Below are 72,089 nucleotides of genomic sequence, written 5' to 3'. Positions count from 1 at the left end.
CTTCATCCTTGGCTTTCCTCGCGGCATTCTTCGCCTCCTGAGCTTCGGCGTTGTTGGCGTAGATATAGTCGACAGCGCTCACCCGGCCCAAAGGCTGGGGGCCCATCCGACGGCCATAGGCAGTCTAGCGACAGTTCACGCCACTGCTTAAAAAGAATCAGCGTTCTCTGGAGCAGGAATGAACCTGTTCTACTCCCGTGCCCTCACGAGCACATGTCTTGCGACATGACCTCGGCGCCACATTGACTAAGTGAGCTTTTGCTCCGCCGCTGGCAACGTTCTGATCTTGCGCAGGGAATGTTCCTACTACGGAGACCCGGGTTCCATTCCCTTGCGAACTGAAATGTACCGAGCATATTAAAACGAAGTTTTAGAGTTCAAACTGATGGCGTCTGTAACGCGAAAACTCCCTGCAGTAAAGCCAACTTTCTTTCTCTGACGATAAAGATGAATGATCGTGGGTGAAGTGAAAGAAAGAAAACGTTTCAGTTGCCGTAATCGAACGTCGGTCCCTCTCGTTATGAATCTGCCGTCTATCCGATTTCGCTACTTCGACATGGTCGAAGCTCAGGCCCAACTCAGAAGACAACCCAAGAATCCTTCACGGGAAAGCTTCGCGTTGAACCATCGTCTTCGTTAGACAGAGGGTTGCATGGTTTTTTTTTTTTTTTTGAAACTAATCATTTAGTTTATCAAACCTAATCAAAATAGGCACAAATTCCGACATTTTTGTATGAGTTTGTTGCTTTTCACACGACTGCCCTCGTACCGGAAAACGATAACATCGGTATTTTACAGAATGGGGCACTTAATGTTTTCGCATAATTGAAAAGCAACACAAACGTGCGACGAAAACCTGAGCACTTCCTAAGAATTGTGATTGCGATAGCATAAGCGCCCTGTTGAATGCCTGACACGCTTTGCTTCCGCCCGGCGTACTCGAAAGGCTTCGCTCTCTGACCGCTTGACGCGATTGACTTCGAGATCCGTTCCCGCCTGCTCAGCCCCTGCTACTCGTTGCCCCTCTGCCCATTCTTTCCGCCTTGCATTCGGAGTGAGGACGACGGTGGTGCATTCCGCCCCCTGCCTGTTCGCTCGCTCGACCGCGTTCTTCCACTCCCTCCATCTGCGGTGCACTGGCGTGGGCGGCCCCCTCTCGCTACAGCCGAGTTTAATTTAAGCGCGGGCTACGGAACGTTTCAAAGACACACGTTTGCTCTCAATGGGCCGTTTATTGCGTTCGCATTAAAGCGCATACTACGTGACACGATGGTTGGGAAATTCATTGGTGTATAATGATGAAGCCGACTTTGAACGTACTCAGTATACCACCTTCCTACTTTGATATTGCGGTTTACATTGCGCCTGGTAAAATGTGTCCCACGCAAATAATTTGCCTATAATATTGACGCCGACTAAAATGACCTTGATTGATTGATTGATTGATTGATTGATTGATTGATTGATTGATTGATTGATTGATTGATTGATTGATTGATTGATTGATTGATTGAGACGATGAGGTGCGCCGTAGAGGAGGGTTCGGATTAATTTTGACCAGTTGGGGATCTTTAGCGTGCGCCGAAATCGCGAACACATGGGCGTTTTCTCTTCTCGCCTCCATCAGAAAAGCGACCGTCCCTGGCGTAAGTCGAACCCGCATCTTTGGGCTCAACAGCTCAACGCCCTAGACACTGAGCCACCGCGGCGGGTCTTAAAAACAACTTGGTGTATAGCGCTCCATGGGCATACATGAGGTCTTTATATTTCATATGGCCGTAAAGTGCTATAAGGCCATACACAAGGTTCCTTACATTGCCGGAACCTAGAGAACTTTCCAGAAAGGGCTTTTGGGTATAATAGTCAAACGTACTTGGAAGGGACTCGGTGTATATAGGACTCCGAAGGGATACATAAGACCTTGACACTACGATATAAGATGGCTTACATTGCCTCTGTTAAAATGTCTTCCCAGCAAATAATTTGCGCGCAGGAGTGCATCAGTCAATAAAAAGAAATGTCCTCCGCAGCGCCTTCATATTTTGATATTAGACGGTTATATGCTTCAGGTAAAATACCTTGCCAGCACAGGCTTTTTTATAGTGCGAACATTCTTGACGCTTGAATAACACAGACGAAGGAGCTGAACACAAAACCATTGAAGCGCACACTACCAACTGGTTTTAATAACGACGACAAAGCTCATATAAAAACATTAGGTAACGTGACAGTGGATTATCACGACGCCGGAAGATGGCTGAAGGTTCACTCATGAAATCATTATGAAGAGACGCATGGTAGTAAAGTTTGTGAAAGAGTTAAACGAGATATACAACGACTATGGGATAAGGATCCAAGCCCGGCGCGATTTTTTAATGCTGTTACATTGGTGTGACGTGAATAATCCGAATAAATGAAGCGCGCAGCACGGTTTTGCCGGGCTTCCAAATCAGTCATTAGGTATGCTTGATGAGGGTCCCATGTGGCTGAAGCGTACTCTATTTTAGGACGTATTAGTGTTGTGTACGCCAGTTTGCGTAAGTGTACAGGAGCATATTTGAGGTTATGTTTCAGAAAGCCAAGAGAACGGTTTGCAGATGCGAGAATACGGTTAATGTGATCATTCCACCTCAAGTTAGTGGTTAGGTGAACGCCAAGGTATTTGTAGGAAGCAACCTGTTCCACATGATTGTTGTTTAAGATGAAAGGTGTTGATGGGCGGGGTGCCTGATTAGTGAAAGACATTAATTTTGTTTTAGCGAGGTTACCTCTTATGTTTAACATTAACTTATTAACATTATTTTTTAGCAAACACGACGCTTCCACCTTGGCCACACGCTACGCCCTTTCAGTGAGAAACAAAATCTGGTCAGATCCTACCCGCCACTACAAGCTTCTCTACTCTCTTGACCCTCAGCTGTCGTCAAGACTTCCTCACAAGCTCCCCCGTCGTCTAGAAACATTATTTCATCGGCTCCAACTTATGCAGCGCACACCAACAGCTACCGTTTCCGCATCGGACTATCTCCCGACTCCAGGTGCAACAACTGTGCATCGGAAGATACAATTGAGCATCTTTTACTCTACTGTCCTGCCTACAAGGGCTCTAGATCAATCTTGCTACACAACGTTGCACGCATAGGTTATACGCAAGGACCAGTGACTTTGAAAACCATTTTAGGGCCCTGGCTTTCTTCTTCTCAGCAACGCCTAGCCCTAAAATTTCTGTTTTCATACCTCAGCGATACTGGCTTAATTTAAATCTCTTCACTCTGAGACTTTAGCACTTGCCTTTTTTTTTACCTAACTTCGTTGGCCCTATCGAAGCTTATATCCCTTTTCTGCCCTCCTCTCTCTTGGGCCTTTCTTCCTTTTCCCCCTCCCCTAATAGAGTAGCATGAAGGCGATTTTTCACGACGGGTGCACTGTTTCTAATAAAGAGCTTCTCTCTCTCTCTCTCTCTCTCTCTCTCTCTCTCTCTCTCTCTCTCTCTCTCTCTCTCTCTCTCTCTCGGCGCAAGTTAAAGATCCCCGGGTGGTCAAAATTAACCCGCAGCCCTCCACTACGGCGCGCCTCATCGCCTTCGTTGCGTCGGCACGTTAAACCCTACAATAAATCAATTCTGCCAAGCAACTATATCTTGCGCAGTGGGCAGCCAGTTGCCTAGGCGCGGATACCTGCTTGACTGCTCCACTTTCCGAGCTTTTAAGTGCGAATGCACTTCTTAAGCGACCCTGAATCACGCGTCCACCGTCCGTCCGCAGCCTAGCAACGGAGCTAGCTAGCGTGCCTAGCAACGGCGCCGGATTTCCGACGCGTGAGGGCGCTCGCGTAGCACCTCCTCTCCCCCCTCGCCTACTCTCCAGCTCGCAACACCCTCTCTCGGCGCGCCAGCCAGGCCACTACACTATATAAAAAAATAACAGCATCCGGCGCCCGGTTTCGATCCGAGGACGTTGCGGCCGCAGCGCGACGCTCTACCGACTAAGCCACGGAAGCCACTTTTTTTTTTTCTAAACACAATTTTTTTTATTTACAAGAATATACATATATACATAATGCACTGGCACGCTCGATACGGTGACCAATGCTGGTACGCGTACATACTGTCGCCACAGGGACTCCAATCACCTTTAGGCGTGCCTTCACTTGAGCCGCAGAGTAAGCAATGTAGTGGGACTGCGGTGGCAACAACGAACAAACACGCAGGAAAATATGACATCCTGAGACAGTGTAATATCAGAGTACATGAACTGGGAATCGTGTGAAGGTAACATGTTCACATATGAGTGTAAACTCTGGGCAAGGATGTACAAAGCCTGTTCAGAGGGGAAAAGCGTCTCTACACTGTACTAGTGAGGCAAGATCACAGCCGTTGCCAGTGCTGCATCTCCTTTTCTTTAAAGCGCTGCAGTGCTTGGCATCCTTTTTGCAGTGAGTCGCGGAGCTCCGTGTCAGAATCTGATGCCCCCAACACGCTCACTGTCCATTCAGCCTTTGCCGTGAAGTGCCTCCAGGTAGGTCTGGGGTTCCTGGCGCACTCCACTGCATCCACTCGAGCCCTCCACAGCGAGTGGAGCCCCAGGACAAGCACGCAGTCCCGAAGCGCCTTGTTCTCTGTGGGCGCACTCAGGTGCCGGAGGCCTGACCACGACAGGTCCCATCGCTCGGTGTACGTGGTCTTCAGCTCGTCCCAGAAGACGGCCGCGGCGTTACGATCTGTGAGGACGTGTTCTGCCGTCTCGCGTTTTCCACAGAGGAGACAACCCGCGCCGCCATGGAGAAAGAAACCCTTATCCTCCAGACGTGCCTTTGCGGGCAGCACCCCCATGTGGAGGCGGAAGAAAAAGTCCTTTGAGTCGGTGGGCACAGGGAGTCGTCTTACTCGCTTCAAGACATCGTTGGGTATTGGGGGTTGTCGGTATAGGGGGCGGCAGGACCTTCTCCACGAGGTCCCAGTACAGTTTTCTGGGTTTTGTTTTGAGCAGATAATCCCAAGAGAAATGCTGCTCGAGCAGGGCTAAGGCTAGCGCGATTTCTTTGTAGAACCTCGTTCCGCGCGTGTCAAAGTAGAGTGATGCTGTCGTGGCAAGCCACGGGGCCAAATGTCTGGTGCCCAGGCACTGCGTGGCTGCCACTAGGAACGGATCGCGTAGACCCAGAAAGTACAAGAATCGTTGGATAGTGAGTTTGAGCTCCGCGTTGACGAGCCCAAATCCACCCTTTTCTAGGCTCCAGAAGAGGTTTGAGCGGCGCATGGGCTCGAATGTGGACCGCCAGAGAAACACCGCCCAGGACCGGTGCAGCCTATTCAGGGTGTCTGCGTCGATGGAAGTTATGCGGGCCCCGTACAGCACTGCGGGGTATGGAATCGCATTGCACACATGAGCCCTCGTGAACAGAGCAATGTTTCTATTTCTCTATGGTTGCAGCTTTCTATCCGCAGCTGACAGCTTGGGTTTCCACCGATTTTTGACTGCGACGCTTTGGTTGAGGTTGACGCCCAAGTAATTGGACATCTCCTCTTCCCAGGCCATTCCAAATAGGTAACTTGGTTTTGAGGCCCAATCACCCAACCAGGCTCCCCTCGACTTAAGTAAGTTTATCTCTAGCTGCTCCCGAAAAGCGGCAAAACTGGTTTGCTAGTTTAATTACCTCGCCCACTTGTGATCCACGAGTGCAAATGAAGGCCACGTCGTCCGCATAGGCGAGAACACGGAGCTCCTCGTCTCCCATCTTCAGCCCATTGATGACCTCGGATGCAAGGGCCATACGGCAAAGTGGCTCAAGATAGAGGGTGAATAGGATGGGTGACATGGGGCAGCCCTGGCGCACCGACCCGTGGATGTCTATGGGCGTTCCCACAGACCTATTTGTTACTACGCAGGTAGATATGTCCTCGTAGCAAGTTTTGATCCAATCGATCATTGTGTCACCGATTCCGCAGTGTTGGAGGAGATCCAGTAGAAAATTGTGGTCCACCTGATCGAACGCTTTCCTCAGGTCCAGTTGAACGATGGCCAAAGGTAGCAGACCTGATTCAGCCGCCTCGATGGCTACCCTCATGCGATGTAGGTTGGAATTGATGGACCGCCCCTTGAAACCGCATGTCTGGTGAGGACCAACTACAGCGCTTAGTGCACTCTCCAGCCGTCTGGCGAGAACTCGGGCCAGGATCTTGTAGTCCGTTGAGAGAAGGCTGATCGGACGGTAATCGGCGACGTCGGGGATAGAATCGGTGGGTACTTTTTGGGGGATTAAGGCCAGGTGGCTTGTCCGCATGGAGGATGGCAGGCGCTTCTGTTTTCTTATTTCTTCGAAGACCATGGCTAGGATGGGGCTCAGTTCCTTTCTAAAGGCCATATAGAACTCTGAGATGATACCATCCGGTCCAGGAGATTTATTCCGCGGTAGGCTCTTGATGGTACGCTCTATTTCCGCTTCTGTTATGGTGGTGTTGATCAAATCTTTGGTTTCTTCAGGTATTTTGGGAATTTGATTTAGCACTTCAGCTGGGATTGCATCTAGGACTGACCGTCGAGAGAATAGTTCTGAATAATATTCAGCGAAAGCTCTTGCGACTTCCTCATTGCTTCTTGCCACACCTGCGGGATGTTTGACCTCCGTGATGTTTTTCTGTGCCGAGTTCTCCCTTTCGAAGGCTGCAAAAAGCTTCGATGGCCTTGCCTCGAACTCTACCTTTTGCTCCCTGCTCCGCACCAGGGCTCCCCAAAAACTCTTCTCAAGCTCTCCCCGGAGCTCTTCTTTAATTAACCGGATATCGTCTTTAAACTCCCCTGGTCTTTCTTCATCAGCCTCGATGAGCGCGCAGAGAGTCTCCGTGAGGCGGCCCTTTTTTTCTTTTTTTCGTGCGGCCTCCTCGCGCCCTATGGTGACTGCAAAACTATTTATGCGTGCTTTAAAAGTTTCCCACTTTTTTACACTAATGGTTCCCGACCGAAGGGCTTCAATTTCTTTTTGAGTCTTTTCGACAAATGTCTCGTTTTTAAGTACTGTGGAGTTCATTAGCCATCGGGTACTTGAGTTCTGCTTAGCCGTGTATGTGTTAAGGGCCACGGTGCACGTTACGAGGCCGTGGTCAGAGAACGAGATGGGAGTGACGGTGTAGTCGGACACTCGTGTAACCCCTTCCCCCGACACGTAGATCCGGTCCAGACGCGCGTGGGACGAGCCCTGCCAGCGCGTGTAGCGTTTGGTTGGCCAGCTGCGCCCCAAGGCTACGTCGGACAGGTCGCTGTCCCGTAGGACTGCGCTCAAAACACGGGACGATGCGTCGACGCCACCACCTCTCCCTGTTCTGTCGTCAGCCCTCAATACACAGTTGAAGTCACCCCCAAGGAAAACTGCCCCAGACACACACAAGTAAGGCCGCAGGGCGTTAAACAGGTCCGAGCGAGCTGCTGTTTCATTGGGGGCGTAGACACACGCGAATCGCACCAGCTCGCTCCCCACGAGGACATCAACGAGGCAAAAACGGCCGTTTTCTGCGAGCTCGCAGTCAACAATTTTGAGGGAAGGGTTTTTCCGTATTAAAATGGCTGTACCGCCTGCGCGGGCTGAAGTTAAGGTGTGGAAGCACCAAAATTTGTGGCCGAATAGGCGGACAAAATTTTGGCTGTCTTCGATTGATGATAACTTGGTTTCTTGCAAAAGGGCAACATCGATATTCTCGTTGTTTAAAAGGTCGAGCAGCCAGTTCTTACGTTTGGAAGAAATTAGTATAACTACGTTAATAGTAGCTATTTTAACCCCGTTGAGGGGGGCTGTCATCGTGGGGTGAGGGCTTACCGATTATCCGCTCAGCCGCAACCGCTGCCATTGAAGCCACGCTGATTTCAGAGATAGGAACGCTCCTTATATCTTTAACGCATTCAAACTACGTCGTCAGCGGCGTTGCGTTGGCGACTCAGCGGCGTTATAGCGGCTTGATAACTGCGTGGTGTACACGTGATACTACAAACCCGATGGAAGAGATGGAAGAGAAGGCGGCGAGGCGGTGGGCTGCGGGTGCCGAGCGCAAGCGCCGCAAGCGGGCCGACAACCGTGCATTCGCACTTTCACATTCTCCCCCTCGGGGAAATGCGGGGGACTTTTTCATATGAAAGCACGCAACGTCCCGTTGGGCCTATGTATACCGTATCGAAGGACAGAGGCCTGGTATATACTTGCTACCTCCAGAAACCACGGCAGACTTGGGCGTGTTCTTAACGCCCAAATTACGTATTTGCACGTTCTCTGTTTTGATTCGAACTTTCGCCTGAGCGAAAATGGTTCGGTGCGCCGAGACCACACGCTCGATATGAGCGCGCTTGAACACTTGAGCTATATAACTGCAGCGCAATTTTAAGAACGGCTCAGCGTGTGTTTTGGGATTTTGAACCTCCACACTTAGTTGGAGGTGAAGTATGGCACAACCGTAGCGGGAAGCGATAATGAACCTTTTTAACCGCGCAACAACCTTTCGGTCCACGTATAGTTTTGCATGCGTGCACGCTTGTGCGTACGAAAGTGCCATTCCATTGTGTACAGTCAGCCAAATCTTTAACTAGCATGCGCGAGCGGCGATTTTTCACTCTTATGACGCTCTTATGAAGGAACAGCTATTGGCGGTGAGATCTTTGAGTGGCGCCCCCTGGCTCTGACGTCGGCTTAGGGATTCGCGCCGCTGTCGTCTGCTACACTCCGCTTGTGAGGGGCAACAGTGCCTGGGCTAAAAATCGCCCGCTTCGTTGCTTTAGTGCGTTAAAAAGCGTATTTCTAGTGACTCAATTATTTTGCCAGCTTCTGACGCATCTGAATAATTTGAAGCTGTATCCCCCACAAGTTTGCAACACACGAAGAGATAGAGAACAACTTTCTTCAGAGTATCGGTCAGAAGGTCGTGTGTAACTCGTCCTTTCTTGCTTACTCGCGAGGATCAGCGATCAGAGCTTCTCGATAAGTATTCAAAATGTGTAGGCTTCCCTGCAGTATTTTTGAGATGCTCCTATGAAAACTCAACAGTCTAATACTACGTACCAAGCAGCGGCCTCTACACGCTCATCGCACAGCAGGAAATAAAGCGGCTTTCTTCTGTTTCTTTCGTTGTTGTCTTGTATCGGATTAATGTTTCTTGCTTTTTTTTTCTGCCCAACGCATTAATTTTTCTGCGCCGTCACCATCATCTTATTAGGAGGTTTCGGGATGTTTGGGAGCCTCACAAAGGTCGTGTGGATATTTCCTTCGTTTTGTATGGCAAACATTCCCTTCTTCACAAATTGGCTTTCATTACGGCTGCGTGCAAGAAGGTGCATATCCGCAGCGTGCTTTGTTTATTCACATGCGAATACAATGAGGAGGTTTGTGCTACGCCACCGCGATCGCGCCCTAAACAACGTGGTCCACACTACTCGAAGGCGGCTTTTGTGCTCCGAATCAATCAATCAATCAATCAATCAATCAATCTGTTTATTTGGCATCTACACACTTACAGATGCCGGGAGCACGGACAAAAAGCCAATAAAGTGGCTTGACGGGGTCCGTGCCCCTTAATGTACAGGTCAAGTAAAAGTGCACATTCAAATTGTAGTACAAGCTGCGCATGCAGCTTGTACTACATTTATAATTTCTATCGTACTACTTGTATAATTTCTATCGTAATTATATCGTTATCATAACGAACTGACTCTCAACTCGAACAATGATCACATGATTACGGTGTTGAAGGCATGATATACTCGTTAACTAACGTAATAAATAGTATACCTGCATATATTACAAGACTCGAAACCGAAGAAGAATTCCAAGTAGCTCTTTATTGCTTTTCAACCATTCCAGGCGCGAAGAACAAATCCTATTCTACTCGGGATGGAGTTCTATGATTTGAAGAAAATTACTTTTACTCTCTTGTCCTGGACTGAGGACCCCGCCCACTAACCAGATCGATTTAATTGTTAAACAAAGTTTTCCCCTCCTCCCCTTACTCCTCCTCCTCTTGAGTGCAGTTTTCCTATAACGCATATCCGAATATCGGGAAGATATGGCTGTGCAAAATGTTCCTAAATATCCCTCCAGGTCTTAACAAACATATATGTGTTACTATAAATTTAACGAAGACGTGACTCGTTTTGCTCAATAAACCTCCATACTGGTTAGATGCCTGGTATAGAATCAACACGCGCGTATATACACACTGGGTTATTTGGAACTCAACCTACAGTTTTTGCAGTCTGTAGTGCATGTCGGCAAACTTTCATGCCTTGACAACGTAAAGTGATGTGACAAAATGCGTTCGAGCGTTCGGCAAGGTTGCAAAAACTGTTTTACCTTACATATGATTACCGGGAATCGTGATGCCTTCTGCCAAAGCCGACAGCCCTGAAGGCCTAGAATTTGTTTTGGTCTTCCATTTTCGCTGTTGTCGGTTATTAGCAGCTGACTGTTCCTTTTGTTCGAATGCTTACATGAGACGCTGACGCCTAGCTCCGACTCTTCGCGCTCCGTACAGGACCGGCTTCGCAAGGAATGGGGTGGCGCCGGCAATGTTTCTCCCGTAGCGGTATCCAAAACTATACTTTAATTGACACCATGAGCTAGTGTACGCGATTTTAAGCCTATTATTATGATAAAAAGTTACCCACACGTCAATTCTGGTGCGGACAAGCATCAGACGTTGACCGAGCGCAAAGAAACAGCAGGGAGAGCGATCCTGAGTGAAGCAGACGACAAATGCGAGAATCCCTAAGCTGACGTCACGGAGGCGCACTTCGCAGCGCCGCCTGTGTTCGCGCTCACCGCCAATAGCAGCCGATGGGCCTGTTTGCAACTTGGCTTCCGAACAGTTCGCCACTCGACCTGTTTGCAACTTGGCTTCCGTCATACGCCTCTGACGCATGAAAATACGCCGCTCCCGAACGCTAGTTAGATTTGGCCGACTGTACCTGTTATCCTCTTTCAGGTTCGCAAATTCTGGGTAGCCGCTTCGTCGGGACTGCAAGGAACTACCTCGAGGCGGTGACGATAAGCCTTGCTGTCGGTTCCTCCACCGATTCAGAGTAAGCCACTACGCTCCAACTGTGCGTGCAGATCTTGTAACAACGTTCGGAGAAAAATTTCGCGCGACATAAGGGCGCGACAAGACGGGACAAATGTGCACGAAGCGTTCTTAAATTTGGTACCGGGGCGTTCACCTAGCATGTTTCCCCAAGGCAACTGGTACACATTGGGGTGAAAACGCAGCGAAGGCAAACGCAACGAACAGGCGCAAGTCATAGAGTTTCTTACAGTATACACTAGAGAGGAATCTGGCGCTAGCGTCTATGCGGCTCACATCAAGGTCGTGTGTGTCATGGACCGCCATTATACATCGCGCTCGCCTTAGTTTCATCATTGGCTTGGATTGAAACGTTTTAGTGACCGCAAATTTAAACAAAGTGCCACAAAAACGCGAAGAATAGCTGCAATTATGTAAGTGGAAAATAAAAACAGGCGGTTTTAAAACTAAGGAAAAAAGAAGTACAGCGTATTTTTGCCGGAACGGTTGTGCCTGCTATCTTGCAGGCCAAGGTTGTAGCAGAGTCCTTCAATGCCTTTCTGGTCATGAAACTTTGCCGTCACTCTATGGGAGAGCTTCGTACGCTGCCGCGCCGCAGCGCTGGTGTTGATCGGAGGCCAGCCGGGGGCGTGGTCAGAGCGCGTTTGGCAGGGAACGGACCACGGAGTAAGATAAAACAGACGCTGGCCGCCTCATCAGCAGTGCGCTTTCGCTTTACGTGTTGTGGACCGCTCAAATGGACTTATCATTTCGTGAGTGGCGAAAAAAATTGGTGCGAACGAGCATGCGGCTACTGCGTTCCTGCCTGCCGGTCTGGCTACAGAGCAGCGGCGGCCGCCCGATGCCCTACGATCTGCGGTGGCGCCCCTCGCGGTATAGCCTTTGTCCCCGTACGAAACTTGGCCGGGAGTTTCATGACCAGAGAAGCATTGAAAGACTCTGGTTGTAGTTACGAACAATGTTAATATCTGGGGATAACTCATTAGAGACTGTGATTTTATTAATTTTACCATTATTTCAAAAAATAAGTTGTTTGAATAGTTTCCAAAGTTTTTTGAGCGTGCCTTTGAAAACGTTGCCTTCGTAGTGAACCGGTGCACCGAAACCGCCAGCTGCGTTAACACGAAAAATGAAAACGTGGCGTTAAACAGTCGTGGACGATGACAAGATAGAACACATACAAGCGCCCGTATCTGCCGTATCTTGTCTTCGTCGAAGTACGTTTTGTTTCTTTTTTTCGTCAGCTACAACTTCCGCGGCGGCATATTACCCGCTCAGTCATACGTCCTTCGACTGCGGCATGAACAACATCAGGTGCTATCACGAACTGCCTGCCTTTTCACCGTACACGGCTACCACAGAACAGGGAGGATTACGGCTTCCTCGCAGCTCGTAGACGTGTTAATGCATAGTGAAGAAAGCAAATCCCAAAAACCGCTTAATAATCCAGTTGTTATGCCAAGCCCAAGCCTAAAAGGGGGTCTTCCCATACCCCCACGACGACATGGCTTACGAGGAGCAGTTTCCTCTCTAGTATACTTACTGAGAAACTCTATGGCGCAAGTCATGGCGGAGCACTGAAGTATGATCAGTGCTCCGTAAGCGCTCTGCTTACTAATACTGTTTCTCAGGAAATGAAAATACACACGCCTTCTTCCAATCATGGTTACTAATTTTGAAGGCTAATCTGTCATGTCTTCCAGTTTTCCATTTTCTTAATGAGCGCTGTAACGTTCTGCAGTGTGTGAAGGGGATGTAGGGATGCGTTTCTCCACGCCCCATCATCTGTACGCTGACAAGAGAAGTGGAAGGGAGCATCCAGATCACGCACGCATCCCCCTTTCACCTATTTCCCATCGCACAAGTACATAGCTCTCACAAAACGAATCTAAACCCTGTGCGCAGCTTTTCATTGTTTATTGCTTCATTAATGAGCATGGCGATGCCCTGCGTGCCATGTTTGTGAATATGTACACCGCTTCCCATTGAGCCCAGGCGTCCCTGCAGACTTCTGACAACTCTTCAGCTAAGTAATTTAGCCCTCTTCACTGTAATTTTGAACGCTGAACTTGCTAGGTTTGGTCAGCTTAAATAGTCATAAGATGTACGTACATTATGAAACGCGTTGGAAGTTTTTATTTATTTATTTTATTTATTTATTTACAGTATACTGCGGTCACGGAGGACCATGCAGGTGGGAACATGGTGATGCAGATATACAATTTATGTGGCCCGGGCGAAGCCACATGGCGCACAAGCACCCTAAATAACAAATAGAGAAGGAATAGACGTATCGGCATAACTAGAAACATTGAAAAACGGTTTAACCCAGCCAAGGAACAAAATAACACACCTTACAGAAGGGTTCAATACACATCACATCAAGGCACCATAGAGGTCTCCGAAAACAATGCCAGGTGTGCAGAATACTTTACTGCTAACAACAGATAACAGGGCATCAATAAAACATGAGCCTTTCAAAAGAGACAAAATACAAAGGAAATGTGACAAGGTCGTTAACTGGTTGACGGCGATCAGTCAGCAGTGCACTCTCAAAAACACTTACAGATTCCGATGAAACAATTTTTTCAGACAACGAATTCCAATCAACAATAGTTCTAGGAAAAAATGAATATTTAAAAAGGTTCGTGCCAGTTTGATAAGGAAGGATGTTATGCGCATGCCGATTTCTGGATGTGCGACTCAAGAAAGGCTGAATATATGCGCGCGCATTTACGTTCAGTTTGTTGCGATAAAGTAAAAACAAAAATTTAAGTCGGGCTATTTTCCTACGCTGCTCCAGGGAAGGAATCTTATTTACCAGCATAAGGGATGACGGGGAATCTGTTCTCTTATAATTGCTAAATATAAAATGAACCGCCCGTCTCTGTACCATATCGAGTCTATGCTTATCTTTTTGAAAGTAGGGGTCCCACACGACGCTCGCGTATTCAATTTTAGGCAAAACAAAGGATCTATAGGCCAAAAGCTTTGCATTGGATGGCGCATTACGCAGTTTATGTCTAAGAAGTCCAAGTTTCCGAGTGGCTGCGGTACAAATGTTTTTGATGTGCGTAGACCATGTAAGTTTGTTCGTGATTGTTACACCTAAATATTTGTGTTCTGGGGCTTCTGTTACGATATCGTTGTTAATTTTGTACGTGAAGGAAAATGGTTGCTTTTTATTTGTTACGCGCAGAAGCACAGTTTTCTCAGAGTTCAGAGACATTGACCAGGTTGTGCACCATTCGTGTATTTTCGCTAGACTGGAGTTTAAAGAAATTTGATCGCCCTGGCATGTCACCTTTTTAAAAATCAAACAATCATCTGCAAACAATCTAATCTCAACATCAGGACATACAGCAGCAGTGATATCGTTTACGTACATGAGAAAAAGAATTGGTCCTAAGACGCTTCCCTGGGGCACGCCAGACGTAACTGGTAAACGCCCAGAGAAGTGCCCATTCACATCCACAAACTGAGTTCGGTTGGACAAGTACTGCTTTATCCAATTGATTATGAAGGAGGGGAGGCCAAATCTTTGAAGTTTTATTAAAAGTTTACAATGGGAAACCCGATCAAAAGCTTTGCTAAAATCCAAAAACACTAAATCAACCTGCCCGGATGTATCAAGGGCTGAAGCGATCTCGTGAATAGTAGTAGTGAGCTGAGTAGTCGTTGAAAGGCCTTTCCGGAATCCATGTTGGTAATCAGATAGCAATTTATTACGTTCGAGGAAGTCGGCTATGAAATGTACAATGATGTGTTCCAGTATTTTGCAGCAAGATGAAGTCAGTGATATTGGGCGGTAGTTTTCTTTTTGTAAACGGTCTCCTTTTTTATGAACTGCAACTATGTGGGCGATACGCCAATCATCTGGGATGATAGCCATTTTTAAGCATGAACGAAAAATAGCGGCGAGGATATGTGACACGGGCTCGGCCTACCGGCGCAGGAAAGCATCTGGAATGTTATCCGGTCCGCCTGAAGATTTATCTTTTAAATTCAGTAAAAGTGAAAAGACGCCTTCTACAGAAATAAAGTTATGATCAAAAAGGGAATCACCAAACGACGGACTGTCACTATCAGGCGGAGAGAATACGGAGTGAAAATATTCATTTAAGACGTCAGCTACGCCCCTCGGCTGCGTTATAAGCACATCAGCGTTCTTTATTTTGTCTATTTGTTTAGATTTCGAGCTTAGAAAGCGCCAGAACTTCTGAGGGTTTGTTTTAATAAAACTAGGCAAGGTAATTTCGAAATATTTGTTTTTTTGCACACGACAATGCGCTCTGCAGTTCTTCACGAAGATGACGAAGTGATTCAACATTTGTAACTTTTTTCTTTTTTGCTCGTCTAATTCTGCGTTTCAAATGAATAATGTTCCTATCAATCCATGGGTTCTGGCGATTTGTCTTTATACGCCTAGAAGGAACAAAATTTTCAATGCATGTTTTAATAGTTACCTTAAACTTATTCCACAGATCAATAGCATCATCGTTTTTCATGTTGTCTACAAACCACCAGAGCTCCTCGAGAATCGCGTTGTCATTTGACTGACTGAAGTTTTTAACTGTTTTACTCTTTGGCCGATTCTTCACACAGCTGCCTAAGGTGCAAGATAAAAGGACTAACTTATGGTTGGATATGCCATCCTCTACGCGCACAGCATGATCAGTAAAACTTCTGCTGACAAATACAAGATCTAGTGTTGCGCCCCCACCTTCAGATTCACGGGTGGTTTCATGAACAACCTGAGCTAAATCATTTGTAAGCATGATATCTTGCAATGTACTGTCAAGTAGGTGGGATGCGATGTTGCTGGACCAGTCAAGTGTCGGCAGGTTAAAATCTCCAGCCATAATCAACGATCCGTTCATATGAGCAGACATGTGATTAGATAAGGCCAACAAGAATTCCGCTACTTCCAAGTGGCAAGCACGGAACGCACAAGGGGAAATGAGAAAGAGTGGTGGGTAGAAAATTGTCTTCAAATAAGCGAGCAGCTGGGGGGAAAATAGAGGCTCCGGGGGAAAAGGTGCTATTTATAGAGAGCATTTGTCGGGGAGCCCCGGTAATCTTTTAAGCAGTTATTTAAATGTGCGAGGGTCATACCGTTGTACAAGGTCCCCAGTTGGCCATAGCAAGGGGCATTAACAGAACAGAAAGGTATGCGATCCCATTTTCCTATGGCTAGCACTGGCAGCACTGCTGGCACGGTTCGTGCACAACAGCATTGGTTAGTGCGATGGAAATTCTGGTCCATTTCAGCCTAACCACAAGTGCAAAAGTGAGGGTGGCAGTGTTTGTTCTAGTTAACAATACAGATATAGAACCACTGCAACTACATTAAAATACCACTGAAAAGAGCCGTGATAACCATCTAAAAAAACATCCCCCTCGCGAGGGGCACGATCAAATGCAGAGCATTTCCGCGGGGGGCGTGCCTGCAAGTCTTATGGATTACGTATTGGTTGTTGTTGTTGTAATTGTTGTCTTCCAGCGTAGACATTGTCGATGAAGTCGATGGTGAAACGTGAAACGTGCCGTGAACCCCCTGCCGCGGCTATTACGCAACGTGGAGAGGCTACGACGCAACGTGGCGCGGCTATGACGCAACACAATCCAACACAATCGACTTTAATCCAACCCAATCCAAATCCAATCCAATCCAATCCAATCCAATGCCCTTCGCGATAGAGTGTTATAGCGCCGAAATCGCGCCACCACATGAACGCGAACCGAACGCGGCGAGAGAGGGTGTTGCGAGCGGAGAGAAGGCGACGAGGACGCGGGGGAGAGGGCGCACCTGTGGCCGACGGTTGAATGAGTCAAGGATATAAGGCGCGTGCGTAACCCTCCATTCTGTGTCGGCTCCGTGGAGCAGTCGGTAAAGTGCCGTGTACCTTGCGTTCCGCCCGCAGAGTCGTGGGATCGAAACCTGGCGCCGGAAGGTATTATTTCTTTATATAGTGTAGGGTGCGGACTACGTAGTGATGCGGACTACGGACGCTAACGCGGGTGACATCGTGAGTTACTAAAATGCTCTGCATTTAAAACGTGCTCATGCTCTCCGAGTCCGTACAGCTGGTCAACCAGCAGAGTTCTAATATGCGGTAGGTGTTTTCCATTGCCACATTAATGGAACTACATTAAAAATACCGCTTAAAAGAGCCGTGATAACCATCTAAAAAACGCGCTCATGCTCTCCGAGTCCGTACAGGTGTTTTCCATTGCCACATTAATGGTGCCCCGCCCGTGGCGCCGCCGGCCCTGCCCAGCGTTGTCGCCTGAGCTACTTCAGGCAGTGGGTTGCTGCGTGCGTACTCCGCCGACCGATAGCTGATGGAGATAGAGATACAGGAGTTTTCTGCCACCGGATTTTCTTTCACCTAGTTATACAAAGCTTCGCTTTAAAAAAATCAGATCCTTACGTCAGAGGAAAAGGTCACACCCGATTGACGTGTAGAGACAATGACACCTCTTGTGCGCCGCCGTGGTGGCCGCCGACGATCACGCCGCATTGCGCAATGTCAGGAGGGAGACAGACGCCGCGCGTGGCAAGGAGCGTACGCGACTGGGGAAGGAGGCGGCACTGTGCAGAGAAGAATGAACGGCGTCCGTAACCATGCGCCATCCGACCGAAGGTCTTCCAGTACTTCCTGGTCGTGACAGGACTAGTGCAGCGTTTGTTGCCGTCGAGCCAAGGACTTGACGAACTCGACATAGTGTGTCCCCCACTCTCCTCCCTCTCTTCCTGTCCTTTGAAACCCCATTCCCCTTCCCTGGACTGGGTTGTATGAGGGTGAACTCCCTGTTAGGTTCAAAATATCCCCAGTTCTTTCCTCTTACCTTTCTAAATAAACTACCACCACCACCACCACCACCACTCCCTCCGTAGATGACCATGCTTCACTCCGCAACACATAATGTGGCAAAGCCAGCTTACACCGATCCCCTTACAGTCAGCTTCACCTCTAATGAAAATGGCATTGCTAGGAGGACATTTTTTAGGGGCAATATAAGCCGCCTATTATCAAAATATGGAGTCCCTAGGTCCTTTTGCTATTTACGATCTTTTTTTTTTCAATGCGCTCAAAATGGTTGGTCTCCTCGCCACAGACAGCGTCGCTGTAAAAACTGTGTCACGACGTCGGCTCGAGCGGTGTCACAATAACTGCCGCGGTAAGGGCTCTCTTAATCCGGTTTCGGCAGCCTAGATCCCGTCAACCCCCCCCCCCTTCCCTTTCCCTCCCTCTTCAACCGTTTGAACGTTTCAACAGCGGAAAAAGGTAGAGACCAGGGGTGCGTTTGCCGCATGAGCCGACCATTCATTGCTGGCAATAGCGTCGGCCACGGCCACCAATGACTGTAACAGCGTTCGGCGGTTTGACCGTCATTGGCAGCCCCATTCATCCCTCATTTGCGGTTTTCAACCCCCAAATATTACAACAAATTAGAGAATTCGGTCTAAAAACAGGTCTCTGTAAAGTAGTGTGATGGTGGATCGTCACCCGCTTTCTAGATGACCCCTGCAGCGCACCCTTTGTGGCTCCCGAAAGGCTCCTTAAGGATACCCGTATGATGCCACTGGTACAAGCGTGCGTACAGCACCCCTATGGGCCTAACAAGACATAACGTGCTTAAGTGAACGCTCGAAGTGCACTGAAAAGGATATATACTGTATAGAGGCTTCGCGTCCCTTGACACATTCCCCGAAATAATTGATTTCTTTTAATCTAAGCGTGCCGCATTTTCAACCTACCCGTTTCGCGGCTTTAATAAAACCGTTTTGAAGCAAACCTTGCGGAAGTAAGGTTACGGACAAATTTAGCACACCTGTTGTTCGCCGTACACACAGGCGTTTTTGCGTCTCTCCTGCACCAGAAAAATAGCTGTGTCATGGCCTGGCACCGAATTCGGGAGTGCTGCAGCCGCTGAACCACTACGGCAAATGTAAAGCATGCTACCGTTATCCATGTTATTATTGCAATGTTAATGATATGGCATGAGTAGGTACACGCTGGTTTTTTTGCTGCCTCATAAATCCTGTTTCGCTAAAACTGGCCTACGAACCTCGTGGATGCATGTGCTCCGAACGCGATATCAAATGCATTTCACCACTGCTTTATCGTGGTGTTTGTCTCCCCCTTTCTCTTTTTTTTCACAAGTGACGAGGGCGTGGCCGAAGCTATGACGGAAGATTACGAACTACCTCCCCGCCGCAAAGAAAAGGAAACCTCTGCCACGGCAACGGCGGACGAATCCGAGGAAGAAGTTTGGTCTGGGGAGCCTGGCGAGGCAGAACCTTAGGTTTTTGCGTGGTGGGTAATAAAAAAACCTCCGAGATAAAACGTTTTTTTCGTGCATTTAGGTTGCCATTTTTGGGGAGATGCAACGCTTAAAATAGTAAGAAGCTTCTCGTATTTTTACTCAATTTGTGTGACGTTTAGTCTCTGTTGCCGATTCTTCGTAGCCACTGTGTAAGCAATCTGCAGGCAACCATTTTCAATGGGAGAGAAAGTCCCGTAAAGCAACGTTTTGCTGCAAGTAGTGGCGGAAACATATTTGAATATTGAGATGAGCGGCCTAAGGATATTTTAGCCGCGTACTCCCGAAGAATATGAACCAGACCTTCGTCCCCAACGAAGGAACTTCACCAGTCAAGCCCACGAACGCATATAAGGCAATCACTCTCACGTATTATACATCGATGCGACCGGGTATGTGGACAATAAAACCATGGTTGCAGCAGCGAACCTCCAGGAGCAATATGACATGCGCGTCCATCCGGACTACTACCACTCGTTACGTCAAATAACTGGCATTTGCATGCCCGTATCCTTCACTCCATTCTCCAGCAAAACCACGGTCCCAGATTCTCAAGGAGCCTGCCGGAGTTTCCTGTCGGGAAAGGTGGAGTTAGTAGCACAGTGGGTACTTCAAAGCTATCATCCAACTCCCCGAATTGTCGTCATTCCTCTTTAACGGGCAGCAACTTCGCCGTTGAGGTCCGCTACCTAAACCACCGGACCTCTGCTGTCACTGCAGCTCTCACAGTACTTCTCGCGTATCAAGACGTCACCCAAATTTGCCGAACCACTACACACATTCCCGAGAGGGACAGAGATAGTTGCTTTATTGAAAGAGGAAGTCTACTTAGCATATAGCTGCCTCTCGGGTTGAGAGCCCCTCAATCCACGAGGAGGATAGACAGGAAAGAAGATAGAAAGGGAGAAGAAGAAAGATGATTGTTTACAAGCCGCGCAGCATGACAGCACCGCCGGGCCCTCGCACGGGAATCGGATCACACTCCGACAATTTCAAACAGGCACTTTCGCACACTCGGACCGAACTCATTTGCTTTTATTTTTAACGCGATACCGTTATTAGGTTCATTTTTTTTTATTTCCCCGTGGCTGCTAGCCATCCGCTATCAGCCGCGCTCATCCAGCGTCCACGGAAATACGTCACCGCTGCCACCCGGAAGTTTCGACTGAGGCAGCAAGATTCGAGGGCTGGCCTGAATCTGTAATATAGCGCAGGGGCAACCGAAGTGTGTAAAGATACTACGGCGGAAAAGAAAGAAAGGACACGCATTTTCAGCAAGTGCCGCGCCTGCGCAGTGAATTTCGTCCACCGCCCAGTCGGTGATAGCATACTCGACAGGCACGTTCTCTAGCCGTGCGCGCAACTGACGCCATCACACCAGAGTGTCTTCCCACCAAAAGATAAAAATACAAATTTCCGGTAATTCACGTGCCGTAGCTACACATGGGCTACTAGGCGCTTCGCAGTGTTACGCTGAGGAATAATTCAGACTACCCGGAGATCTTTAACGTGCAACGAAATCTCAACACGCGGGCGTTTCAGTTTTCTGCGTCCATCATGAAAACGGCAGCCGCAGCCGGGAATCGAACCCGCGTCCTTGGACTCAGTAGCGCAATGCCTTAACCACTGAGCCACCCCGGCGTATTTCCCACCGTAGTGATGCCGGCACCAACATTAGGTCACCCAACAAAAACAGGGGCGAAGGATTAACGCCAGTCTCTCAAAAATCAAGGAAGGCATTGATTGCGGGCAGAAACGAAGTAAACTAAAACCTAGCCGTCGTCATCACCATTATCGGCCCGGTTGTGCCCACTGCAGGACGAAGGCCTCTCCCACAGATCTCCAGCCACGTTTATGGAGTGCTGGTGCTAAGTCGTCCCTTTCCCCCCAAATTTCCCCCCGTTTCCCCTCCGCATTTCCCCCTCTCCCCTGACAATAAACGGCGAACGCAATGGGGGTCAATGGAGGAATAAGCTACGAAAACCCAATATATAGGGTCTAATCACATACATTTTCAAAATACTTTTTACTATTCCCGTGGTTGTGTCTCCTCAGTAAGGTTTATTTGCAAACGATGGAGGGCTCCACGCGGCAAAGTTAAAAATCATCCTAAAATGGGTAAGGATGTCCTCCCAGAGAACAGTCACGTATGAGTGCACGGCGTGGCTTTAGAGTCAAGCGGCAAAGCCGAACTCACAATGGCCAAAAAAATAGAAAACATTTAACCCATTGCCCACATTATAAAACGCCCAGCCAAGAGAAGAGCAGGAAAGAAACAAGAAGAACGGTAAGACTCATCCAGCCACTGATCATGAGACGGATACTGCAGAGCCTACCGTGCCATAAACTTACCCGCACCGAAGAAAATCAGAAACACCACTACCAGGACAGCATATATGGCTGTGCTCAACCTCGCAATTTTGACCGTGACACGACTGACAATAGTCGGACCACGAAGAGAGCAAAATGGACAACCAGAGATGGATTTAGAAGAAGGGGAAATCCATTAACTCAATGGAAGGATGAAATAACAACATTCGGGAACAAAAAAAGGATTCGGGCAGCGCAGAACAAGAGTGGTGAAGTTCAATGCGAGAAGCCTTCGTTTTGCAGTCGACCTAAATAGGATGTTGATGTTGATGACGATGAATAGGCCCTGAAATTTGGTCTTCATAACGCTTTTCAAAAAATAAGAGAAACCGCCCTCCTAGCACCAAGGGAGGGGCTGAGAAAACAAAATCGTGACGGGTTATCGTACGGAAGATAGGCTACCACTCTGAAAATAAACGACTGCGCGCCATGGATGATAGACGTGTGACCAATCAGGGGACTCCGAATAATTACTCTCCTCTATCAAAAACACGGATCCAAACCTACACTAGAGCAGCCGATATGGCAGGATCAGGGTCATTTGAGGAAAGTTAAAAAAATATGAAACCACAATGTACACAGACTCCGGCATGTACGAAAGTACTACGAGGCAGCAATTGTCGTAGTTGACTACTTAGGCCTTCTACGTACATGACCCTTCTACGCACACGAACAAATACACTGAAGTTGGAGACGTCTTTTTGGCAATCCGACAAGCGGAAGTATCGAATAGAAGCTTAAACATAATTATAGACTCTCAAAGGGCATTGGTGTGTTTTCTGCATGCACAATATACCTAAACGCTTCGGTAAAATACTCCCTTCCACAATTCACAAAATTAGTAACGTCACCTGGACACCCGGACACAAGGGCCTGGAAGAGAACAACGCACCGACCAATAGGCACGCCAACCCACAAATAGTGCTCCTTGCGACCACGACTACCGCACTCCCCTCCAAGAAAAACGTAAAAACACCTCATCCTACGCCTGTAGGAACACGATTTTCCCCCTTGCTTCAAGGGGGTCTCAATGCCGAAGAATCGCAAACTCTGTGGATGATAAACCAACCCAAGTATCTAGAAATCTATGTGGGCTAAGATGTTCGGTGGGAACATCACGCATTAACTTAAAACTCTGCCAAAATCGGGGAAACATGCATCCACCCTCTTCCACGCAACCTTGCTATGTGCAAGGGTATGCTCAGGGGACAACAACTCAAACAATGCATATTCCACTTCTATCGAGTCGTGGGAGGCAGATTTTGCCATCTCGTTCCCTCCAAATCAGCGCGAACTGATGCCAGGGCAAGGGAGGAAGCTGCTGCATAAGGCGCCCTAGACTTCAGGTTCCATCCTTAAGCTCCCTACCACCACTTTACCCCCTTTTCCTAAACTCCAGCTATTTATTCTCTAGCAGAAATCTTTTCTCTCTCTCTTTCTCTTCGCAAAAAGCCATAACGTTGACTCCGGCATACACATCAGACCATAAACACTTTGAGACACTGACATTGACACCTTCTCACTCAAACTGACCTACACCCCCCAGCCGCAACCTTTGACACTTACATCTCAAGCCACAGAAGTGCGGAGGGCCTTTGTCTATCCCTGGCCACGGGGATTAAAAACCCTCGCTGCTAGAGTTTCCCTCTTCCCTGACCTTCAGTGATGGTGAAGCACAGGTCGCAAATATAGAAAATGTGTTCGAAAACGCTCACAAAGAGTCGAAGTAACGCTATCGCGTCTTACATCTGAAGACCCAAACGTAGATGTCCCCTGAACTTTTCTTAACGCGGTACTGTGCTGAATCCAAATTTAGTAGCTACCACGCACCGTGTAGCGCTGGCATGGGCACACAAGCTTCCTCCATTCATTTCCTCTGTCCTCCTCAGGATTAATGGAACACTTTTGCGAGGAGGTGGAAGTGTTGCGGTCAGCTTCCTTTTGTTGCATGCTCAACTTATTAGGCAGTCGCTTTATCGCGCTTGCTCACTCAGACCATTACTTAAACGCGAAAAGCTCTATCCATGCGCACACTTGCCCGCCCGCCCAGCTGTTTCTCGGTTCAGCGGTCCCGCCAAAAGTTTAAAAAAACTCTTGAACGAAACGATATACGCAAAACGATTTCCAAACTGCTAAATCTGTTAGCACATTTCATACTGTCAACATTGTTCGAAAAAAGAAAACATTAGGAGTATTTCAGGCATACATTGATACATAACTGATACTAGTTTTAATTAAAACTAGCCAGGGGAGTAATATTTCAGGTGCAAAAAAAATGCGTCAAAAATAAAGAAAGCTCACTTTGTCGCGTAAGACTTGAAGGTAGCGAAGCTGTACGCAACCTTCAGGAACTTGACGACGATTTGCTTCATCTTCGCTACCACCAAGACCTTTACTCCATAATTGTTGTTCTAAGTGTGAACTTCTTTCAATATTTCGGAAGTGACAATCAGTGGACATCACCTTGGAGGGGCGTATACTATAACGTGTCTTTCTCGTTCCGAGCAAGTATTGGCACGAATACGGCAAACGCTGGAGGGTTTTTTTTTTTTTTTTCTAATCTCGGCCAATATCTCCCTACGTCGGCAGGCTTTGCTTAACGAACGTGCGCAGGGGACGATGGGCGGTCGTCGCGAGGCACGCACACACGAGCGCTAGGCAGTTTCTTGGTTTTGTTAACTGTCGGGCGGTCGCCGCGAGGCCCGCGCTCACGTGCGTGCGCTCGGAAATTTCTCGGTATTTTTAACTGCGCACACGAAAAATTACGATTTGCTAAAGAGCTTCGCTCTTAAAACAACGTTTTAACCGAAATACGATAAGGGCTCCCACTGCAGCCTTGGGCTCGTTGCTCGCAACTAGAGCAAAACACTTCAACACATGGCGCGGCAGCAGTGCGAAAACGGGAGAATTGATTTTAATTTAGCAAACCTTCATTGTGTTTATCATGGAGGACCGAGACAGGAGGGGAACAGCGCGAGAGGTAGGCGAGGGAAAGGGGAAAGGCAGTTACATGGCAGGGACGGCAGAAGACCACGGTCCTTCGACATTTGCAGGGAAGCGAGCACATCCGCGGTCCATTTCTATCCGCTCCCTCCCTATGCGCCAACTTTGTAGGCAACGTCACTCTCCGAAATTACCTAAGTGCATCATTCCTTTTTTCCTTTTTTGATGCCCTCCACGCCTCCGGCGATGCCACTCTCGTGTAGGGTAGAATCTGTACGTAATTGAGCCCGTAGCACTTGAACTACTGGCTAAAGGAACCACTGTAGTTGGCCGAGGATAGATGTACTAGAGCACGAGTGAAAGCCATGGCCTTGAACTACGCCAATCACGACGGTTGTGTCGGTAGGCCTGAGGCTTAGCTGAGCTTTTATGAAGACGTCATGGTGCCACGATTGACATCGGCGACACGTTGAATACGACGCTCGCATTGCGGTGCTTGTCTACGCACTAAACATTTTAACACGAAAGTGTTTTATTCCCGGATACACGAGGATTTCGCTGACGTCATATCCGTCACGGAAGTGACACCAGTACAACGAACCAAGCGGCCTATAAAGGGTGCACCCCTGCACACAGGGTCTTCTTGCGGGGAAGCACTCTTTAGTACTAAAGAGTACGTTATATTTAGGGCTGTTCGTTCTCGGGTTTTATATTTTAACACGAAAATGCTTTATGCCTCTATATCCCAAGATTTCACTGACGTCATATCCGTCACGGAAATGACGCCAGTACACCTTTCCCGAAGCGACCCGCAAGCAGGACGTCGCTCGCCAAGCACACCCACAAGACAGCCGCCGACCCGCAAATCATGCTCAGCTGCAGATTTCGCTGCACATTTCAGTTTAGTGTTTTACTGATTCCTATGACAGAGGAATCAACTACAGTTTTTTGCACCTTTTTTTAGCTAAAAATGATGTATAAGTGCGGATAGGGTGTTGGGAGGCCATTACGCCTTTTGTCTTGTATCTAAACACCTCTATTTGTAGCCCTACACCATTTTTGTGCAGAAAAAAATGGTGTTGACCAACTTCAACACCCTTGGTTCTCGGTAGGGTGTTGAGAGGGTGTGGAACAGGTGTTCAGCTGTTGATTGATTAAGGCCATGCATGTATGCATAATTGCAGTGCGAAGTACAAGACATCCCCTCATAAACTCCTCCCCACCTCGTAAGATATGTTCAAAAGCAAACAAAGACTGTTCGTCTATAATGTTCGCTCATTTCCATATACGGTGCGCATCATGGCCTAAGTTTACCTTTGGCACGTGAAGCGTCAATTTGAACTTTTAAATTGCCCTTAGCGCCTAAAAAAGGCGTAGTATAAGCGGAATAAGGGTGTTGTAAGATAATTAAGCCCCTTTTGTTAGGTTACAACAGCCTGATTATACTCTTTTTGTGTGGTGAAAAGGGTGTTGAACGACTGCATCACCCTTGGTTTTCTGTAGAGTGTTGAAAGGGTGTGAAATAGATGTTCAGTTGAAAAAGAAACACCACCAGCGTAGCCGACGGTCGACCTAACTTCTTCCGGTGTTGCTAGGTTTTGCTAGGCTTTGCTACGTTTTGTTAGGTTCTGCGATGTTCTTCCTAGGCTATAGGCTATGTACTGAGGGGTGAGGTCAAATATTGCCGGATTTTACAAGCCTGTTCCAGTACAGGATTTTACAAGGCTGTCCCCCACACTGACAGCGGGTCCAAGGGGTAAGCAAGCTGGGTCGACCCCCACCTCCACTGTTTCTCCAGCCTTGCACCACTAGTGCAAGCTGCGCCAATGTTGGCGCGTTTTAGTATCCCAAAATGGCTAGTTCAATTAAAGTGCTATAGTAAGAGGTGCGCACACGCATGCACACCTGGGGCTCACACTCGAAGAGGCTCCAAACCGGCTTCACTGTACTGATACCTATTTGCGGTGGTGCACCCTTTACAGGCAGTGCAGTCCTTTTTCTTGGTATTTTTTAAACAGCGAAGCTGCTTAGCAAATCGCAATTTTTCGTGCCCGCAGGTAAAAATACCAAGAAATTGCCGAGCGCGCGTACATGAGCGCGGGCCTCACGGCGACCGCCCGGCAGTTAACAAAAACAAGCAAATGCCGAGCGCTCGTGCGTGCGTGAATCGCGACGACCACCCGCCGTCTCCTGTGCACGTTTCTCAAGCCAAGCATACCCACTTAAGGAGACTGGCCACAATGGCGGCGACCGCGCGGCAGTTAAATTGGCCGCGTATGTGCTCCTTTCGTTGCAAATATCGTCAAAAGACGAGAGTCTGTAGACATTTGCCAAGGAAATGCCCCCCTTTTCTTTCCCGCTTACCTCTCATGATGTTCCTGTACCGTCGCGCTCATCCCAAGGTAAACACACTAAAGGTTTGCGCAAGGTGATTTGAATTTACCGTGTTTCACTGCTACAGGCCGCGGGTTCCTCGATGCCAGCGCTGCAGTACGTCGGAGACGCGCGTGAATGGAGGCGGCCGACTACAAGGTTTATAGAACCGCGTGGCCGTGCTCCAAGTGCGTTCCAAGCAGAACGTGGAACCTATAGCTAGTGGAACCTTTCGTTGCTGTTGCCGGGTGATTTTTCATATGCCGCCAGGAGGTGGCGCGGGCAATAGCAGGCGGCGGTTTTCTGCAGTAGATGTAGCACATCGTTTGCTATCGAAAAACCAAGCATCCATGAACTTTTTAATAAAGGAACACTGTAAATATCCCTTGTGTGCTAATTTCCTGTCTTATATTTGCGTAATGTCTTGTTCTTGTTCAAGAAAGTTGCGATAAGTATTTTACTTTGGCCGGGTGGCTGAATCGAGTCACAGACAAACGGACAGACAGACAGACAGACAGGCCAAAATTTCTCGGTTTAAGTAGCCCAAGAAAGACTATCGTCTTTAAAAACAAGAAAATGCCGAGTGCTCCTGTGGGCGTGACTCACGGCGACCGCTCAGCTTCCCCGGCGCAGGTTTGTCAAGCCAATTGCATAACACTTACTCGGAACGTGAAGGACTCCAGCGCTCGCTGTAATTGTGGCAACAGTTGCTCAGGATGAGAAAGACACGTCATAGCGTACGCCCCTCCAAGGTGGTGTCAAATGATAAAGAAGGTCGTTGCGGCAACGAAGCAGCAAAGCGGCTGCAATCGCGGACCTAAACCTTCGTGATGGTAGTGGAGGTTGCGTACAGCTTCACTGCCTTAAAGTTTTACACGTTAGTGTGAGCCGCCTCCATTTTTTCTAACGTTACCGATCACATCTCACGCTTAAACAGCTCCGCTGGTAAGAGATTATGCCAATTCATATAGTTTTAAACATCGTGAGGTAAAACATCCCTCCGCTTGTAGATAATGTTCAGTCCACCGGTGTAAACGGGTATAAAGTATCGCCAAAGTTGGAGGTCTTTCACACCCTTTTGCACCCTTGTCAGATAAAGGGTGTTGAAATGAACACCCTTCATGGTTGGTGTTGAAATGGTGTGATGGTGTGTGGTGTTGAAATGGATTTAATGAAATTCTGACTTAATGAACATAACTACCTCCCGATTAAACAGTTTTTGCAAATCGGCACGCTGAGCTGAATATGATGACATCAAAATGCAGCGCTAAAATATGATTTTTGCGACAAGCCCACCGATTCTACTGGAGGACTTTCCTCTGCTGGCTATAAAAGCAAGTAGAGAAGATGTATTTATAAGTACGCACTCGCTCTCCCCATACATCCCGTTTGCGGGTTGAATGTCTATGTTATGCTGCACGCTCACCCGATCCACATTGTGCGGCGTAGCTGCGCTGCCCACACCCTTATTTTATGGTGTTAAGCAACCTTACGAGCCATGGAGCGAGATTTTTACACCCTTTTCGGCCAGAAAGGGTGTACAGCTTTAAAGGGTGTACAGGGGTATACAGCTTTGCTGCAATTCTCGTGTCTTTGAAGCACGAAGCATTCTAGCGCGAAGTGTTGGAAAACGAGTGTCCCGGTGTTTCAGCACCGTGACTACACGATACTATAACGACATGAGACGCCGAAAGCCCGAGCCCCTAAGGGGCTTCTAAAAGTTTAGTGTGTAGGGTTTGATTTGCAAAGCTGAAAACCGCGCGAGCGTTTCTTTGGCATGCGAGTTTGTTGCGACGCTGATAATTGACTAATTGGTGTAAAGTAAGGAATATATTAATGAAGACAGATTCCACTGAACGGTCATAACGAGCTTTATTTTCTCGTTATTTCGGTTGACAGGAGGCTGACACAAGGTATTTCGGTTGACAGGAGGCTGACACAAGGACACCGTAAAATCAAAGCGATTTGAGGTGAACAATCATTATTGCGTAGAAATTTTTTTTCAGGCTTTCGTGTGCATGGATGTGAGTGTACATCAGAGCGCAGCCGTAGTTACAAGGACGGGTGGGCAGAGAGCAAGCAAAATGATGCCACGAAAATTAGCACAATGTCTCGCTTTTCAGAGCGGGGTAGCTTAAGAAAAAAATAGCAACGCGACAGGTGAAAGAAATTTTTTTTTCTCTCACGGAGGCTTTTTTTTTTTTTTCTTCAGCGGATTCACAGACACTCAGCTTGGTGACCCGTCTCGCGCCGGAGGGCTACAGGATCTCCTCGACGCGGACATCTCCTGCTGTTGTGGCCGTCTTTTGACCCTTGTTGCCGGTAGAACGACCTTTGTGATCAGCCATCCCCGTAGCTGGGGCGCCATCGTCACTGGACGAAAAAAAATATGGAGAGAGGGGTAAGGGGTAGATAGATATACTATGAGCAAGGTGGTGACATGCACGTGCGTAGATATACTGTTCTTGGCACATGCATACCCAGGTAGCCCACTCTTTGTAAAGCCACGATGTAGAGCCATGGACAAATGAAACGCGAACACGAAAATACGAACCAGAGCCCCCAAATAGCGCGATTTCTTTCCAATCAAGTGAAAATGACGAGTGGCTTAGTTACAAAGACACAGTTGGGAATTGTGGATTTCCAAAAATATGCCAATAGCGCGCCGTCATTGGGCCTCAACGAACAGTGTTTTTCAATTTCACGTGTTCTGGTTCATGTTTTCGCGTTCGCACTTCATTTGCAACCATGACTGTACGTCGTCAGTTCATGATAACAATTTGGCAAACCGTAGAATTCTGGGCCCCCGCTGCAGTCGTGTAGTGGCTGAGGCATTCAGCCATTCTATGCAGGGTTGTGGCACGGGTACTCTACTGGCGAAGGCACAAACAGAAACATCCCCGACTTCGAGCTTGCAGCCATGGTAAATTAATTCAGGTCCATGGTGCGCCTCCCGAGGCAAGGGTTTCATTCGCACGTAAAACGCCGATTTCGATTGTCTAATATATAGCAACATTTACAGGGAGAATTCATTATAGAGGCTATCCCCATTGATGTACCCATTACATCTGAAAGCTGTCGTAAGAGCACGGCTAAGCTGCCTTCGCTCGATGGAGATCCAGCGTTAAGCGTTGCTATGTTGAAATTCCAATGGCGTCCGGTGATTGCCAGCTCCTTCTGCTGAATTGCTATTCTGGCTGCAGCCTTGAGCGGTGGGTTCTACGCAGCTGCTGTAAACTGAGGGTCGCAAGATTACTTTAATCGTTGCAAGGCTACGACCGAATTCTGGTGCCATACCATAATTTCATCGGCACTTCCACTCTGTGAAGAAGGACGACCAGCGAAGTTGTTATTTTTTGTTCTAAAATGAGGAATTATATAAATGTATGCCTACAGCGACAATGGGCGTGCCGGAAGCGGGAAGCAGCTAAGGCCGATCGTGCGTCCGTCGATGAGCTTGGCCTGTAGCAGACTACCGCTTCTACAATTTCTCCCCAACATGCCTTGCCTGCGGGGCCCTCGACACGCACTATCATTCCTTGTGCGAGTGCCCAGCAGACCCCTTTCCCCCCCTTCCTTCCCCCTCCCTCTGGGAGCAGGCGCTGCGCGACCCGGAGGCATCGAGTCAAGGCTTGGTGACCACCCGGGCACTGGCGGTCGCGGCGGCCCTGTGGACCGCCCCCACCTCCATCACCTGATCCCTGAGCATAAATAAAGTTGTTTCTATCTCTCTCTACAATTTCATTACAGGCAACACACAGACGCTGCTGCTCGCCGTCGGCGCGAACGCGTAGTGAACTGGGTCGAGAACACGTAGACTGCGGAGTGAAGCTGTGAAGCCGAACTTTGTCAGTCGATAGCCTGTTTTTAGCGCCGGGGTGCTCAGTGAGCGCACCCATGTTTCAGATGACATGCACCCGCACCCTTAGTCTTTACACTATCCCCTCTCCGCACACCCTCCCACCCTGCTTGCAGCGAACGAGCAATTAGACGCAGTCACTTTTACTTCGAAGCAGTATATGTCGAACCCCCCAGGAGTGGTATTCCAGAAGGCCCGAGATTGAGCGAAACTCGAGAGACACGAGCTCTGGCGTCGCCCACGTCACATGATAATATTTCAAGGCGGAGTTCAATTGCTTTAAAATCCGATTCAGGCTATTTGCTGATGAATGAGGTGACGTAAGTGGTTCAGGGCAGCTTCAGTGTAAGGTCCTGCCACAGGTGAGCCGAAGGGCTCCGCCAAGGCTCAAGGAATCGGCGCCATGGTTGAAAAGAGGCGCGGCCATGGGCGAGTCCCAAGTCTGCAGTAACAGGTAGGAATAGGTGCGCAGTCGAGATGTAGGCTGGCGGTCTGACGGGAGCGCCTCGGCGAGTCATTCTTGTATTACGCGGCGTACCGTCGTATGCGAGTGGCACCAAGGCGGGGATGCGAATGCATGAAGGTTCAGTTGAAAGGCAACCTCCTCGCGCGCAAATTGTTCAATTTGTGGAAAAAAAGGTGCCAGTTCGCAAGCGCTTAAAGTGACGCCCGATGCGGCTCGTCATCCTGTGAGGAGGGCTGATGGGTAGAAATGTGCTGCTTCCTGAGCTCGTTGTAGCTAAGACACAATTTAATGACTTCTCCAATTGACTGCGGGTACTTGCTGAGCAACATCTGGAAAGCGACGTCCTCGATGCTTTTTAAGACGTGCTTGAACTTCTCGGACTCAGGCATAGCAGGATTAACGTGCCTGCAGAGGTCGACAACGTCCTCGATGTAGCTCGTGTACGTTTCATTGGCAAGCTGTACGCGCCCGCGTAAACGCTGTTTCGCCCGAAGCTTGCGAATTACGGGGCGATCGAACCCATCTACGAATCTTGTTTTGAAGGCCAACCAAGTTGGCATGTCGGCTTCAGTGTTTCGAAACCACAGCACGGCTACTTCTGTAAGGTAAAAGCCGACGTTAACACGCTTCATCGGATCATCCCAGCCGTTATGGGCACTCGATCTTTCGTATGGCGAGAGCCAGTCTTTTGCGTCATGGTCGTCGGTGGCGGAGAACATGGCAGGGTCGCGGTGACGAAGGGACCCGGAGCACATGATGGGTTCATGCTGCGGAGGCGCCATTTCGTTATCAACTTCTTGGTATACTGGCTTTATTATTCGCCTTCTCCATAGTTGCAGGCTGGAAAGTCGTAGGGGAACTACACCTCCGCCACACTATAAGGGGGTTTATAGCTGGAGGTCACCAAGACACTTGAAAAGAGACGGAGTCCAAAGACGAGCAAGGCAGCGCAGGCCCATGTCTCGGTGCGTTCTTAGAGCCACGTGATGCGTGCCTTGCTTGTGATGCTTGACCTTGCGCCTACCATAATCATCTGGCGCATAACAGCCCTTTCTCCGGCACATACCCCGGCGGTAGCACGCGAGAGATCGGCGCACGCTAACCACATGGCATGTCTTGTCGTCGGTGACTGCGATCTCAAGTACTTATTATATATATATATATATATAATTGCCCATGGCTCTGCTTATGTCATGTCTGTCAACTCGACGGCACAAAGCCAGGACGTCCTCGATATAATGAGGTGTACGTGTGTACTTTTCGTGAGCCTGCTGAACACGGATCTCCCCATCTCCCCTCCAAAAACTTTTAAAATATAACACCCACGTAGCCGATCTCACTCCTTCAATGGTCCTCAGCCATTTCAACGAGTAAAAACCCTGCGTTCTTCATACAGATGCCACTGGACACGGAATAGGTGCGTTCCTTTCGCAACTAGACACTCACCTTCGAGAAAGGGTTAATGCATGCGCCAGTCACTCACTGATGCCTGCCGAGAAGAAGTATTCCATCACTGAGCAGGAGTATCTTTCCGTTGTTTTGTCAATACAGAAATTTCTCCCGTATCTATACGGCCGCCCTTTCAGTATTGTGACGGATCACCATGCACATCTCCTGGCTGTCGTCTCTGAAGAACCTCTCCGGACGTATTGGCCGCTGGATACTATGCCTACAAGACTTTACCGTGACGTGAAAGTCTGAAAAGAAATACCTAGACGCAGATGCCCTCACACGTTGCCCATTGGTAGCGTGTCTTCACTCGGTGCACACTACACCATGGTACTCGTCGATTACATGGACGTTAAGAGCCTCTCTGTTTTTTTTTTTTGTCCGTCAGAGAACAGACACCCGTTGCCGCACAATATTGGACCATATCACCGATGCAACACAACCACTCAACAGTCATCGGCGCTATCAGCTGATCCAGTTTAAGCGGCTTGATGGCGCATTACCGTTCCGCTCGTCTGCCGTATGGTCCAAAATGAGTTCCGTTGTTCCCCGATAACTTCGCTCGCATATTTTAGCTGATCTGCGCGTTGACGCTATCGCTGTACACTTGGGCTCCCAGAAGACTTATGATCGTGTCCACACTCGTTTCTTCCGGCCCGGACTGTGTGGTGCTGTAGCTCGCGACGTCGCGTGCGTCCCTTGTCAGCAGCAAAAAAACGCTCTGCATAGCCACCTGCTGAACCCCTACAACCGCTTTCCTGCCCGGATACATCTTTCGGAAAGGTTGTAATCGATTCGTGCAGATCCCCACCTCCGGAAGATACCACCGGATTGTTCCTGCGGTGGATCACTTAACGTGATATAGCAAACGTCCCCTGTTCGTACCAGCTGCACTTCAAATTTCACACTTCTTTTTACAGGTGGTCGTCTTGCACCGTGGCACCCTCCGTGTACGCTGACGTACTAAAGGCCTCAAGTACTGTCCACAAGACGACCTCACACACACACACACACACACACACACAGACAGACACACACACACACACACACACACACACAGACACACACACACACACACACACACACACACACACACACGCGCGCGCGCGCGCGCACGCACGCACACGCACGCACGCACACGCACACGCGCACGCACACGCGCACAAACACACAAATGGGAATCACTAAATAAATGGAAATCACTACGCTCACATGCCGAATTGTTTCGGTGTCTGCGCTTGTGTAGCGAGGTGGTGTAGCCGAGAGCTAGCTCATAAGGATGGCTAGGTTCTGCTCTCTAACCCTTCGAAAGACGCTCCTCTACGTTTTCTTTCTGCTGACGCATGGCCGGGCTACAGCGGCGGAATTCGCCACTCTAACACGGCCGTGGTCGACGCTGCTGCGTTCGGTACGCTGCCCCCGCGAATACAAGGTAACGGCTGGCACAATCTGATTTCACTCTTTGTAGAGCCACGTGTGTGAATTCAAGTGACTTCGCATGGGCAATTGTCGTGGGTGTCTTTACAGCTTTGCTTTCCAACCACCTTCAAAGCGTGGATTGGTGCCAATTTTCTTTATTTTGCCTCGTGACCTGAGAACCAACCACCACACGGCTCAGTACTGCACTGCATTTTCTTCTCCGCTGTAGTGGTTGTATTCACTCCAGTGCGCAGAAGTTGCCCTGTGATATTTGCTGTCTGTGGAAATTAGTGGGCAACATGTTTAATAGGAGCTTGTACTCATATCTAACAACGTTCCCTGTATACATTTGTCGCATCTTGTCGCGCCCTTAAGACTCGCGGAAGTTTTGGCTGCAAGCTGATGAGCGCAGATGCTTACCCCTGCTGGATGAGGGAACCGCCGGTGTGGTTTCCGGTCACCTCCTCTAGGGTGTCGTTTAGAGGCCCAAGGAAGCGGACGTCCACCATTTTCCATTCTGAAAGGAGATCACCGGTACGCACTGTCACGCATCTCATGTCATGGCATCACCTGTACATAGAACTCCGACGCGTCGCCAAGTCTCAGGACTTGACCTGCCATGTGCATCGCATTGTGTACTCATTTCCGTGTCGCGTGCGGGTTCTGTGGATTCGACGTTTGACGCCTGCCCACGCCGACGCTGGCGCGGTCTGCAATCACGAAGGTTACTATGCCGGTACTGCTGCTACTGTTATCGAAGAGTGACACCCTCTTCATTCACAAGGAATCTCTCCGGCGCTCCACGCTTGCCCTTCTTTCTCCGCGTGGGTCGGACCTTCCTGGTGTTTAACCCGCCGCGAGGAGGTGGCGCTTCGGAGAATTCGCGTGGGTGCAGCTTTGACCCCTGCGATAAAGACCTCATGAAGGACGCAAGTTCCCCCAGAAACATGCCCCTTATTTGATGCCCCTGCCACTCAAGCGACTCTGGACCACCTCCTGGGGACATGTCCGGGTCTCCAGACAGCAGGAGTACGCCACATGAGGGCCCTCAGGTATGACCCAGGGGCGCTATCCGAGAAAGCCCGAGTTTCACCTGCTCCCGAGTTTGCAGCTGCTTGGGTTATGAAAGTAGATATAGAGGAGCATTCCATACACCTCGAGCGAAACCGCTGGAATCGCGCGCAGCACGCCTGGCATAATCAGCGCGCTGTATTGGGACCGCTTACGTTTAAAAGTACGGCTTGTGCTATCTTCCGCATGCAGTCCCATCTGAAATCGACCTGCAATACTCATTCCCTAGCATAAACTAGATAACCCCGCTGCTACTTTGAAATCCCCAGCCTGGCTGTTGGCCACGCCCGGCGTGGGGCGGTCCGTCTGTTCTTCCACTGAATTATGTTTGCTACTTGGCTTGAGGGTAGTCCTAGTGCACCTCTGCGCAAGCATAAACCAAGTAATCAAAGGGGTCCACTGTAGCAAACAGAACGCGCCCTGCTCCCGACCATTATTATGGCTTTTGTTTACGGCTTGCTTGGGTGTGCGCGGCGGGCGCTTATCAGAAATCCCCCCGTGTCAAGAGCGTGTTTGAACATTGGCGAGGGCGTTTTAGACGCTGAAGTGTCAATTGTCATCGACTGTGTTTTCACGGTGTATGAAGAAGGCTCCCATGGTAAAATCGTGTTGTCTTGGCCTCTCCTATCGGCTCGTGCAATAGTGAACTCCACTTCTAACCGAACACCCCCGCGACTGTGGCACCATTTTTGTTTTGTGCTAAGTTGTTGTCGCTGCTAGCGAGCATCAAATGAAGACTTCGTGGCTACGACTCTACGCCCACACAAAGTGGACGCCATGGGTGGGTGTGGCTTCGGTTGTTACGCCGCGTCCGCGAATGGGCTGGGTGTGTTTGACTGACATTAGAACTCGGAGGAAACTCGGTCATGGTTTTGCACGGCCGAGCTGGACTCGGGACGCCCGTGGTGGCCGCTTCTGTGGCGTGGTTTATTTTTATGGTCGCCGTAGCAGGCATATTTCTTCCCCGACAGGTCTTTTAAACGAAGGGGGAATTTCGAGCTCGTTTTTAGCTCTCGAAAAGTGATGTGCATTGGTTGTGCAGTCGGCTGGCGACGGACCCCCGTTTGCGACGACTTAGAGGAAGCTTTCGCTCCATGACCCTCGAGGAGCAAGTGTAGTGCGCGCTGCGGTTTTACGCGACGGGCAGGTTCTACAGAAGCGTTGGTGGCGACCGCACCACCGACCGCCACCAGTCGACCGTCAACCGATTTGTGCGCAATACGATCAGTGGAGACGTGTTTCCCAGACCTCATTTTTCTTTTAGGTGGTTTGGCGGACATGGCTTCCGCATGCAGGTTCCTACCGCGCGTCTATCCGTATGCAGCCAAAGCGTGCGCTTCAGTTATCGTCTGCTCGCTAAACAATCGAGCGAAGCTTTGTATGACTGTGCGTTTTGTTTATCATCAGCGCTGCAGACAGACTCCCTCAAAGGGCTGCGTGACGTGCATTTCTTGTGAAAAGGTTACTGGCAGGCCAGCTTATACGTATTACATATACTGCCAAGGAGACAGTCGACCCACCGATAGTCGGTTGAGGTGGTTTATTCGCAGGGGTGAAGCGAATAGGAACGCAGGTCCCAGCGTTCCTTCTAGCAGGTCCCAGCTCGTTTCTCGCGCATGCACCTTATGAGGTTCATCTTCTTCCCCTGGCACGTCTTTGGCGCATATCCTCGCGTCTGGATTGGACATAATCCTACATTCCTCTTCCACAAGGTTGATGTTGTGCGGCGCATACCCCGATAGCTTTATGGCCTGTTGCATCTGTTCATTATCCTCGCTACAATACAATCGACGGCGCGTGCCTATTGTCAGAGGCGATCTTTACACATTTCAACGGGTTTTGTTCAGCGTCACCGTCGTATGGCAGGAAGCAGAGCATGGAAAGCGAGTAAAGGAGAGAACCAAGAATTGAAGTAACCGCGTGACGCCAGAGAGAGGGTAAGCGGGAGTGGGAAGGGCGCGAAAGAAGGGAGGGTTATGAGGGGATTAAGCTCTATATAAAAAAAAAACGGCTGTGGAGAGCTTATTCGAAAAAAAGCCGTGAAGAGCAAAATAAAATAAAGCAAACAAATGTGAAAAGTTGTTGTCCTTGTTGCTATTCCTTCCTTCGTAACACATACCCACTTGGGGGATTTGCCCGCAATTGGGAGCTTTGAGGAGCTAATGTGAGGAACTAACGTGCCCGGTTCGCCAAATTCATAACACTGTAAATTTGAAAATCAACAGTTGTAGAATAGTGCATGCAGAGTGAAGCCCGAACGTGATGTCACGGGAGTAGGACAGGTGCACACCACCCTCGCAGAACCCCGATTCTAGGCAGGCTGTGGCGTGTTCGAGCCTGCTTGCACACTAAGACGAACAAATGAAATTGAAGAAATTGACGGAAACACGTAATAACAGAAAAGAAGCCGTTTAAATTAATCCGTGCCAAAAGATAAAGAAAGAAAAGCGAGGAAAAAGGCGCATGTAAAATGTATTATAAAAGAAGTTGCTAATACGTATCGCCAGGCTTTCACCTTAAAAGCACTTAGGCCGACTGGACTGCACCGAGGAAATTTTGCGTCTAAAAGCGGAGGGTTTCGATAACGTAATACGAGCAGCAACTGTTTTGAATGGGGCGCGCTTCTATCACCCGCTTTATTTTTTTTTTTTTTGTCCGTCGGCCATAGACACGTGATTGCACTGTCTGCCACCGACGGCCCAGAAACTACTAAGGACGAAAAATTTCAAACAAAAAGCTGCTATGAACGCCTGGAATAAAAAAAAATATGAACTTTGCAGTGAAATACAGATTAATAAAGTAAAAGTACAATAAAATAAAGTAGTTGGATTTGCTTGCCCCCAGTAGCCACCAGTGCAGCAGTGGAACGAGAGAACGCACTGAAAGATGTGCCACGCCCCAGTGGCGCGTCCTTGGAGCGCGCTGCCCTGCTGCAGACCGATTACGCCACCTCAATAATCAGCAAAAATTGCCTTCATCTCCCCGCGAGGGAACCCTGGTGTGATGCGGCGCATCTGGGGGTTCAATTGGCGTTTCCATTGGGTTGAAGGAGAGGAGACCGCGGAGGAGAGTCGCGCATGCGCGCACATGCGCACCGGAGCAGCTGTTAACGCAGCGTTAACGCAGCGAAGCGCGCGCCAACCAAGCGCGCCAGCTGTCGTTATGCTAATACGCCGGAGTGAGAGTGTTGCACACAGCTGTGGGAGAAGCGAACGGAGGAGGGCTGCGGACAGACGCCGCCGCCGCCGCCGACGACGACGACGCAGGAGGGACATGCCTCAGAGCAAGAGATGCGCCGCATCTAAAAGCATGAATCGCATTTTTAAAGCGTTTTAACCCTGCCCCGAAATATTATCATGAGCTTATTATTATCACCACAGCTCCGCCTTGCCCGAGTTTCGCTCAAACTCGAGCCTTCTGGAATAGGACGACCACCTGACCTTCGCCGCTCGACGCACGGTCCCCAATATCGGCCACTCCTGAACTTTATTGTGTAGACGGGACTACTTGAGTTTCAGTTTATTCCTAACAGCCTACTTGTGCAATAAAAATAATGTCATTGCATGGATACTAACCGCGGCATATCCACCGCGACCGCATTCCTACAAAGAAAATATAGAGGAAAATTTTCCTTATGGATCCGTAATGGTCATTCTAAGCTAGCTGTACTGAAAACTGAACGCTAGACCTTTAGCTCGATGGCCCCACTGCGCGCGAATATGATACAGGCATGCTTGTTCCGTAAAAGCAATGCGCCTGATCAATTTCCGGTCACATGAACGCAGTCTAATGGAAGTTAGGGGCCCTATTCTCGATTTCGTGAATTCTATGTGAATTCGCCATGTTTTTTGCTTAGGCAAAACGTAAACTAACAGTGTCGTGTGTCCGTATAGGAAGACATTCAATGTAATTTAACGCACAGCTTACACATATCACCACAAAGCTATCAGGTATTGCGCATAAAAGATAGAGAAACACTTGCTACGTATTGCAAAAATTAGGGCGGCAGCTCAGGCGGGCGAAAGAAACAGTTCTTAAAACTAAAATAAGCGTCAACCCTACAAGGCGATCAAGTAACATAGATCCAAATGTGAAAGAACATAAGACTTTCTTATATACACTAGAGAGTAATCTCGCGCTATAGCGTCTGTGCGGCTAATATCAACGCCGTCGGTGTCATTATGGGCCGTCATTGTACCGAACGCTCGCCTTAGTTTCGTCATTGGCTCGGATTGAAACGTTTTAGTGGCCGTATATCCGACCACAGTTCCACAAAAAAATTGGGCCCATCTCCCCGCGAGGGGGACTCGAGTAAATGCGTCGCATAGGGGGTGGGTGTATTGCGTTAACGTTTAGTGCTTGGGGAGTTGGTGGTAGTGAATGCGTTGTATCAGCAGCTTCTTGACGTAGTTTGAATGAGTCAAGGATATAAGGCGCGTTCGTAGCCTTTGATTCTGTGTCGGTTTTGTGGCGCAGTGGGTTGAGCACCATGTACCTTGCGTTCCGCCCGCAGGGTCGTGGGATCGAAACCAGGCGCCGGCAAGTATTATTTTTTTATATAGTGTAGGGGGAGGGGTGCGGACCTGTTGTTGAGAGCGAGGAGGGTAGCGTGATGAGGGAGAGGAGGAGTGGGGGAGAGGGCGCACCTGCGCGCTGAGCTGTTGCGGACGGACGGCGGACGCTACATGTGAGTTAAAGAAATGCTCTGCATTTAAACCGTGAAAGAATGGTGCGTTATTATATCAGTGGAAAGTAAAACAGGCTGTTTCAAAGGTAAGAAAAAAAAGCGTAGTTTCGCCGGAACGTTTGTGCCTCCTATTTTGCAGGGCAAGCTGGTAGTTAACAACAATGATTAGAGAATGGGTGGGAGGGATATTGCGTTGATAATTCCGCAAATGAGTCCCAAAACAACCTCCGCATTATGACCACAATTCATCCTGTCATTTGGCGCTGATCTGATTTTTTATTTCACTAAAGTTCCTTGTATTTATTCCGCATCGACACTACCAAAAAAATTAGCAGTTGCTTAGCTCGGCTATGTCAGGATATACGTACCGTGAGTTAAGGTTCAGCTGGTTATTCTTAGGTTCCCTGGTTGTCTAGGATTAGCTGGTTATCATGCTTACTTCTGCTAAAACTATTCCCAATCCAATCCAGACGCGGCGGCGGCGGCTCCGGCGCGCCAGCTGTGCGCCGTGAGATGGAACTGCTCCTCGCGCATGCGGAGCACGGCTCTCCAGGAGCCACGCGAAACTGCTCAACCTCGGCAAGTGTATAGCTCACGCTACAAAAATAGACTGAATGCATGTGTGGGCAAACGCAGGCGTTGGACGGAGGGGGTGGGATGGGAGTGGTTCTCCTGCAAAACATTCAGTCGTCGCATCTTTCGGGCGGCTGAAGCGTTTAGCTACTGACTAACGGCAACTTCGCATGCCAACTGCAACGAAAATTTACCTGCCCAAAATTATGCATTAACGTGTGGTATACACCACTAAAGTCTCTTGTGACCTAATTTTAAACTCCGCAGGGGCGCAGTACTTTTATTAGAACCGTTCGAAAACGTGCCACTTCAGCCGACGCAGCACCTAGCGAAGTATCGCCACAACTACAATCGCCACTGCGGCGAACTTCCGGATGTGACGTTTGAGACAGGACACCCGTCCTGCCGTCGTCTCTCCTCAGTAGCACTTTTACGAGCGGTCTCACGCGAGTGAGCCGCGTAATTCGTGCATCTTACATGAATAATCGCTTTCACGCGTTTCCGAAATGCGACAAGATGAAGAACTCTGGGTTGCCGAGACTAAAAGGGCAAACTCGAACAGTGCCGAGGGCGGCCGCCGGTCGACGCGATGCGACACGCGGTCGGCGAGCGTGTGCGGCAGTTGCACAACGGCTGATTTCGTCGTTGCGACAGCCGCAGCAGGCTCGCGGTCGACTCTACGAGCACGCGAGACGCGAGGCGCGAGTGCGGCCTCCGCGAGACGATACGCTCCTGGCACGGCTGGTCGGTGCGCCGGGCGCGCGAGTGAGTACCGCAGCTGTGCCGCGCACTGCAAGCTCGCGGGCGGCCGGTTCTACCAGTGTGCAATAAGCGAGAACGGCCGACGCAAGGCGATTCGCTGTTGCCGCGACCGGTCAGGGAGCAAACGAGTATGGCAGCTAGCTGTGCGGCGCACTGTACTATCGCGGCCGGTCGACTCTTCGACAGCGCGAGTGGCGCGAGCACGGCCGACGCGAGGCGATGCCCTGTTGTCACTGGTCGCGACAAGTACAAGCACGCGGCCACTGCACGGGATTGTTTCAGTTCAAACAACTTAACAAAAACCAAACAAATTAACAAATTAACAAAAACCAGCCGTTATTTCGCTCTCCGATGAGAAATAAAAGATGTAAAGGGGGCCACATTTGGCAGCATTGAGTATCGGGTAAGGTCACTGTTTCACGAAGCCAGCGAAGATACTGCAGTGCTTTCGTTGCTGCATGGCTTTTTATATAGGAGGGCATCATTATCTAAAGAGATGGCGCGGGCACCCTGCTAACCGGAACGAAACTGCCCGTGCAAACAAAAATAATGAAATTCTTGATTAGAACTTTGATTATATGCGCTGAAAGCGAATTCTTACACGCTGTCTGGCAAGTTTCGTCGCTTGCTGCCCACGGTATTTTTGTTCTCTTCTCTCACAAACGCAGGATGGTTCGACCAGCCCAGCCATATGCCCTGTGCCGGCGCCCATCTAGCGCTCAACACTGCATTTGGTGTACTTATTTCCTAGCTCCCAGCTTCGCTACGACGCCTCGCAATGCCTGTGTCTACCTTTTAACAGACGACTATAGACGCGTCTAAGCCCCTCACAGAGAAGCAATAATGGTTGCATGAACTCCCCAACTCCTTTTCGCGCATTATTAAAGCTTGTGAAGAAACAGCCGACCCGAAACACATCGAATGCGCACCGTTTTCTCGCAGTCAGCCTGGGAGAATCCGCCGTCTGCGCCCACTCGATTCCTGACTGATACGTCACTTCCGGCCGGCCATGATGGCCATCCTTTTTTTCTAGTTTCGGTTCGGAGAAGAGCATTTTCGATCTTCGTTTACGATGCAGCGTCGCATATTTGGGCCTCCAAATTTCTCCCGTAGCATTTTTAAAGAAATACTACCGAAAAACAGTGCATTTAAGGTGCCGAAAATTTCGTTGCAGTTGGATTTTAAGCATCGGTTCTTCTGGCGAGGGCTGTGGCCATTACACTTGAGGGGTGCTCTTCGCCTCCTGCTTTGTATATGCGTCTAATGCTCGCCCACAGCATGGTGGACCGACTCAGATGGCTATTTGGACGCACAAATAATTGGCAAAACAACGAAAGTGGTCGCCCCGCCGGCAACGAAAACATACTAGGATGCGTCTCAACATATGCAACTCGCAGTTTGTCAAAGGCAAATAAACTAAACGGGAGTTCATTCAAATAATAGATTAAATAAAATGAAGTGCAAAATAAGTAAATTACGCTGAATTTCACTTAAAAGAGGATACTTGCTTTCAACTCTGTGCTCACCGCGCGTTTTCACGTTAGTCCGCAAAATATACCGCCTACTTGCAGACTTTTCACGGCGTTTTCTCGAGCTGTATACTTTCTCTTTTCCGAGATAATTAAACAGGGCTGGATGTGGTTGCCGTCGTTGCCGTGGTAATTCGCACGCGTGTCATACCTCGAGGTTAGACGCAATGTCATCCTCAGTCTCCTTGAGAGCACTCTGCTTCACATTTCTTACCAGAAGGAACATGAACGTGCCAGTCTCTGCTAGCATGCCACTGAAGCCACCCCGAGGAGACTTCGCACGATTTTGTTTCGTTTGCAAACCCTGCGTATTGCTTATAAGCCTGTTTGAATTTGGCGCGACTAATGTTTGGTTTTGAAAGCAGCCACAAGACGGCGCCACCGGCTCTTTGGAAAGGGGCCTTTCTTCGGTACTTTACCAGGCAATTTCTGTGGATGTCCATCCAAAGGGCCGAAAGGACATGTTCAACGTTTTCGAGTTTTCGGTACCAAATATCAGCGGATACCTTGAACAAAAACAGTACAAAACCTTACTCCCTACATCCGCATTTTAAAGGTAATATTTGGTTATCAACTCAGCCAGAGGACTTCCTCGCCAGTCGATATGAAAGTGACGAAACAAAGGACAAACGCAACAGGAACGTTATTGACATTTTAAATTAGCAAGAGGGGACTGAGAGAAAATGATATAAGCTCACGATGTAGGCGATAATAATTGAAGTATAACTAACACTGTCAAGTCCAACAAACAGTACGTCGAGTGCAATACGTAATTTCAGTGCAAACTTCGTACAAACATGAGTACATCGGGTTTTTCAGAATGCAGTGAGCGTTACTCCGAGTACAACATCCCTGGTGGCACGGCATCCACAAACAGTTAACTTTTTTCAGGCTCGGTGCGAGGAAGAACGCCCACGGCTATTTTGAAGAGAGTTGAATTAAGATAAACCGCATCTTCTAACAGCAGAGCTGTTACACTGCGTGCGTAGATGGAAACCGCAGCGACCAATTTGGCGGAAAAGTCAACCTTCGGATGAATGCGCTCTGGCTCTCAGTGTAATGTACGTTTCTTGAAAAATATTCAGCGCCATTCCACTCTGTGAATGTGGATGACCAGCGAAGCTGGAATGGGGCTCCATTGACCCGGACGTAATCCAAGGAATGCACGACACAAAACACGTCTATTTTTAGTTTACGATTCAGCATGCTTTCCAGTTAATTAGCTGAATGAAGCTCGGAAGGAATTGAGTTTTATTCTAGTTGACAAACACGAGGCTGTCTGTTTCCCTCCAATATAATCTACGCATTGACAGCAAAAGGGAATGCCGCAATATTTAGAACTTCACAGTGAACTACTTAAATATGGAATGTAAATGAAACTCAGCCTAATGCTAGAGTAGTTTTAACGGCTAATTGTCATATAATTTGTTTCGGGGTAGTTTCGGTAAAACAAGCGTTACAGCCGTTTTCTGTAACCACACTCTCTCCTTACACGTACATGTATTGACAGCAGACGGAATTTTGTAACGTTTTCCACTTCCCTGAACTAATTACGACAAGTAATTGAAACTAGGCGTAAGAACAGAGTCGTCCCAGCGGCCGATTTCAGTATCATTTTTTTCGAGATACGAGATTAACTACTACAGAGCATTCACCAGAAAGTTGGCTCCGCTGTGAAATTTGTCGACGCGACTTCCTGTCAATGCACGCACTTTGGTCAGAACCTAGATTATAACATCTCCGCTGTAAAACTCGCACCGAAAGTAAAAGGTAGGAAGGCTCTGTTATTGCGCCGAGTTTCATTTACTTGTCATGATTAGTTCGGATAAGTTCTAAACGTTACAGATTTTTTGCCTGCTATCAATAAACGGCCCTCTAGTATACAATTACAGAAAACAGTTGTAACACTCGTTTTGCCAAAACTAGCCAGAACAAAGTATGTGAGAATTAGCTGCACTACGACAAGTTTCATTTACTATTCATAATTCGGTAGTTCACAGTTAGGTTGCAAAGTTTCCTGAATTCCCATCTGTAAATGCAAAGGGGCTTCGACAGGAGGGAAACAGACAGCCACATAGGCCATCTTTGTCGTATAGAAAGTTTGAATGAGCTAATTAACTAGGAAGTACGCTCAATCGCTAATTACAAACAAACGTGTTTTGCTGCGTGCATTCCTTGGATTGCCTCCCGGCCGACGCAGACACTTGAAACACTGCTGGTCACCCACCTCCACAGAGTGAAATGGCACGGTTGGTTTAAATCTTTTGTCCTCATAGATATTCGTGCGGCGCCACCCACATATCTGACCGCAGTCCGCGTGAATTTGTAACCAGGTGCATCGCATACCCAGCCAGTGGACAGTCAGTCTCACGACGGGCAAGGATCATGGGAAGTGCGCACGTACATACCTGTGCGCTTGGCCGTGCCCGCCGCCTTTGTAGAGCGCGACGTCCGTCTCGTGCGAGGCGTGACAGACAGCACCGAGTTGGCATCAGTAGTGGGCAGCTCACTGGCCGTAGTGGACTGCGGCCCCCTGGCCCTGAAGGACACGGTGCGCCCATGTCCGGGGCTCCTTCGCTTCGGGAACGAGGCTGTCTTGTTCACCTTGTTCATCTTGGCCGCTCTCCGCGTCCCGGCCCAAGCTCTCCGGGGGCGTCGAATCATGGCTGTGTGTGGTGCTGCAACGCATGTAAGCGAAGCCATGTTCACACGGTGTTCGCTTAAAGATGCGCCCGTCATTCATAACTCCGCCGGTGCTGACAGTTTCGCCAGCACTGAGATGACCTCTTCTTAAGGAACGTCTGGACAATAATGAATTAACAGTGAAAAGTGCAATTTATTTGTGTAATATACAAAGTACAATCAATCAATCAATCAATCAATCAATCAATCAATCAATCAATCAATCAATCAATCAATCAATCAATCAATCAATCAATCAATCAATCAATCAATCAATGCCAAATAATCGGGAACGTAACTTGAACGTGGTACCGCTCTATAATAAAACCTCGCCGCTGAGAAAGATAGCGTGCTCCGCTCTCTACAGCTAGAAAAAATATCGTACGGGGTATCATACGGCATAGCGAGGCTAGAAGTGAAACAGGCACTTGAAGCATGGAATACAGTAGATACCTAGTACTACGGAGGCCGTAGAAAAAACGAAGTTGGGTGCGGGATTTCATGTTCACACTGAGGTATCAGGAATTACAATGGAGTTAACACCACAACCATACCGTATAGTAACAGCTGTAATCAAGCTGAACTGGAGATACCGATCGCCGAAGGCTATGCAATCATGAGTAAGAAAAAATACACGAGTCTGCAGTGTATAGAGTGCAACGTTAAAGTATGCTACAAGGTTGCCAAACATCGGTAGGACACTTCTAAATATCGGGACAGTGGATAGAAATAGCCAGACGATTATGAAAGCCTACTTCTATAAGAAATATACAAAATGGACGTGCAAAAGCCAAAACGGGTAAAACAAAAACTAGATGAACCGTACGGAGTTCTAATCTTCACGTCAAGCTCAATGATTCCCAACATGATAAGGAGTTTAATTCAGCTGGAAGGAACAAAACAAGTCGAGAGGAAGCAAGCGAACTTACTGTTAGTACATGAGAAAGCACATAAGTTTAGATTGATGGCGTAAAAAAGGTCTGCTTCATTAAGAGACGTTGCTGAGGACGGCCTGGAAGTGTTTTTTTTTTTTAATAAGACGCTGACCACTCTAACCTTAAGTCAGCACTTGCTGTAGGATAGGCGCAACGATGAAAACAGTTGAACTGTCTTACGAAGCATAGAGGTTACTTAAGAAAGCAGCTTAAAAGCTTCAAGCCCCGGGGATAAGAGAACTATCGAAAATGTTACTGTCTTACTTTTATAAACAAAGTAAAGAAATAAAGGACATTCTCGCCTTTAAAGGCCAAGGTTGAGGGAAAAAGAATTGGACTAAACAATAAGGAAAAATTGCGTTGCCTGCGATGTCAGGTGCACTCCCTAAAAGACGAAAGCAGCAACGTAACTAATAACGTAGACAATATGTGTTCGAAGCAGCTCCGAGATCAGACCCGGTAGTAAGAAGCGGTTGGCTGGGAAGCAATTCCCCTGGTCGCGCTGCAACTAAAGTTGCTACAAATTTTTCCTATGCCATAAGTAGTGTACGACGGCAGTACGATCAACATGAAAAGCGAAATGTTTCAGATTGGTAAGGGCTTTAGGCGAAAATGCACAGTCCACCTAAAGTTATTTTATTTGCACCTTGCTCTGGGGCTAATACCGGGAAGTACTGGTGATATTGGCGGATGCGGAATACCTCCGCAACTTGAGTTCCACTTACGACATCGTTTTGTTCACCGATTCTGCCTGAGTTGAAAAAAGGGTTCATTACGATGATCTTGCAAGGAAAGCTTAGCAATGGCGTTCAATGGCCAGGCTGTGGTAGAAGCCTTTTGCGTATAATAAGGTAGGAATATTCAATATTTTTATCGTGGACACCATTAGGCAGTCATAACCCGTACTACAACAAAATGTATGCAGCGAAAAATTAGCCCGGAGTTCATCCACCCAACTACCCAATAATCTCGACAAACCGCCTCTGCCACTGAAGAAAGGGGTATGCGCTCAGTGTGGCTTACAGCACTCACTTATGGAGACAGAAACTTGACGCCTCGCGAACGGCCTCTAAAATTGAACAACCCAAACAGCCACAAATAAAAATAATTAAACATCACGCACACGGGTATAGAAGCGCGTATACGGCCAACTAATGTGCTATTACTTCAGGTGAACACGAAAAGGGAGGCAAGTTGGGCAAAACATGTGGCAGCAGGCATAAGCAAGTTGATGAAACAAGCCGCGGTGACACCAGCGAGGGAAGAGACGAGGGGGAGGGAAAGGCCGGCCAGCTAGCTTAGGAGCACATGGTAAAACAACTAACGAAGCAGTACAGAGAGAAGATATGGGCTGGGTGTCGCTTGGAGTTCGAGGGGCTCAGAGTAAAATAAGTTTTGAGGGGAGGTTGAGAGCAATGGATCAACGTAGGTGGGCAGCTAAAATGTTTAGGTACCTATACTTGAAAAGCGTGGACACGCAGTGGTTAAGGAAAACTACAAGGCTAACGATGAAATGCGGAAAGAACAGTGGAGAATCAAAGACAGTCAAGGTGACCAAAAAAGAAGCAAGGCAAATAGAAACGAATAAACGGAGGGGAGAAATTGAAGCTAAAACGTCGTTAGAGATGTACAGGGCAGAGCAATTGGACATGAGAAAGGAATATTTCTATGATAATTCCAAGGACAGTGCTTTGCTTTTTGAGGCTAGAGCAGGTTGCTTGAGAACTAAGAGTTTTGTGGGGAAGTGTACAGAAAATGATGGGGTATGCGTGGTCTGCGGAAAAGAAACAAACTATGCGGCGCATAGTTTTAGAATGTAAGTGTATCCATCCAAATCTTCAAGAGGGAATGATTCCGTTTCCAGAACCCCTAGGATTTAAGGGTAGAATAGACGGAGTTAACTTCAAAGATGTCGAGGCGACTAAAAGAAGAACAGAATGATAGTGGACGAGAAACAGGAGAATATTGCCTCGGACAGCTACCACCTGCAAAAGAAAAAAAAAGTATTTTGGGCCTGCCCTCAGAGCAGCACTACCATATAAAACAGACATACAGGATGGCTTGGTGGGATAGTTGGTGTAGCACCAAAGACGACGACACACAAGTAAGAAATGACAGGACAAGCGCTGATCAGCGCTTGTCCTGTCATTTTTTCCTTGTTTGTCGTCGTCTTTGTGCGCTGTCAACCCCCATAGACATACAGTCACCGGCCGTTTATTCGGACGCTCAAAATTCGGACACGCTTGTTTATTAGGACACCTTTGCAGCACGGCCACTTGTCCCATTGAAGTATGTACATGTATATCCACGACCGATAGTTCGGACGCCGGACAGCACGCTGTTCGATTTTTCACACACTACCTTTGGTGCTCTCACGGGGCCCGCGTCGCCACCTGGCGGAGGCACGGTACAACAGAAGGGAGTTGTCAGACTAACAAAACTGTAAAAATCGAAGAGGCCCGTATGTGTTTGCGCATGATGGCGGTGGTCACGGTCAGTCGTTTTCTGTGCTTTGTGTACCGTTGTGTCTTTTGGTTGGCGTGCCAAGACGGATTTTCTGAAATGCCTCCGACACCACCCATGCCACCACGGCTACCTGCGCCGTCGGGACGGCGCCATCAGGAGCTATCCGGGGTTGCAAAGTAATGAGGCAACTGCCAGACACTCACGGTTTAGAAAAAAGCTGCCATTATCCGTCAAGTTGAAAGCGGCCGACCGCAAAGCGAAGTTACTCTGGAATTTTCAGTTTCAAAGCAAACCGTCTACGATTACTTGAAGAACAAGGAGAAGATCCTGGCGGAAATACAGGCGGAAATACAGGCGGACTTAGTCGCGCGTAGGTGTGCGTGTGTACAGACGCGCATACATTCGTTTTACCAGCCGTTGGGCCAACGATGGCTTTTTTAAATGCATAGCATTTTAGTAACTCACAATGTCACGCGGCGTTCGGCCTAGTCCGCAGCCAGGCCACTACACTATAAAAGAAACAACAGTTTCCGGCGCCCGGATTCGAACCCATGACGGCGCGGGCGGAACGGCAAGTGCCGGGCGCACTACCGATTGAGCCACGCAACCAACACGGATTTCGATGCACCGATAGCGCCTTATATCCTTCACTCATTTATGGTTTGTTTCGAAAGCGCCATAAGTTGTCACGCGCCTCCGCAAGATGGCGACACAGGTTCCGCGATCGAGACTATGATCGAGAGACCCGCCATAAGTTGTCACGCGCCTCCGCAAGATGGCGACACAGGTCCCGCGATCGAGACTATGATCGAGAGACCAGCAGCGCTGGTCGCGTCTCGTGCTGCCGGGACGCCCCGCTGTAGCCCACCGCAAATTTGATGACGTGCAGCGTGTAACAAGAAAACCAACAACCAATACGTAATCCATACGACTTGCCGGCGCACCCCCTCGGAAATGCTGTGCATTTGATCGTGCCCCTCGCGAGGGGGATGTTTCATAGTAGTTCGCGATGAATAGTCCAGTCATCACCTGCGTTCAATGGGGTTTTATTTTTCGTAGTAAATTACCGTAGACTTCGACCGCGAACGGCAACGGCTTCTGCGTGCTCTGGCACGTACAAGCGCTGCGCCGTCGTGTTTTCGGATTTTTAAATCTCTATTTCTTCTTTTCTTAAAGCAAAGTTGTAAATACCACACATACGGTTGCTGTGTAGTCACGGACTGCTGCGGGCCTATCAATAATACAATAAAAAAAAACTGAAAGAAACCAAGTACGCGTCGTTCAGACTACGCTTAATGAATCCGTTGATTGCTCTGGAATGCACAGAACACTAAAAAAGATAGCCCAACAGTATTTTCGTTTCAATGAGCGGGTACATACTTGAGAACATCTAAAAACGCTGCAGAAACGCGAAGGATCAAAACACGATGAGATATATGTTGCACCATGTGTCTTCCGCTTCCACGCTTTGCAATCCTTGCAAAAACAGGAAGCGAAAAAAGATCAATAAAACTGATTTTATCACACGCAAAAAAAAATTCAGTGTTACCAAGGGAGACAAAAGAGCGTGGTCCAGCGTACAAAAATTTATTTTTTCGCGCTGCGATGTGGAGCACACGGAGTAAACAGAATATTGCCACGTAGCCAAGAACGACGCAAAACTTCTGAACGCATCGAGCTAGCGAGCTCCTGTTTTCCAGAAGACTAGAATGAAACACAAACGTCGAAGAAGCAGTCCGCAGTGTTACGTGCACAGATGAACGTCAATAAAGTGAGTTGCGCGGCGTTTGCTATGCATGCATTACTCTCGGAACGTTATTAATTTCAGATACATGGAAATGGGATCGAGAACACTGTCGAAGAAACAAAAAATCAAGTTGGCGACAAGGTGGCACCCTTTTCATATCAAACAATATTGCCCGACGGGACGTACGACAAAAAAAGGCGAGGAGGCCTGTCCCCCCTCTACGAGGGCAAGGGCAAAGAAGCATCCCCCTCGCGAGGGGCACGATCAAATGCACAGCATTTCCGAGGGGGTGCGCCGGCAAGTCGTATGGATTACGTATTGGTTGTTGGTTTTCTTGTTACACGCTGCACGTCATCAAATTTGCGGTGGGCTACAGCGGGGCGTCCCGGCAGCACGAGACGCGACCAGCGCTGCTGGTCTCTCGATCATAGTCTCGATCGCGGGACCTGTGTCGCCATCTTGCGGAGGCGCGTGACAACTTATGGCGGGTCTCTCGATCATAGTCTCGATCGCGGAACCTGTGTCGCCATCTTGCGGAGGCGCGTGACAACTTATGGCGCTTTCGAAACAAACCATAAATGAGTGAAGGATATAAGGCGCTATCGGTGCATCGAAATCCGTGTTGGTTGCGTGGCTCAATCGGTAGTGCGCCCGGCACTTGCCGTTCCGCCCGCGGCGTCATGGGTTCGAATCCGGGCGCCGGAAACTGTTGTTTCTTTTATAGTGTAGTGGCCTGGCTGCGGACTAGGCCGAACGCCGCGTGACATTGTGAGTTACTAAAATGCTATGCATTTAAAAGAGCAAACGGGCGCTCCGGTTGACACGCCAGATAAGAAACCGGAATCGGCCACGCGCGGTTACAAAACAAACAAGACGAACCCAAAGGGATAATTCGCAGAAATATGAAAAGTAAACGCACAAGGACGTTCCAAAGCTTTTTTACACGCGAGCCTGAGCGCAAGGTAATAAAAGTTTGCAAACAGGTAATGAAGCACCGCTACAACCTGACTGATATGACAAAAATCCGGCTTTAAGTTAGCCTTGTACAATTCTAGGTCCACGATGCTCTCAAAAGGGTACATTGCTTTTTTTATTGAATCCTTTCCGCTTTTCTGATGGAAGCGAAAAGCAAAAACGCCCGTGTGTACGAGATTTCGGCGCACGTTAAAGATCCCCAGGTGGTCAAAATTAATCCGGAGCCCTCCACTACGGCGCGCCTCATCGCCTGCGTTGAGTCGGCGCGTTAAACCCTACAATCAATCATTGAATCCTTTTTTTTTCAGACTTCCGATTATTCGGTCTTATCGGCAGTTCCCCTCGAGTCCGAAAAAACGGTCGGCGACTGTATTAGTTTTTCTTGGTAAGATGAATTGTCATCGTCCCGTTTCAAAGGGGATACCACTACCAATCAATCAATCAATCAATCAATCAATCAATCAATCAATCAATCAATCAATCAATCAATCAATCAATCAATCAATCAACGAACCAATCAATCAATCAATCAATCAATCAATCAAGCTTGAAGACCATGGAAAATTTCTGAACGAGGAAGGGGTGAACGGTGGGATGCGCGGAAGCTTTCGTCTTTCACTGCAGATAGAACATCTCTGGTGATCATCATGATTACAAGGAGAGAGAGAGAAAGAGAGAGAGAATAGACTTTATTGTTAGAAAAAGGGTTGCGATGGAGCTATTTTAGCTCAGTCGGAGTGGTTCCTTGTTCCCAGGTTCCCATATGCTTCCCGAGCTTCCTGGCCCCTGTTGATCAGCCGAAGTTGGTCTTCCAGGGCGGAGCTGATCAGCAAGATCTCCCATCGCTCATCCTCTATGCTGACGGAGTCAACAAGAATTGGGGGGGACTTGAGTTTTGTGCATTCTCCGATGGTGTGTTCCAGGGTGCCTGGTTTTGAGCATAGGGGACATTCTTTTGCGTATCTAATTGGGAACATGCGGTTCAGGAGTAGAGGGTGTGGGAAAGAGGCTGCCTGTATCTGTCGATATATTGATTGTTCTTCCAAAGATAGTTTAGGGTGAGGACGCGGAAGGCTTCTTCTGTTCTCCCTGTAATGTTTGAGGATTTCTGCATATTTCGTTATTGGGTGCATCCCTTCTTCCGTTTCCTCTGTGGCCCGAAGGTTTAAGTCTCGGGCCTGTCGATGGGCGAATTCGTTGCCCTCGATCGAGGAATGCGCAGGGACCCAAATGAGTTCAATTCTTGTTTCCGGGGGTTTCCCGCTTGTCAGGATTTTGGCGGCAGTTTATGAGATCCGTCCTGTTCTGTATCTGTTGTAGGCTTTCATTGAGTCCGTGAGAATTGTCGCTGTACCAGGTTGCGTTAGCGCCAGTGCTATGGCGACCTCTTCCGCTTCCTCTGGCTCCGTGGTGTACAATGATGCACAGTTCACTATTTCGTTTCTTGTGGTCACTACTATAGTTGCTTTGTTGGAGAATTTGGGCAGGGCAGCATCAGTGTAGAGTATTCCCTCGTGTCTCTTTTCTTCCAACAGTTTGTTAATTGCTTTTACTCTCGCCTCCCTTCTTCCTTTGTTTCTGTTGGGGTCCATGTTCTTTGGGGTTGGTTTGGTCTCGATTTGTGAAGTCCATTGGTCTGGGACTTGTCGCTCCGTGACGTGTGGCGCTTCTTGCCATCCTATCTTCTTAAGTACAGCCCTTCCGGCGTCCGTTTTGCTGAGGCGAACTCGTTGATTCGAAAGGTGGGCTTCTACTAGCTCGTCAAGCGTGTTGTGGACTGCCATGCGCAGAAGTCGCGCTGTTGAGTTTTGCGGTATCCCCAGGGCTTGTTTGATCGCTTTTCTGATTAAAGTGTCTAGGTATACGGTGTCTGCCTTTCTGAGATTCAGGTATGGTGCTGCGTATGTTATTCTTGATATCACGAAGGCCTGCACCAGACGTAATGTGTCGTCCTCTTTCATACCTCTTCTTCGGTTGGAGACTCTACGTATCATGTTGAGAATCTGGTCCGTTGATTACAAGGACGACTCTGGCAATTTCAGTGTGTCGTTTTTGGGAATAACGATGCGATAATTTTTTCCGTTTTCAAGACTTCTAAATTTTACCATACCTTCGGCTAAGAATATTGCGGTGGGCTCGCCTCAAACAGCCTGAAGGGGGTAAGAGGCGTGAGAAAAAATAGCAACAAGTGTTCCGCAACACAGCTCTACTTCGACTGAGAGAAAAATCTGGCTTCATACCTTTTTTACGGCGTTTATTCGTTGATACACACGTCCTTCGTGTGCGAAGGACTTCGAGAGATCCCCCATACATTTATTTACCCCTTGTTTCCTCTGTACTGCTCGATGTGCACGGGCCGTTAGGTGGTAGGGCGCACAGCGGGAGCTACGCTTTAAAAAAAAAAGTTTCTTTAACGTTCTTACAACAATTGGACATAATGCAGATTGCTTTGAGGCTAAGAAAAGTTTCTCGCCACGTCCATGTAATTACATGCTAGCGTCCATAGTTGCGTTCATGGTGTTGTTTATGTCAGCCAACATTTTTTGCAATAAGATCAGCTTGCACTCGTTTGCTATGGAAACGAGTGGAAGATACGAGTGGAAGAAACTGTGGAAGATACGCAAGCTACAAGTTCGCGGAGGGCTCGTACATGTGCGCTTCTTTCCAATGAAACTAGATGCGATTCCCCGATTATGGCTGCAGTTTTCATACGTATAGTGCCGTCTCGCTGCGTTTCGTAACCCCTTATCGTGCTTGTGTTGCGGTATTAAAGCAATGATTTTTTTTATATTTTTCCCCGTAATGATTACGTACAATAGAAGATATACGCATATCACCGGTGGGATATTTCATGTATATTTTGATGCCCATTCTAACTTATGCCGAAAACTCGTTCCGTTGTTCTGTTGCATCCCCGTCATTTGTCGTACCTGTCGCACGCCAAGTAGGTTATACAAATACGCAGCCTTCTGTCCTTCATATTTTTTTTCTCAGAGAATTATGTGCGCTGTACGCAGCGGCGTCGTATAGACTACCATGAAGTTCCGAGAGAACGCCCTCCCCCGAAAACGCGCCAATCCTCCTTTAGGGATGAAATATTTAATTTACTAAGAGATCCCAAAGATCGCTCACTCTAAAATCGCGCTAGCTTCGACACCCTCGAAAGCCCGGGGAGCTCCTTCGCGAAGACTTAACACGGCCGCGAACACCGCCGATGTCACGATTTTGAACAAGGGAGACACAACCTGCCCGGATTTTTTACTCGTATCTCCGCAGTTTTGGTTGGCGGTGTGGATACTTTTTTTTAGTTTCTCGTACCTGACCGGAAAGTTCGCCCGTCCCGTATTTTCCACTTGATACCTCTGTAGTTTGGGTCGCCGTTCTCACCGTTCTTTCGGAACTTTAAGGTAATGCGTGCATTGCCCTCGGCTTTTATCGGCGAATTGAAAGCTTTCAGAAATATTTTCAGGTATACTCCGAATGATCTCATTACACAGATATTTATCATTGTTTTGGAAGTTACACGAATACAATAAACAGGCATTTGCTGCCCTTCGGCTGGACTTTGAGGCCTGCATAATGAAGCCTGAATAGAAATTTCTTTACATTTTTTTGTTTTATTGGATGAAGGAAATGTCACCGCCGCTTCAGGTGGCATTATGTATTCACTCAAAAATGGTACTAGGCCCATACAGCTGCTGAGCGATGAACACCGAAGGTTTTAGGTGTTAACGCCGCAACAGCGTTATAGGCTTATGCGATTTTCCGTGTGCGCTAGCCGTTTGTCATCAAGCGTCCGTGGAAGGACGTTACCACTGCTAAGCGTAAATGGCAACGAGGCCGCCAGAACAAGTCTGAGGCTGTTTTTTCATGGCTGCAACAAAAGCGCAGCGAACCCAGTTTTTGTCACGTCCGCGCTCGCAAGTCCGAGCGCAGTCACTGCGCCAGGATGGAGTGGGGTGGCACGGCCGCTGGATGAAAGGCGCACCTTGCGTGCGCTCTCATCCAGCGGCCGTGGGGGTGGAGATGGGACTGGCCTTGGTGTAAAGATGAAGGGGGAGTGAGGGATCCTCGTCTCGTTTACATGGATGCGACAGAAGCGCAGAGAAGCCAGTTCCTATTGCGCATAGTCGTGAAAACGGCAAGCTGGGCTCGGAAGTCTCATCGTCGCCACAACGTCCCCAGGCTTGGACACGTTCTCTCGCCGCTGCGCTATAGCTCGCTTCGATGCACTTCTGTTGTAGCCGTATAGCCATGTTGTCGCCAAGAGGTCATTGACTCTGCTACAAATGGTTGTGAATAGTAACGCTACGATGTTCAAAACCAATGCGAGGCAGACATTATAAACACAAGCGAACTAAAATGTCTCTAATTAGAAATTATGTCCATTAAATAAGACCTAATTGCAGGAATTCTCAAATATCCCGCCACCCGGATACCGCCGCAAGCTTTGTCTTCCATGCTGTGGAGGGCGCCACCCAGCTTAGCGCTGGACGCCCCACTGTGCTCGCACAATACACACTTCGAAACACAAGCAATGGATTGATCGATTGTGGTGTTTAACGCGCCGAAGATACTACACCTGGGCTATAAGGAGCACCGCAGTGGAGGGCTCCGGATTAATTTTGACCTCAGGGGGATCTTTAACGACCCACCGCGGTGGCTCAGTGGCTAAGGCGTTGTGCTGCTTAGCCCAAGGATGCGAGTTCGATTCCCAGCCGTGACTACCGCTTTTATGATGGAGGCGAAAAGCGAAAACACCCGTGTTTTCGAGATTTCGGCGCACGTTAAAGATCCCCAGGTGGTCAAAATTAATCCGGAGCGCTCCACTGCAGTGCGCCTCATCGGCTGCGTAGCGTCAACGCGTTAAATCCCATAATCAATCAATCGGGATCTTTAACGTGTGCCGAAATATCGACCCATGGGCGTTTCGCTTTTAAATCAGCCACCGCGGCCGGGATCAAAACAAGCACTAACAATCGCATTGCCGTCGCTCAAATTCAGCTACACCGCGCAGCCGCATACTGTCGCGCCCACGTCTTAAGTCACACAAGCGTAGATGTCCTGTCTTTTTCTTACAACAAGATGCCGTAATTTTAGCCCGTGGCGAGTCAGAGAAGCCTAGAAGCAAATCGACTGCAAAATGTTTATAGAATCCAGAAATAACGTATGGGCTAGGGCCGTAATGTTTACTGGCATGGAAGCGAAACACATATAAGCCGTTGAGGGACGGGACGATTTTCCTGGCTTATAGCTTTGAATCGCAAGGTGTTAGCGTTGAAGGTTGATCGTGGTCGGAAACACTGCTGAAGCATCTCGAATGCAAAGTTGCGCGGAAACACCTAGTGGTATTTGCGCGTCAAAAATTCAGTGCCGTTACTTTCTGTGGAGGTGGATGACCAGCGGACTGTTTGTGGGCTATTGGTTGGCCCCAAATGTCCGCGCCTTCGCGCCGGGAACGTTCAGCGGGGTGAGTAGGCCTCACTGTGCAACAAATACCGCGGGAAAGGCAGCTTACAAAAACCAAGCGTACTGCGAACCCCGAAAGGCGAATTCCCTTCTAAGCACAAATGCATTGATGGGAAGACATCTTCCAGGCGGCACTAGACGTAATCTTATACCAAGCGTGAGGCGACAGAGGCGCCCAGGTGACCGAAGGGAGCTGAGAGTGTGCCAGCGTTAGGAGTATGTAGGCTTCACTGTGCAATACCCAACGTGGGAAAGCCTAATTACAAAGGTTAAGCTTACACCGATCTCCTTAAAGACAGCTTCACTTCTAAAAACACATGCATCAACGGAAGACATTTTTTTTCAGGGGCAATGTACGCCATCTTATAGTACAGAGCGCAACACCCTTTCTAACACTGAGTTCAACTTGAACTGGCTACCTCTCAAAACTGCGGGCTCAAACTTGTCACAAAAAACGCTGAGGTCAAAATATATGGTCAAGACTTCATAATGACAGAATAGTTTTCTTCAAACGCTTTTCGGCCGAGGCAAGATAAGGCTATAAGTATGAAACTTGTGTTATAGACAAGGGTGTTGCCCTCTGTACAATATGAAGCACCAGACCCGAACAGGTGACCGAAATGAGATAGTTCGCCGAAGTGAGGAAGACGCGCGCGGGAGCGGCTTTTTGCGGTTTACGCAGACAAAAAACAAACGGGGAGTTAGCCTGTAACGAGCCCCTCTGTAAGACGCGCTGGATGCAGGCGCAGGTCTCTCCCTCCATCGTGTACACCCGAAAGCCCTGCTCCACAAGAAGCACCCCGCCCCCCCTTCCCCCCCTTTGCCGAAAAGTGGCTGCGCATATCTACCTGGAGCATGTGGTGAAAACAATAGAAAACTCACCTTGAGTGTCTGCGCTTGCAGATGTGGCATCGTCCACAGCGTCTTCCTTCTCCAGCACGTCGTGTAGCATCTCGATGTTTTCCATCTTGTTGTTGTTGACTGCAGCGTACCATGAAAAAATGCAGACCCCCAAGTGGCGCAAAAGTTCTAAGCGCCATCCAGATTTCTCAGCATCATTCAGGGCATAACACATTTTATGGCGCAAATTTTAAATGAGTCCGATTATTTCAGCGAACTTCACTGGTGAAAAAGGGGCTGGGAACAGACATGCTCATCAACAGTGCTGCAATTCAAAAAAGAAAACGAAAACGGAGAAATAGCCTTTTGAGGCTTTGCTTGCCCCTGCTTTTTAGATAGTTTAGGGTAATTGTCGCTACACTTCCGCTAAGACTGGAAAGTTAGAAAGAAACTGAAATACTGACACAACGATAGGAGCTCGAGCTTATCGTAATCACCCTCCCCCTAAATGAAATCCCGAACATGCACACGAGCACTATGCCCCCTTCCCATTTTCCGCAGTTCGATCATATAAATGAGCTATTTCTTTCATCAAACGATGGCAGTAGCAGGTGAAAGTGTTTTATACTAGGCATAGTGGGAGGAAGCTGAGTGGCGTTTCGGTTTAGTTGATACATAAACTTTTTTATTTTGGGCCGAACAGGACACGACCTTTGATCCCCGAGCCAGTGCACGCCTGGCCTACCCGCGCTAATGTATTCGCGTTGTTCGCATTATGTTGTGGAGAGTACTGTTGGCACTCGTTTCCCAACAAGATGGCCCAAATATTTATTCGATTTCCTGGTTATAGACGTACGCACTTGATATTTGTAAGGAAATTGGGGGAATTTTAGATATTCGCAGCCTTGAGTCACGAATGCTCCGCAATGGGAACATGTCACCTATCTCGGCACACGACGCTTTTTTGCATGCTGTTGCTGCTGATTACATGTTGTTGACTCAGTTGCCTTTGTTTTACTGTGTCATTACTGTATGGCGTTTGTATTTCAGTTTTTACTCGCTACTTTGTTATTTTGTACTGCAGTCGCTACCGATGACAGCGGCAATGCATTTTTGTGACGTCGCGCTCTCAGGTCTATAGACGTACATCAGAGCGCGACGCGCAAAGATGCGCCGACTATTGAGACCGGGAAGCTGGACGGGTGGCGCCACCACTCGGCGCTCCCCTCGTTAGTGGAATGATCCGGTGCATTGGACTACGCAGCCTTCCGTTGTTTTTGTCGTGTTTGCTTCAGTGCTTTGAATGTTTTGGTGGTTGTGGGAGCGGATATGTGCGGTGAAACGAAGTCTAGACAGATGTGTTGGGTTCTTAGATGCAGTAACGGCTACGTACGCTTGTCGAACGCTTCTAAAGTTGGGTGGCTACAATGCTATGAGCGCTTTTTGCAGCGATGTACGCTTGGCTCCACCTAATCTCAGTATCAATAAACCCACTGTTATAATTATTCATTTCTACTTAAATGCACTAACGGCTACGTAAACTTATTGGACGCTTGTAAGGTTGGGAACGGGCTACATTGACATGAGCTTGCAGCGCTCTGCGCCTGGCTCCGTGCTGTCTCAGTAGAAATAAAACTATTATTATTAGTATTCATTTCTACAACTTATTATTCTCACTCGTTTCAATGACTACGGTTTCCACGCCAACGTTAACTGTGGGATACCTCGATACGTGGGCTTTGAAGAGAAACGCACTTACGTACGAAATCGATTACCGTGTAGCTGTGGAAACATCGCGGCAGTTTACACCTTCTTTCTGCAACCGTTAGCTTTGTGCCTTCGGTTTTCTCGAGTGACAGCATGGGAGCCTGGGAGCTGAAGCGAAACTCCCACGTTTGTAGTGGTCATTTTATCACGAGCCAAAGTTATTCAGCCACCCAACCACCCAAGCTACAAACCATCCTCCCTCCCCTTCCCATTTTACCCCCTGCGCGGAATAAAGGCTGGCACCGATAGTTAAAAAATGTTGCACTTCAGCCCGTGTTTTTATTTCTTAAAAGTATTCTTGGCTGAGTACCTAAAAAAATCGAGTAATGCCTTGTGAAGAAACCAAAAACGCGCGACTAGTTGCCTCAAATAGGGGGCATCACCTTAAGTTCTCCGGCACAGACACATTTCCGACACGCTGGAAGGAGCTACGATCTGGAGACGGGTGATGGAAGTGCAAAATTAAACAGAAAAATCATCCAGCCATCCGTCTAACGGCGGCGATGGTTGAACGCGAAGCTTTCTTCGTGCAAAACAGGTCAAAGACAAAGACGTTGCGATCAAAAGACTAAACTGTGTGCTGGACAAGTTCAAAGCTCAACTAGTCAAAGTTTAAATCCATAAGGCAACCTAGGAAACCGACACGAGAAAGCTTTGGGATAAACCATCACCGTCGTTAGACAGAGGAGTGCATGCTTTTTCAAGCGAAGGTGGCCGCTTGTAAAACTTGACCCCAGCATTCAGTTCTGAAACTGAAGGCAGGTTTTTGGTATCCTCCTGTCTCTCGTCCTTCAGTCACGCAGGTATTGTTTTTTGATAAACCATTAACCAACTAGCCAGCAACAATTGCAAGTCTTGTAAACTAATGCTTTTCCACGACAAGCAATACGTTGTTCTATCATGCGGTATTTATTCTGTAAACGATTCCCGAAGGCTGAAACACGTTTATACCGTAGGTAATGAAGTTACGGAGCGTCATCTATCCCGATTCTGTTTTATGGTAAATCTTAGAAGGCACCCCACAACTTTGTCTTTCACTTGAGCACGACGCCGTTTCCTCATCAACTGTCAAAGGCCAGCGCCGCAGCATTGCCGCGACATTCGTGAATCGGCTGCACACGCCGGCTTTGTAGGAGCATTTAGATGCAATATATTCCTCGATACGCCAAACTGCATTGCAAAATTTGAACAAACGAACGGACTTGAATTTCCAGCTTGACTTCAAGCTTGGCGCATTGAGCGTCGACTGCTATTTGCCATTACTGAGTATGTGAGTAAATAACACAGATTGCATGCCTCGTAAAGGTCGCCTCTACTTTCAGGTTTTATCGATCTGAAAAAAGTCCTTGTGATTATCTATCTACGCGTTGCAAGCCGCACCGCAGCAGGCCCTATCGTCACTTCAGCCAAAAGCGCCGCCCGTGGCGAAACGCTCGTCAGTGGAATGCCGGTGGCGGTCAGCGCAGCGTTTTTGTGCATGGCTTTCTGTCGTTCTGCTGCGGTGCGGCTTGCAAAGCGTAGATAACCACAAGGACTTTTTTCAGATCGGTAAAACCTGAAAGTAGAGGCGACCTTTACGAGGCATGCAATCTGGGTTATTTACTACTGAGTAATTGCAAATAGCAGACGACGTTCAACGCGCCAAGCTGGAAGTCAAGCTGGAAATTCAAGTCCGTTCCTTCGTGCAAATTTTTCATGCCTCCGTGAAGTTTGGAGCATCGAGGAATATATTGCAGCTAAGTGCTACTGCAAAGTCGTTGCGTGCACCCGATGCAAGAATGATGCGGCGCTGGACGTTAGAGTTGATGACGAAGCGGCGTCGTGCACGAGCGAAAGACGAAGTTGAGGGGTGGCTTTTAAGACTTATCCCAAAACAAGAATTCTGATGGACGACGCTACGTAACTTCATTAATTACTCTATAAATGTGTTTAATATCTGACGAATACGTTTACTACAGCCACCAAGAATCGTTTAAAGAATAAATTCCGCATACCATCAGGACGTTACTGCTTGTCGTGGAAAAGCAGTGCTTTATGCCTGTAATAAGACTTACAATGGTTGCTGGCTAGTTGGTTAACGGTTTTTCAAAAAAAAGAAAAAAACAATTACTGCATGGCTGAATGACGAGAGACAGGGGGGTGTTAAAAACCTCCCCTGAGTTTCTCAAGTGAATGCGCAGGCGCGTTTTACCACAAGCCTCCACCTACGCTTGAAAAATCACGCACTTCTCCGTATAACGACGGTTTTATCGCAAAGGTTTCTCGTGAGGGAATCCTTGCTTTCCTTCTGGATTTAAACTTTGACTATATGAGCTTTGAGTTTGACCAGCACGCAGTTTGGTCTTTTGGTCGCAACGTCCTTGACTGACCATTTCCCATTCGATTTCGCCCGAAGAAAGCTTCGCGTTCCACCATCTCTGTCGTTAGACGGAGGGCTGGATGATTTTTCTGTTTATTTCACACGTCCATGAACCTTCTCCAAATCAAAACTGCTTCCAGCGTGTCGGAAAGGCGTCTGTGCTGGAGGACTGGGGCTAATGAACCTCTATTTGAGGCAACTAGTCACGCATTTTTGGTTTATTCACAAGGCATTGCACGATTTTTAGGTACTCGGCAAAGAATGCTTAACCATTTAAAAACGCAGGCTGACGTTAACACTCTGCCACATTTTTTTACCTATCGGTGCCAGCCTTTATTCCACGCAGGGGGTAAAATGGGGAGAGGATTTTTTTTGTAGCTTGGGCTGTAGGGTGGTTGAATTATTTCACCTCTTGATAATATGACCAATATAAACGCGGAGTTCCGCTTCGGCCCTTCGGCTCCCGTGCGGTCACTCACAAAAACCGAAGGCCCAAAGCTCATGGTTGCATTAAGTGTAACTGCCGCGACGTTCCCACGGCAACACGGTAACTCGTACGTAACTGCCTTTCTATTCAAAGCACAAGCATCAAGGTATCCCGGTGTGGAAACCGACAATAATTTAAAGTGGCAGAAAGGAATACTAATACTTATATATAGTACTATTCCTACTAAGATCGGGCGGAGCCAGGCGGAGAGCGCTGCGGAAAGCGCTCATGTCAATGCAGCCCGCATACCCAACCTTTGAAGCGTTCAACAAGTTTACGTAGCCGTAGTGCATTTAAGAAGAAATGAATATCAATACTAAAAGCTATAGTCGCATTGAGATCTGGTGGAACCAAGCGCAGATCGCTGCAATAAGTGCTCATGTTAATGTAGCCGATACCCAACATTAGAAGCGTCCGACAAGTTTGCGTACCCGTTAGTGCATCTAAGCACGGCCGTTCGATGGGAACTAGGTCCTAGTTCCTATCGAGCGGTCGTGATCTAAGTACCCAACACATCTGTCTATTCTTCGTTTCAGCGCACATATCCACTCACAACATTCAAAGAAACCACGCAAACACGGCAAGAACAACGGTAGGCTGCGTAGTCCAATGCACCGTCTCTTTCCACTAACGAGGGGAGCGCCGAGTGGTGGCGCCACGCGTCCAGCTGCGTCGGTACTGGCCGCTGGACGAAATAAAGTGCGTGCGCAGAATAAACCCAAACGCGCGCGTCGTACAAACGAAGCGTAGAAAAACAAGCGTAAAGAACAGCATGAACGGCACTGTGTGTATTGCGACAGTATAGAAGACGCCTCAAATCCATGTGCTCTTTAAACTGCACGCGAGAAAACCGACAGCGAAGGCTCACCGTTTCCCGGCTTAGTTCAGCAACATGAAGTAGGTAGGAACTTGCGGGTAGCGGGGGTGTATAATGTCTTAGGCGGCGGGGCTGGCTCGAGGAAGTTGACTCAAAAAGATCTCAGTTGTTCGCGCAATCACTATCCTCGTTCGGCTCCCGGTGTTCGCGTCTTGTGCTGCTGGGTTCTGAAAACTACGTTTCAGTTTCGCTAGTCATGCATAGTGTTTGCGAACTTTAAAGCGACACTGTATAAAATTCGTGTAACTGTTATTTGTGACTGCGGTGTGTAATCGGGCCCGAAAAATTCTTCAGTTTCCTATTCAATGGAGCACAGAGCGTTAGTTGGTTCCTAAATCGCGGAGGGCGACGATTACATCTTAGAGGCTACCCCTTGAATCGATGAAACTGCAAATTTTTCTGAACTACGACCCAAGTTTATCTTTTAATTGTACCCTGTAACTACGGTTGTGACGGCTCAGTCACTGCCTCCCGTCCGATTTTTTCCAAACAAGACTAATCGCGCAGCCGGTTAACGCTGAAATGAACTGTAAAACCGAGTGCTTCAGGAAGGTGCTCCGTGCCTCCTTTTCGAGCTCGAAGGGTAGTTCGACAGTCCCTCACATAATCTTCGATTGTCTAGGGACCCTTGTCAAACCATCTTCAAGACGCACCCTGTCACAGGTATTAGCTCACGTGGGTCCTTGTTATAAAGCAGCCATCTCGGTCCTCAAGAAGTAACCCGCTTTCTTTCGTGCACCCTCGTTGGGAGCTTGTAGGACCTCCACTGACCCCCTCATTCCCGCGCTTTTTACCTGCGTATCTGCTTCCTTCGCGTTCTTTGTGGTAGATCGTGATCGCTCATTTTCGTCCACCATTTTGTACTTTGTAGTCAGCCTTCTAGTCCTCTTTCACCCTTGAGCGCCCGTGCTTTCAAGGTAAAGGCTTGTTCGCCTTTTCCCCGCATATTTCTAAATTTTCCTCACTTTATTAGAGCCCCAGCCGCTGTGATCCTGTGTTGCCTTATTAACGGTTTTACCGTGAGCACCTGCTGCGAATCTGTCGACTACATATTGCCTAAACTTCCAGCTCTGACCATGCAGATATCTGATTCTAAGCTGCGCATAGCGTCTTGGAAAAAAGTATGGCTTACACGCAAGCCCTGGGTCAGATTCCTTAAACTGAGGTGGTTTATTAAGCCGGTTGAAGAAAAAAAAATGATTTTCTTCAAACGGTCGCAGAGTCAGCGATCGGGAAATCCGCCAAAGTACGGGAAGAAAGTTATATGTTACCGGACGATAACACAGGAAGACAAATGCGTCAAGTTGACTGACGACGACGCAAATTCGTGAAATTATGCCCATTCGTGGAAACGCCTCTCCACGAATACCCCTAATTGATACACCACAGACATTGGTGACAGCTCCATTGCCATCGCAACACTGAGCATGATCATCAGATGGCCACACGCGTGGGGCTGTTATTTTCCTGGCATGACGAAGCGATTTCACCCGAGGTCAGTGCTCCGTTGCCAGCTTTTTTCGGTTTACGCCGTTATCAGTCCTCAAATCGCTGAAGAACCCACATGCCCAACAATTCAGAAACCTGTCTAATTCTACAGAAATGCTTCGCTTCAAAAAAAAAAAAAAAAAAAAACCATGACCAGGCTCTAATTCCCAAGTTTGTGTCCGCATTATAATGTTATCGTGGAAACGGCATTGGCCATTTGCCTTCTTCGCTGGGTGTCCGAGTGAGCCAGATTGCGCCAGTATGGTTCGAAAATTACGTGGCTTTGAACACCGAAAATACGCGCAATCAAAGCGTGGAAGCAACATCTAGTATATGCCTTCCTTGGTGTCGTGAATAACTATACAGGTTTAGTTACCCCTCCCGAGACTCTCTAACATGTTCCAGAACCTCGAATAAATATTTTTTGTTTGTCTGGAGTGGAAGTACAGCCACAGCGGGCGACGCTCCAACCGTCCAACCCAGATAGAAGAAGGTCTCCTCTGCCAAGGCACAGCGCCAGATTAGGCGCACTCGACGCCAACTACATATACGAGGCGCGCCACGCATAATGTTTCATTTTGTACGCCTCAGTCGACGCTCGGCGGACGCGCAGTAGCGGATCTGCTATACGCAAATGACGCAGCGAAGAGCATCCGATACCTGTTCCTGTGATGGTGGTGATGGCGGCGAGGGCGATGATGAAGACGCCCAGCGTGGTCAGCGACAGCACAACCGGGGGGTTGCCCCACTTGAAGCCCCGCAGAAAGCGGCAGCCGAAGATCCCCCGCGCAGCCTCCTCGCTGCATTACACCCGCGCAATGTGCAGTGGTCACAGTGAGGCAGGGTAAAACAGGGGAAGCTGCAGCGAACTAACAAGGCAGCACTCTGTATACACGGCGCCCTTCGACCAAGGGCTAAGTTGGTAAACTGCATGGGCGCTACTCGCTGGCCATGCTCAATTTCAGACCTCACTATCGCTTGGCCACACCGGCACACATGCTTTCGACAAATTTCTCTGCCGCACTGGGTTTCACGGACACCTTCCCATCGTATTGACGGTACACACGCATTGTGGCTCCCGAAGAATAGGGGTGTTACGTGGTTCGTTGAAACTACGGTCTACGGCTCAGTTCACGTGCTTTAAACACGAAAGGAAAGAGAATGAATTTGAAAAATTGGCCCTTCCGTGCTTTTTTGCTTCTTTTTATACGCTATAAATGTTTAGGGATAGCTTTTTAAATCAAAAGGGACACAAACAAACGCACATGTCGACAGTGAAAAGCGCCGAAACTGACACATGTAACTGAAAGTAAGCTAAGCCTGTTACCGCATTCGGAAGATAAGATACATGATTTTGTGTATGTATGCATACCTTCGATAGGCACATGAGGTGATTTTATGCGTCGATGCTTTTCGTTATCCTAGCCAAGATGTGCCGACAGGCTATAGAGCGCTAAGTTCACAGTGCTAGTTAGCGGACGCCTATACGGTCCAATGCACGAACCAGGGCTTGCCGATAACTGCTCATGCAGCAGCACTTCATCTCAAATAGCAAGTATAACCCTGAAAGCTGAACGCAACACTTCATATAAAATCAAAATACGGCCACTACCTATCTGCGTTGCAGCGCAACTGCGAAACCCCGAGGAAGTGATAGCGTAGGCCCAAAGGCCACCCTGGCCAACATTGGATGGCGGCCACATTCGACTACAAGCTGACGGCATCACACGGCTGTGCTTTGTTTCGAACCCCCCAAAAAGACAAGGCACTTTCGGTTTACCCTGTGGTACTGAGTACTGCTGCAAAGTTTCCTACCCTTATCTCCGGAATGGCGGTGACGCTCTTGGGAGATTTCCCCTGGCTAGAGGCCTGGGCACCCTGTTTCCTAACAAGAATTCCTGGGTTGGCGCTGCCACGGTGACAGTTTGCTCTTCAGGCATTCACGATTTCACGATCTAATCGACCTGTTTGTTTGCCTCGGTTCCCGACAGAACCTCCTGACTAACTTTGCAAGCCAACCACGCTGCTGAGAGAAGACCCCTAGCCCGTCATCGCAGCAGCGGACTGCAAGAAACTATTTAGAATGAAAACCGGCGTAAATTATCAGATCATGAGCATTACTTTACGCTGGGCGCCCAAAGTCACCCCTGCGGAAATAGGTGCCTTAAGCGTCGTTAACAAATGCTTGTCAGTAACAAACGTTTACGCTTAATGATGAGGCACAGGAACGACGTCATGCGACTAGAAGCCATGCGGAGGCATCATTAGCGAGCGGAGGGGGGTCGGTAGGCAAGTACTGTCGCCGCCTCCACTCTGCTGCCCGTGCGCCAACAAGAGGCGCAACTCGGTGCCGGGTGAGCGCAGTGGAAAGAAAATGACGTGCTGGCATTTCTCGTGAACTCCAGGTATCATTTCTGCCAGAACGACGCCTTGGAAGCAGTGGCTGCTTTTCAGTTTCATAGTCCCACATTCGTTAACATTCGGCAAGCAGGATCGGCGAAGAGAGCGTACGCGTACCCGTCGGTATCGCTGCTCGAGGGAACCTCGTTGCTGCCGTCCGGCGCCTGCACTTCGGTCTGAGTGCCTTTGTCGTCGGGAAGGTCTGTCTGCGTACTGCACGACCACGTGGCTCGCTGCCAGCGCGGTATGCAGTACACTTCAAATGGCAATGCAGAACCGGCCTCCGACGCCGCCATCCTGCGTCAATCAACGAGGTTGCGGCGCGCGAAAATAAATAAATAAATAAATAAATAAATAAATAAATAAATAAATAAATAAATAAATAAATAAATAAATAAATAAATAAATAAATAAATAAATAAATAAATAAATAAATAAATAAATAAATAAATAAATAAATAAATAAATAAATAAATAAATAAATAAATAAATAAATAAATAAATAAATACAGTTTATTATTGGTTGCCAAGGGAAGCCTAAATCATGCAATTAATCATAATTGTAGATGCTGGATCCAGATTTGCGATTATACCGGGTGAAGGGAAGCCTAGCATTACCGGCTACGGCGGCTCCGTTGTGCTGCTGACACCAAGGACAAGAAAAATCATGCACCCCTCTGTCTAACGACGACGATGGTTGAACGCGAAGCTTTCTCGTGATGGATTCTTTGGTTGGCCAATCCCACACTGCGAGTATGGGCTACTCCGGAGGTACGCACCACTTTTCTAGAATACCCACAGCAACTATCGGGTGTGGACTCCGTAGGCCCTAACGTTTGGGTTCCGGGTGTACGGCGCGAATCGGTACCCTTAAGCTTGGCGTTCGCTTCTTCCGTGTCGAAATGGAGCAATCGGATAGACGCCGGCTTCATAGCGCGAGGGATCCAGGTTCGATTCCGGGTACGGAAAGCGTTTTTTCCCATCACCCACGATCATTCGGCATCGTCGTCAGAGGAAGTTGGCTTTCATGCAGAGTGTATTGGCGTGCAACGGCATCAGCGAAGACATTAAAGCTGCTGCCGCACGAAAGCCCGCGCAAGAGCCTCCGTGACTCACCGCAACGCATTGTCTGCTCCTGTTTTCGTCCGTACGGGCGTATTATGTTACAACCGTGCGCTCTCGCGCATTACCTTTCAGTAAACAAGATGCCAGCTTGACGGCCGCGAGTGGATTCTTTCGGCTCCCCGCGAAGTTGCTGCAATCTGGTCTCCACTCGGCGGTCCTGTTGCAACTTTTATAAAAAAAAACTAATATTTACTCGACGCCAATCACCTTCAAAGAAGAGCTAAAATGATCCACTCGGGAAGCTTGCACGTTGCACTGTGGAGCACAAGCTTCCTCTCAGTTTTGTCCAGCTAAAGCCTCCCTGCATCGTACTTTCGATGCTATAGCGGAAAGTATTGCGACGAGAAGGAAGTTTTCAATGGCGCACTGTGCCATGCTAACCCGACTCCGAAGAAGAAGGCGCACAGCCCCGATGTTCGTGCAGTCACGGCCGCTTATTAAATTATCGCCTCATCTACCACAGTTCGTGTGGCCTGCCCTGCCGCCGAGTAAGAACATCGCCATTAATACGGATATGGTTTAATGGGCTGTGTGGCTGGAAGTACATTTCTCTATTTTAGGCTGCCGCCGCAATGCAGGAGAGAGGGGAATCAAAATGTGATCTGTTTATCCCTGCTAGAAAGCCACCCGCGGTCTTCTGTACTGTGCACGGCTTTCGCTGCAACGGCCGCACATTCCGTGACCGCGGTTTATGATTTCAGACGAGTTACTCCCCGCAGGTCGCACGCCTCAATCGGTAGTAGGGCAACAGCTGGCGTACAATCGCTAGACTTGTTGCGGTCGTAGCGGCTCGCTCGTTGCGCGGTAGGCATCTGCCGAAAGCGGAAGGGAAACTAAGGTCAGTTTCCTAGTTCACTTTGCCTTCCTTGTCTTGACTGTGGTCTCTCAGCACAAGCGCTTGCCTCTTTCTTCCTTTGTATCGCCTGACGCGCTGTTTCTATCCATACCAGTCCGTACCAACTTGCCCAAATTTCAACACTTCTGAGGCCACTTCGCCTGTGCCGAGGGTCGTTCGATTACAACAGGGATCGCGTGTCCCTGTCGCATTCTATGTCCCTGTAGTTTTTGGCGCTTAAGAAGTAGTTATACAACAGGGACTGAGGTATACTATTGCATACAGCACATTCTGCGACACCCAGCGCTCTATAAGATCTAAGCGAGCTACCCACAGCAATTTACAACGATTACGGCCTCGCAGGGTTCTAGTTGCGGTGAGTGCCAAAGCAGAAACGCGGTCGCCAATTCATCAAAGCAACGTGACTACAAACGATTGCCGTGCAGACAGATGCAGCGTTTCGTCCCTACCTCCCCTCCCCCCCCCCCCCCCCCCCCCGAAAGAAAAAAAAATGCTTTATGAAGTATTTTGCTTGATTTAGGGGTGTTAAACAGCTCCTGCAGTGCTAATTTATATGGAGGGCGCTCAAAAGATCGGATAGCGGAAGTCTCGTTTTACACTAAAGTGAGAGGGGGCATACATATCTAAAAATTTATTCAGAAGTGTGCCACATATACCTTCTCAGTTGGCCCATATTACACCATGCAAAGGTTTACAGCCAAGACTCGAAATGCTGCAACGCGCTTTTCTAATTGTTTCCCAGAGGCGCCGAGGCTCTCACGCCCATTAGACTTTTTTTTTTTTTTTGAGATGTTGGTTGCGTCAGTGGAACCTTCAAAATAACAATGAAAGGCGAAAAAGGGAAATATCGGGGAACTGTTTGCAGATGTGGCCGATTCGGTCACCAGTTTCGTTGACTGTAGCTTTACCCGCAGACGACGACGCTACTACGAGACTTACTTCAGCGTAGCCATGGCCTAAAACGCGGGCATTTCGACCTACACTTTAGTTTGACCCACGCAACAACTTTCCCATGCGAGGTAAATCACGGACCGTAGCGTAGTACACGCAAACCCACAAATCTCACGAGTAGCAGCTTTTGCGCGTACATAGCGGAACAAACGCCCAAGCTTAGCTGCAGCAAGTCCATAGAGGCGCCTTGTATGTGACAGGGTGCACATTCACGAAAGAAACCCCAGGAGGGAGGGTCACACGACAATCTTGAAAGGGACCCTGCAACACTTTTTTCAACTTTTTTTGAAATCTTAAATGCTTGCAGAGCGCAGTCACCCAACGCACCCAGTACTTAGATTAGGGGGTCGCAAAGTACCTCGGCAAAAAATTACTGCTCTATGCCCATCAGATAAACTTGTAAACTCGCTCAAAAGATTTTTTTCTTTCCCGGTCTTGACGTTCTTCGACTGTTCAAATTACGTCACTAAGTCCATGTAGCGACTGTTGGCCGGTTTTCCTTCAGTTGCAGCAATGACCGCTTTCGATAGCAACTTAAAATAAAGCCAGAAAAACAAAGCAGAAATGGAAGGCGTATGTGGTGCGACGAGGAAATCACGCAGTGCCGCTCCGCGCTGGCGATAACTATAGCTTTCGCGCCGGTTCCAGACGCGAAGGAAAGAGTGAAAGCGTTGCAGGGTCCCTTGAAGTGTAGTCAGAGATATAAAAACCAAACTTACGGTAGCCTCCCCAGCCACGTGATAGTCAAGCGCTAGATCTTTTCGACTCGCCGGTCCGCTCTGCTGTCGGGCTGCGTGCATGCGACCGGCCCACGTCTGTCCAATGAAATCGGCTGCTACGTGCGGTGTGGTGTTAACTCGAGACGAGCAGCCAGCCGATTCAGGCTGACGAAACAGTCGGCATCGATGCAGCCAAGGTATGCCATTGTGCCCGCGAGCGAAAACAACGCCTCTCGTGCATCAAGCCACCCGTGTCGATAGGATGCTAGTGGTCGCGTGAAGGGAAGGTGCCGCGACGAATCGCAGAAAAAGACGAAAAGTAATGGTCGCTCGGACACCTGACTAACTTTACGTTACTGTAGAGAGAGAGAGAGAGAGAGAGAGAGAGAGAGAGAGAGAGAGAGAGAGAGAGAGAGAGAGAGAGAGAGAGAGAGAGATTAACTTTCATTTGCACCCGTCTAAAATGACGAGGGAGAGGGCATTAGCCTAAAAAGCTCACTCGGTGGCGGGAAAGTTGTCGGCTCCGCGTTTCAGCGTACTGCCCGTGCCGAGGGGCAACAACGTAATACTATGAGCCGTTAAAGGGACCTTGCAACGCTTTTTTCAACTTTTATCGAAACAATAAACGCTTGCCTAACACAATCAACCAACACATGCAGCACTTATATTAGGCGGTCACAATGTACCTCAGCCAAAAGTTACTGCTTTATGCCCATCAGCTAACTTAGAAACTTGCCCAAAAGATTTTTCTCTCTTTCCCGGTATTGGCGTTTTTCGACCGCTGGGATTACGTCATTACAGCGGTGTAGCGGCTATTGGCTGCCTTTCCTTCAGTTGCAGCAATGAACGCCTTCAATAGGCACTTATCAAAAGCCACTAAAGCAAAGCAAAAATGGAAGGCATATCTGCATGCCGGTCTGTGCTGGCGATAACTATAAATTTCGCAGTAATTCCCGACGCGAAGGAGAGAGTGAATGCATTTATCGGAAGTGTTGCAGGGTCCCTTTAATGTCAAAGGTCGCATTCGGATCGCAACTCCCTGGGATGCTTGCTGTTCCGCG

The 72,089-nt window shown here is 48.5% G+C and overlaps 1 protein-coding gene across 1 annotated transcript; it reads right to left on the bottom strand.

Moving 5' to 3' along the window:
• Positions 1-28,994: 28,994 nt before the first annotated feature.
• LOC144169533 (uncharacterized) lies at positions 28,995-71,145 on the bottom strand. Its single transcript, XM_077698750.1, has 7 exons — positions 71,029-71,145; positions 67,495-67,674; positions 65,638-65,777; positions 58,042-58,140; positions 45,294-45,563; positions 34,684-34,780; positions 28,995-29,443 (listed from the first exon to the last, which is right to left on the bottom strand). Exons 2-7 carry the CDS (start codon positions 67,671-67,673, stop codon positions 29,329-29,331), a joined length of 900 nt encoding a protein of 299 aa, XP_077554876.1. The 5' UTR covers position 67,674; positions 71,029-71,145; the 3' UTR covers positions 28,995-29,328.
• Between the last annotated feature and the right edge of the window lie 944 nt (positions 71,146-72,089).

This window comes from Haemaphysalis longicornis, unplaced genomic scaffold (genome assembly GCF_048455015.1).
Source record: "Haemaphysalis longicornis isolate Haplotype H1 unplaced genomic scaffold, Haemaphysalis longicornis Haplotype H1 scaffold_1, whole genome shotgun sequence".
In the NCBI taxonomy this organism is placed as follows: Eukaryota; Metazoa; Arthropoda; class Arachnida; order Ixodida; family Ixodidae; genus Haemaphysalis; species Haemaphysalis longicornis.
Note: the sequence above shows the minus strand (reverse complement) of the source record. Positions and strands in the feature narration are given on the sequence as shown.

What these genes read in the sequence shown, in the direction of transcription:
- LOC144169533 (XM_077698750.1), bottom strand. Translation starts at nt 67,673, where the DNA reads ATGGCGGCGTCGGAGGCCGGTTCTGCATTGCCATTTGAAGTGTACTGC. An exon ending in TCGAGCAGCGATACCGACGG is followed by an intron (nt 65,778 to 67,494) that starts GTACGCGTACGC and finishes GGTGTAATGCAG; the next exon opens with CGAGGAGGCTGCGCGGGGGA. An exon ending in CACCACCATCACAGGAACAG is followed by an intron (nt 58,141 to 65,637) that starts GTATCGGATGCT and finishes GGTACGCTGCAG; the next exon opens with TCAACAACAACAAGATGGAA.